At 41.0% G+C, this 52126-nt stretch overlaps 1 protein-coding gene and 1 non-coding gene across 2 annotated transcripts; both read left to right on the top strand.

The window, feature by feature from the left end:
• Window positions 1-12802: 12802 nt before the first annotated feature.
• Window positions 12803-33939, top strand: BNIP3L (BCL2 interacting protein 3 like). The gene is made up of 6 exons (XM_032471119.1): window positions 12803-13002; window positions 19708-19891; window positions 23817-23889; window positions 28748-28851; window positions 28969-29118; window positions 31179-33939. The coding sequence occupies exons 1-6, from the start codon at window positions 12900-12902 to the stop codon at window positions 31225-31227; spliced, it is 663 nt and encodes a 220-aa protein (XP_032327010.1). The 5' UTR covers window positions 12803-12899; the 3' UTR covers window positions 31228-33939.
• On the top strand, window positions 22350-22456 carry LOC116660831. The gene has a single exon (XR_004316484.1). It is a non-coding gene; the product is annotated as a U6 spliceosomal RNA (small nuclear RNA).
• Window positions 33940-52126: the final 18187 nt, after the last annotated feature.

Here is a 52126-nt window from a genome sequence, read left to right as displayed (position 1 = left end):
TGGACTCCAACAGCTGCCTCAAAAAAAAAAAAAAACAACTGAGTAATATGTATATGACTACATTTTCCCTAAGTGGTGATACCTTAATCCAAAGATGAAGAGTACCCCTATTTTTAATAGGTAGAATGAATCTTTATGTCAGTCTTGCATAAGCTTTAATGGAGAAAAAACGGACTATTTTTAAAAGATAAATTGAGTAGGCGTTTATATTACTAGAGAATGGGAGTATGTTTTGGTTGAGCAGTAATATACAACGTTGAATTTTAGAGGACTCTGAGTATTTCTTGTTTGTCCACTATCTTATTGTTCTATTCTCATCAATGACAAATTATTAACCAATTCCACAGTAATTTCCTCTACACTTATTCAAATATTATATCTTGTAAGTTAACATTTTTACCACATAGGAGAAATTTCATGTAATAAAATTCCTGTATCTTTTGGACAGATTTGAATTTGTACTTAAACACATCGATTATATGTCTGATAATTCTTAAAATAATGGCACGTTTACTGATTTATTTGAGGATCTTGGGTGCAGTCATAATTTGTGTTACTTATTCTTCGCGCTTGACTTGGAAGCGGGCTGTTCCCCAGCCGCAGGAAGACACTGATGCTGTGTCTGATCAGGTGTTTTCCAGATCTTTTTGAGAGATTGTTTCCCTGAAGTTTGGGTGTAGGTCTTGAGATAACGCCATCTAACAGCTCTTGGTATTTTTTCATTTAGCAGTAGCTATGATGATTCTTATCCATGACACTAAGGGTTAAATTAGTTTTTATAACTTTAAGAGAAATATTGCTTAAATTAAAATGCCTCTATAAAGGAATGCTATTATAAATTATTGTAACTATTCTCAAGTATCAATTTTTAATTTCTTTTGTGTAGCAAACTATAAGCCCAGCCACTCACATGGTCATGCTTAATCTTTTTATTAATAAAATTTATACTTAGAATTAACTTAGCCTTGTCAACTTGCTTGTATTCTATTCTCTTGACACTTATAAACATACACATAATCGATCCTGTCTTTCATAACCTTTTTTAAAAAATTATGGTAGGAAAAAGAACTTTCATTCTGTTAATCTCTTTTGATCTTTATTTAGTGGCTGGGCAATAGTTATATAAATCTCTATGTTTATAAACTAATGGATATTAGGCTCTCTTCTGTGAAGCCCGTAGACTTTTGGAATAAAAAAGTCCACACATTTTTTTATCCTTTCAAATTAGGTGAGGATTTTTTTTTAACCTTAAATGTAAGAAGTATCTGGTGATAGAATGCTCCTAAAGAAAACAAGGAATATGAAAGCTGAGATTCTTTTAATTTTAATATTCATACACATATTTATTCTTAGAAAGTTATTTGTGAAGGCTAAACAGTTGATAAAAGTATTTTTAATGAAATTTAAACCATTACGTTGTTGGGGAACATTGCTTCAGCATCTGTTCTCCACCATATAAAAATTTAATTGGAGACATAATGTGTGCTTCAGGTAAAGCCAACCCAAGCCCCAACCCCCAACCTCCAACCCCCCAAAAAGAAAAAGTTTAGGTATATGCTAGGTGATCAAGAATCAATTTACTTCAGTGTCTAAAAGCACTACTATTTTTTTATGTTTTTTTAATTGAAGTACCACCAGTAACTGTGTCAATTTCTGGTTTACAGCAGTGTCCCAGTCATGCATATACATACATATATTCATTTTCATTAAAGGTTATTACAAGATACTGAATACAGTTCCCTGTGCTATACAGAAGAAATTTTTAAATCTATTTTTATATATAGTGGCTAACATTTGCAAATCTCAAACTCCCACACCCCTTTCCCCCAGTATCCGTAAGATTATTTACTATCTGCAAGTCTCTTTTGAGAGCACTACTATTTTCGATACTTACCTGTTCAGATGGTTGATAAACGGAAGCTGTGTGTGTTACCATGGTTACAAAGTTGTTTTTTTGTTTGTTTGTTTTTAAACACACCCCTCCTCTCCAAAAAGCTTTGGAAACTGACCCTGCTTCCTCTTGTAATCATGCATGTGAGGTCAGAATATTGTAACTTACTCTTTAGTATTAGTCAAAAGCTTAGAAAATTTACAAAGTTTTAGGGTGTTTTCAAATGCTGAAGATACTTTAAGCGTAATGATAAATAGTCTTGTCGCCTTGACATTTAATTGTGTAATGGTCGTGACCTATTTATTATCTTTGTGTAAGAATTAAACACCCACCTTACAGGCTTAAAAGTTAATAATACATATGAAAAGTCCCACCTTAGCACAGTACCTATGAAAAAGGGCACTACAAAATTTAGTTTCCTCCAAAAGGAGGGATTTAGCAAACAAACGCAGAAAGGGGGAAAGCTGAAGTTGCCTTTTTAAATGTTCTGTGCTTACGTGAACAGCAACCAGTTGTTGAAGGACTTCCCCACTAGGGGGCACCAGTTAAGTCTTGACCGGCATTTAGGAGGTATTTTTGAGAGTGCCTAACAGGATTCTGTTTCTGTACTGTAGGAGTTTCATTATTAAAAACCAAACGGGGGGTGATGCAGGGTATAGCTCAGTGGTAAAAGCATGCTTAGCATGCATGAGGTCCTGGGTTCAATACCCAGTACCTCCATTAAAAAAATAAAAACAAAACTGGGGACCAAATAAAGGGAACGTCCAAGTGTATACCCAAATAAAACTGCTATTCAACATGACCCTGGGCTGAGTGATGGAGAGGGAGCCCAAATACCAACTATGCTGTCTCTCATGGTCATACCATACTGGAGAAGCAGCAAAAATGAAGTTGGGAGAGTTTCCTTCAGTTATAGGTTACCCAGTCCGCCCCCTTCCCCTTGCAGAATCAGATCCATGAGGGTCATGTTGGCTTCCTCCTTTACAAGGAAACCAGGAATTTCGTGCTGCACGTTTATGCTGATTTAACTCTGGAATGTATAAATTCCTTTAAAAAAGTAACTTCTGTGTTCTCAACACATGTTCTCCAGAAAGAGCAACAAAAATACCCCACCAGTAAAGCAGAGAAAACTCATTTTCACATTTTTATGTATTTCTTTTATTCTCTTGTGGGAGTAAATTTTTTTTGATAGAAAATGAAATCATGTAGTTTAGTGTCCTATTTATCCATTTAACATGTCTTGCTTGGGAAGTTACCAATATCAAATATTCTCTTTAAGTCAGATTTCGCCTCTGCATAGCCTCAAATTTGTGGCTGATTCATTATTTATTTAACTAGTCGCTGTTGCCAAGATTGATTTTATTTTCATTTTTGCAAGTGGAAGCATTGGAATGGTGAACCTGCAAACCAGTCTTGGTGTGTAAGATTTTTAGGATACGTTCCTAGAAATATAATTATTGTAGTTGACACATATTGTCAAATTTCTGTTCCCCAAATGGAAGCTCCATCACAAGTGTACCCCTATCTTGTCACAGTCTCACTATTGGACAGAAATCCCATGATCTATCTTTGTCGATTAGAAAAAGTCAAAGATGGTAACCCAATTTGTGTTTATATATTTCCAGTCAAGTATTTTCTCTAATGTGGGTACAAGACCTTTATCATATATGTGCTTTATAAATACCTTCTCCCAATACGACGTTTATCTTGTCTTTTAACAGAGCTTTCTGAAAAGCAGTAAGTTCTTAATTTTTACGAAGTCCACTTTATCAACTTTTTCTTTGATGGATTATGCTTTTGGTGTCATAGCCAAGAAATCTGCCTAAACTTAAGGTGATGAAAATTTATAATATTTTTAGAAGTTTAGTAGTTCTTAGTTTTTACGTTTAGGTCTGTGACCCCGTTGAACTAGTTTCTATGTATGTTATATCTAAGAAGCATATGGGTAGCATGTATAGATCAAAGTTCATTTTTCTTTGCACCTTTTTTGAAAATCAGTTTATACTAACAGTATGGATCTATTTCTGAACTATTCCATTAGTTTATATGTCTGAGCTTTCAGCCTACTACATTGCCTGATTACTGTAGCTTTACATAAATAATGCAACTGTGTTCTTTTTGAAAATTATTTTGCTATTTTAGTTCCTTTGCCTTGCCATATACATTTTAGAACCAGCCTATTGACAAGTACAAAAACACCTGCTTGGATTCTGATGACTGCAGTGAATCCATAGACTGGTGCAGGGAGAGTGGACGTCTTCATTAGTATTTGTCCTCCAATCCATGACCGAAGCATACTGCTCTATTGACATAGGTCTCTGAATTCTTTTATCAGTGTTTTTAGTTTTTAGCATACAGATCTTGCACATATACTGTTACGGGTTTTTGTGTGTGTGCTTTTGTAAATGGTACTTAAAATTTTTTCAATTTCCAAAATGTTCGTTGCTGATATCTAGAAATACAGCTGACTTTTGTATACTGACCTTGTATCTTGACACCTTGCCAAATTCACTTATGTAGATTTTTTAAAGTTTTCTACATAGTCATGTCTGCAGATTTGTAATAAATGTTTTATTTTTTTCCCCAGTCTTTCCAGTTTTCCTTTCCAATGCCTTTTATTTCTTTTTCTTATCCTGCTGCACTGGTTAGACCTTCCAGTATGATGCTGAAAGGATACCAGATACATCCTTGCCTTGTCACCAACATTAGGGAGCAAGCAGTCTTTTGAGATTAAGTATGTTATAATTGTAGGTTTTTGTAGATGGTTTTTACTAGGCTGAGGAAGTTTATTCCTAGTGTTCTGAGGGTTCTTAATCATGAACGGATGTTGGATTTTATCAGATGTTTTTTCTGCATCTCTTAAAATGACCATACAGTCTTTCTTCTTAATGTTGATATGATGAATTACACTGATTTTCACTTGTGGGACCAGCCTCACATTCCCAGAGCATCGCTGGACTCTGTTGCTAGTATTGTCTTGAGTATTTTCGCTTCATTGTTCACAAGGGATGTTGATCTGTAGTTGCCTTACCTTTTAATGTCATTGTCTGATCAGTGTAAAATCGATCTTATAAAATCTCATTTTCCCTCCTCGCTTATATTATCAAAAATGTTGGGTAGAATTTACCAGTGATGCCAGTTGAGCCTCTTTGTTGGAAGGTTTTTATCTGAATTCAAATTTTTTTAAGACATAAAATTACACAAATTATCTATTACTTCTTAAATGAGTTTTGGTAGTTTGCCCTTCAAGGACATTGAACATTTCATCTGAGTTGTCAGATTTATGTGCACAGTTACTCATAACATTCTTTTATCTTTTGTCTTAGTTTGCTCAGAATACTTTCACAAAATGCCATAGATTGGGTTCTCATTTTTTTATTTTATAGCCAAACCAAAGAGTTATTTCATTTATGGTTAGAAAGTCCTTCTCCAACCTAAAGTGAGAAGAGGTTATTTCACGTTCACTTTTTATGTTTAATGCTTTTATTACAAATCATTTTATTTCTTCACTGCATTTTCATTTCTATTAATGATGACAGATGAGAGCTATTAATTTAACTATATTTTAAATTTACCCATTACATTAAATTTACCCATTAAATTAAATTTAGTAATTCTGTAGTTAATTTAGTTAGCATGTCAGCTGATTTTTTTGGTGTTTTGTATAATATATTGTCTCCAAATAATTTCATTTTTTCCCAATATCATATCTCTTATTTAACTTTCCTGCTTTATTTGCAGAAACTTCCAAAATATTGCTAAATCAAAGGCAGAAACAAAGTATGTTTGTTTTATTCATGACTTCCTAGGAATACCTTTGGTATTTTACATTAAGTATAATGTGGGATCTTGGTTTAAGACACTCTTTATCGTGTTAAGAAAAAAATCTCCCTGGTCCTATTTTTTACTGTTTTGTTTTTTTTCTTTTCTTTAAAATCAAATGTAATGGTATTATGTGCTAAGGCTGCCTTACCTACCAAGTATTTTTTTTACCCCCTTTGAACTACCAAAGTGATGAATAATATTTTTGGAACTTTACTTCTATATACCAAATGAGATGAATCTTTAGTTTTTTTGTGTAGCTGTTTCTGTCAAGATTTGGCCAGATTCATAAAACTAAATGAGACGGTTGCACATCACTCGATACTTCAGCAGAGTCTTGCTTCTCACCCAAATCTGCTGTCGGTCATTCCAGGGGACCTGGGGGGTGGGGTGGCAAGAGGTGAAGTGATAATTGTCTGGTGGTCATTATCTTTTCTAAAAGTCCTTGTTCTAATTCTGAACTCCATCAAGGTTATAAGAGGTGAATTACTATAAGTAAAGTATTCACTTCAAAATACCAAAGACCGATACATCAGTAAAGAATTACTTAATTGCTTAAAGGGACCTCAAACCTCATTAAACCAAACTCCTCATTTGAAAGATGACAAAATATAAAGTTGTACTGTTGAGTCACTCTACAGAGAGAACTGTAATATACATTCCCTTTTGAAAATTGAAATTTATTATTTTATTCTTTTCGAATCAGAGTGAAGCACCATAATTTGACGTTTTCCAAGTGACATTTTGCTCCCTCACATCTTTGAAAATGTTAATTTATTAGCCCAAGTCTAGATCAAACTCTTTACTTAGTAAAGCCTGAAAGGGTCCACTGGTCAGGCTGTGCGCTTGTTACCTAAAGCAGCAAAGAACAGGTGGTTAGGATGTGGTGGAATCCACACTAGGAATCCTGCCAGCCTAAGAGTGAAGAGAGAAAAACAGTGTCCTTTTCTGTACCTCTTGCTTTCTCTTCACTCTCAACTGGCCGGCAAGTGCTGACCTGTCTTGCAGGGAAGTTTATTCGGTCACCGGATGAGAATGCCTCCCGGTAGCTCGCTCGACAGTTTATTCTACCACTTTTACTTACTTCCCTTTCCTTCTGAAACCATTGAGTTTGCCCCTCTTGCTTTAGGGCCAAAGCAAGGCAAAATTACTTGTAATTGAGTATGACAGGGAGCCAACACTCAATTAACAATAATGAGACATTTTGCAGAGTACATCATGGTTTCTGTAGCATTCTCACATAAAACATCTCATTTGATCTCTGTCCCTGAGATGGTGAGAAAGGATTACTTTCCCCATTTGACCCCTGATCAGGCTCAGAGAGGACGTCACTTGCCCAAGATCTCACCACAGGCAAGCCTGGACTCGGACCCAGTTTTTCTTGATGTGTTTTGTGCTGTATGACACATAATGCCTCTTTGAGATTAAAGATGTTTGTATTTTTACTTAATTTCCATTTTATAATGGTGATGACAGTTGCACTGTACCAAGGATTTTACATAATTTAATTTTCTCAGAGTAACTTGCCGAGAGCCACACAACTAGTCAGTGGTAAAGCCAGCAACCCAGGTGGGTCGTCTCCAGAGCCCGCTGTCTTAACCGCTGCTTCAGCCTGCCAGGGAAGGAAGCTCATCCACAATTCTACCTCTCAGAGATCGTTTGTTTTGCTCTCACATATACAAAAACTGGACGCTATTCATACTGTTTTGTAAACTATTTTTACGTTATGGCCCACGTTTTCCCATCACTGATGAACATTTTCCTTATTAATGACTGCATTACAAGGCTATGCCATTGTGTATTTAAGCTGACTTCCTGTTAGCCACATCTAAATGTTTTTTAAAGTTTTTTGTTTGCTACAATGACTATGTATGTACAGACTTTATTTTGCGAGACCAACTTCCTGAAAGTGAAAGTTCTAGATCAACAGACTGCATTTAAAACGAGATACACAGTGTCCACCAGAATGGATGTAGACAGAGCTTTGTCAGACAGTGAAAACAAGCTTAAGGTCCTAGTTTAGATAGCAGGCGCCAAAACAGTTCCCCACATTTTGGATCAAAATGTCCATTTCCTGACTAATTTATATTATGTTTGGTCCTTATTTTTCCAAAAGCAGTGCCACCATAGAGTTAAAGAACTTGATGAAACTTCAGAGATCAAGGTAAAACATTTTCTGCATGATATAATCATGGCTCTTAGATTTCTCTTGGCAGGAAAGTAAAACTATAATTTGAGAGAAATCATTCCCAGGATTAACCCACAGGCAGCCAGCATTTTTTTTTTTTTTTTTGAGCATTTGAAAGGAAACAAATCCTTTCCTACAAGTCAAATGCTAAATAATTACACCTCATAGAATGAACTTTGCATAAGCCCATAATTTAAAAGTAGGAGCCCTGTGATTAGTAAAAAGTTCCAAAGGGTGTCCGGCCATGCAGCTGGTGTCAGATAACTCAACATGTGCCCAGGTGGCATCTCTGTATGTCCGGGTGAAGAAGAATCTGGCCCAACTGGAGCCATTTTTCAAGACAGTGCCTCGGAGGCCAAGAAACTAGACTACAGTCAGAATACACTGGCCACTCCATTCTCATGTGTGAGAAAATGAAAAGGGACCACAGTAGCTGTGAGTCTGTACTTTGCAGACAAATGGTTCTGGATCCAAGTCCCAGCCCTACCACTGTCATCCTGTGGATGGTACTTTGCAAGTGTCTCCGTTTCTTATCTGTAAAATAGTCACACCTAACTCACAAAATTGTTGAGAGAATTAAATAGGAAAACTACATAAACTACATGAAGTACTTCTAAAGCCTCGTACTTTTTTTTTTATTACTGAAGTGCAGCCGCTTACAGTTTGTCAGTTTCTGGTGTACAGCACAATTCTTCAGTCATATGTGAACATACATATATTCATTTTCATATTCTTTTTCACCATGTTACAAGATATTGAATATAGTTCCCTGTGCTATATAGTATAAACTTGTTGTTTATCTATTTTATATATATATGAGTTAGTATCTGCAAATCTCAAACTCCCAAATTATCCCTTCTGACCTCCTTCCCCTACCGGTAACCGTAAGTTTGTTTTCTATGTCTGTGAGTCTGTTTCTGTTCTGTAAATAAGTTTGTTTGGGTTTTTGTTTTTGTTTTTGTTTTTTTAGATTCCACATTAAGCGATATCATATGGTATTTTTCTTTCTCTTTCTGGCTTACTTCACTTAGAATGACAATCTCCAGGGCCATCCATGTCGCTGCAAATGGCATTATTTTATTATTTTTATGGCTAAGTAGTATTCCATTGTATAAATATACCACATCTTCTTTATCCAGTCATCTGTTGATGGACATTTAGGTTGTTTCCATGTCTTGGGCATTGTAAATAGTGCTGCTATGGACACTGGGGTGCCTGTATGTTTTTGAATTAAGGTTCCCTCTGGATATATGCCCAGGAGTGGGATTGCTGGATCATATGATAATTCTATTTTTAGTTTTTTGAGGGATCTCCATACTGTTTTCCACAGTGGCTGCACCAAACTACATTCCCACCAGCAGTGTAGGAGGGTTCCCTTTTCTCCACAGCCTCTCCAGCATTTGTTGTTTGTGGACTTTGGAATGATGGCCATTCTGACTGGTGTGAGGTGATACTTCATTTTAGCTTTGTTCTTCATTTCTCTGATCATTAGAGATACTGAGCATTTTTTCATAGGCCTATTGGCCATTTGTAATGTCTTCACCCAACTTTCACTTCTGATTTTAGCTATTTGCTTCTTTTTCTCTCAGTCAGTCTAGCTAAAGTTTGGTCAATCTGTTGATTTTTTCCAAAGAACCTACTTTTGGTTTTGTTGATTCTCTCTGTTGTTTTGCTACTTGTCTGTTGTGTTTATCTCTGCTTTAATCTTTATTATTCACCTCCTCCTGCTAGCCTTTGGTTTAGTTTGGCCTTTTTCCACTTCCTTAAGTCATAAAATTAGGTTATGGGCTTTTAGGTAAATATTAAGAGAGAACATGATCTACTGAAAAATGGGCAGCAGAGGGAAAGGAGGAAGAAGAGGAGTGATACCAATTTCAGTATTGTTCCTTTCTGAGCATTAAAAGAAGCCATCTAAAGAAATGGAGGAATTGTATAAGTATATACTTATAAAGGGAACTAACTGAATAAAAATAAAAATTTCTAGGTTACAAGATGAAATATATTAAGAAACAAACAGGCCCACAGTGAAAGCTATTTTAAGATATTAATTGGAAAGCATGATATAAACTAACAATATTAAATCCAAATACAGCTAAACTGTATTTGTTTATGATAAATATAAATGTATTAAACTATTCTTAAATTAAGAGAAAAAGAAATTCTGATTAGATCCTAAAGCAAAGACTATTTTCTGCAGTTATGAAGTGATACGCCTAGCAGAAAGTGTTTCAGAAAGGTAGAAAATTTCAAAAATGGGTATAAGTACATCAAAATGTTACAATTGAACAAAACCAACAATAATAACAATAATAAAAACCGGCATCACGATTTTAATACCAGACAAGTTTTAACTGAGGACAAAATGACCAATTCATAATGATAAAGCAACAGCTATGAATATCTACGCATCAAATAATGAAGCAATAACTGCCCCAAAAGAGACAGAAGAAACAGAAACATTAGGAGTGGGAAATCTTAACTGACCCTTGAAATCCATGACACAAAGAGGTGAAAAATATACAAAAATTTACCTAGAGATTATTATACTTAGCGAAGTAAATCAGAGACAAATATCATATGATATCACTTATATGTGGAATCTGAAAAAAATGATATACATGCACTTATTTACAAAACAGAAACAGACTCACAGACAAAGGAAGCAAACTTGTGGTTACCAAAGGGGAAAGGTGGGGGAAGAATAAATCGGGAGTTTGGGATTAGCAGATATAAACATACTATACATAAAATAGATAAACAACAAGGACCTACTGTATAGCACAGAGAACTATATTCAATATCTTGTAATAACCTATAATGAAAAAGAATATATATTTATAACTGAACCACTATGCTGTATACCAGAAACTAACATAACATTGTAAATCACCTATACTTCAATTAAAAAAACATAAAACTTAAATGACATTATTATTGATGTAGTTTCAATAGATACATCAAACCTGCTGCCCTGAATGTAGAAACTATACCTTCTTTTCAAATATTCATGGAACAGTCCCCAAAAGGAACCATATATTAGGCTTCAAAGAAAACCTAAGAGAAATCTCCAAACGAGAAACAGCACAAAACAGACTTATGACCAGGGAAAAATTCTTAAATACCCAAATAAAGAAAGGATGAATGAAATAAACATCAAGTGTAAGAAGATTGGAAAAGATGAGACATAACTAATGAGCACAGGGCTGCTCTCTGGGGTGACTAAAGTCCAAAATTAGGTGGTGGTGATAGTTGGACAACTCTGCATATAACAGAAACACTGAATTGTGAAGTTTAAGTGGATTAACCATAAAGTATGTGAATGACATCTCATTTAAGCTGATAAAAAGGATTTAAGAATAATACAGTTAGGAAGAAGGAATTAATTTCAAAGTCAATAAAATTGATAAACTATTAGGTAATATTAAGAGAAAACAGAGGACAAATAACACAAAAGAAAAAAGTAAAGGCAACATCCCACAGAAACAGAGGTGAGCCCTCCTAAAAACACTAGGTCTGGATGTTTCCTTACGGGAAACAGAAAAGCATCTTCAATTTTATCTATTTAAGACCATAGAAAAGGAAACTTTCTAAGGTCTAACTTTTTCAGGCAATGAGCATAAGATTACACCAAAACTCAAAAAAGATTAAGAAATGTTAAAGACCTTCTTAAAGAACACCTCTTAAAAAAATTTAATGAAAATAGAATAAGGAGAGATACCAGTTTGAATGGAAGATAATTTTGTAAATACATCAATTATCCTCCAAAATTCATCTGAAGAGTAATTAGTTATGAAAATTTTTTAAATGACAGATGAAGAGAAACTTTCTCTAACAGTTATCTAATAGAGTTATTGTAGAGAAACTTGAAATGGACTCACGTTTTATTGGGAATTTAGAATGTGATAAAGATGCAATTTCAGCGTGGAAAGGATGACTCAAAAATTAATAAATATTGTTGGGTCATTTGGGGAGAATTTAAACAACTTATATAAAAATAAATTTCAGATGGAACAAGGGTATAAATGCAAAAATTTAACCTATAAGAAAATTAGAAAAAAATGTGTAAGGAATAGATTCAAAATCTTGATGTGAGGGTATTCCCAAGCCATATACAAATAATAGATCTGACTGCCTGAACATTTTAACTTCTGTAGAGTAAAACAAGGTTAAAAGACAAGTGAAGGACAGAGAAACAAATGCCACACATCAATGAGACCAAGAAAAAGACAAAGACATGGAGATACGAAGTAGGTGGACTGTTGAGGGACATCATACTTTGCTGTCACCCACGTATAGGGAAGATGGCTTCCCATGTCCTGTCCCAGAAATAGGTTAAGTGATGGGATTTGGGTAATTATTTTCTTCTCTATGTTTTCCTGAAATTTTCCCATTTTTTTTTAACAATGACTGCATTTTACGTTTATAATTAATTTTTTTGTTTAAAAGCCTGGCCTGTTTGGAGTGCCACTGTTCCACCAGCTTTATTCTAGGTTTGAGACGGGGAGGCACCGGGGCTTTTGCTTCCTTAGTGTCAGTCCCCATGACACCTCCTACAGAAGGTGTCCTCACAGATACTAAAATAGAAATGCTCACGGGTTGGACAGAACAACGTCGATCCCGTGGGTGTGGGAGAGCCGGGTGCCAGCACCCGGGCGCCTTCCACTTCCTCGTCACACACTTCTCCGCATCCTCTTCCCCAGTTCCAGCCGCATAACTCACTCCACCCGGCCATTGCAAATAACACGCAAGGATTCATTCCCGGCACGCGCGTCAGCCTGACTCCCGCGTCTCCACGTCTCCATCTCGCCTGGCCACGCCCCCGCCCCGCCCCGCCGCTTGTTGTGTTGTCATCACGTGGCCGGGGCGGGCCCTGACGTCAGGACCAGGGGAGGGACTGCGCAGGCGCAGAAAAGGGGGCGGGGGACTCGGCTTGTTGTGTTGCTGCCCGAGGACCGGAGACAGTCCTGCTCCGGCCGCAGCTCTTCCAGCCGCCCGACAATGTCGTCCCATTTAGTAGAGCAGCCGCCGCCCCCGCACAACAACAACAACAACAACTGCGAAGAAGGGGAACAGCCTCTGCCCCCGCCAGCCGGCCTCAACAGTGAGTGCTGGGCCGGCGGGCTCGGTGAAGGGGATGGGGGGAGGAGGAGCTGCTCTGGCCGCCGCCGCCAGCTCCGCGCGGGGGGCGGGAGGAGAAGGCAGCCCATTGGTCGAGGCCGAGGATGTGCGGGTGACTGACAGCTCCCGTCACCTGTCAGGAGGAGTTGCTCCTGTCTTCCTCCTGACCTGTCTCGGCTCCCTCCTGGGGTCTCGGGTTGGGGGCTGCTTTTGTTCGCCGTTGAGGAGGGGAGGTGGGTGGGATGACGAGGGAGCCCAGCCTATCCCACCTGTGGTGGGCCGCGGAGTGGAGCCAGTCAGGGCGTGGAGAGGCGGGCCTTGGGGCGCGGGGAGAGAGGGTGGGCGGAGCGGGCCGCCGGGGGGACGTGGGCAGGGATGGGGACGTGCGGCGGGGACGCCTGGGGATGGACGCGGGCGGCTGGCTGAGGGGAGGGGGCGTCAGAGGGACGGGCGGGCGGTCAAGTGTGCGGCGGGGTTTGGGCCAGACCCGGCTGACCCCACCTCACTGGGTCTGCCTTCCCCTCACTGGGTCTGAATGTGAGCCCTCTTGTTGCGTTCCTTTGTTACCACAGGCTGGTCAGGAAAATTATTTGGTAATTTAGTGGTTACTTGTATCACGTGGGGCGGGGGGGGGTGAGGAGGCTCTATGCTACTTTTTTTTTTCTTTTTGAGATGTTTTCTGAGTTGCTCAAGTGATTTTTTTTTTTTTTAAACGGTGTGTTCTGCAAACCTGATTATGAACTGCCTCATGAACCATTCAAGATTGCACAAATCGCGGCGTCTGGGGCAATGAATTTTCAGAAACGGGATTACACTGGGGCGGTTGAAAGTTAATGGCAATATCCAATTACGACCAACTGCAGTTGCTTTTCGTAACATTCTGGTGCTTAGACATCTTGTCGTCAGGTTATTCCCACATGTCTTTAAAGCTCGCTTGAAGTCTTGGGAAGGTTCTTGCCTAACCTTCCTGTAATTTATCTCCTGAAAGAGGTGGTTGGAACAGTTAGCATATGGCCAGATGAAGTCGTTTAAAAATCATTTGGTTGCTTAAATGACATTTAAAGGCATTTGCAGTATCTCATAAGAGGGAGGTGTTCCGACATGGCCTAAAAATTATTTAGGGGAAGAGAGTTCCTGCTCTCACAAGATGAGGGTAGAATGTGGGTATTTTTAAGATGTTTTCGTTGCTTACTGCTGCTGTGCCATCTTTTGATGGCTAATTCCTTAAATGTTGACGTTTAAAACCCTTTTAAGCGTTTTATGTTCTAGAATGTAAGATTTATATATTATTTCCCACAGTAAATTAGGATTAATTTCTGTGTCTTTAAATGTTACTTGCTTCATATATTAATATGCGTTTTTAATTGTTGGACTTGTTTTTAGCATACTCTTTTAGAAGCATGTGGTTTTAGAATGGAAAGAAACTTTAGAGAGAACTGTCCACTGTTAACTACCAGTAAAGAAACAGGTCTAGAGTAAAGTGTGTTGTCCAGGTTCACGGCAGGCTAGGTCCTAATGCTGAGGTTTTACTTTCACCTGATCTAGTGTTCCTTACAGGACACTTCTTTTCAGTGGCCCACAGTCCCCTGATTTTGTGTGTTTCTTAATCTCTCATGGTTATCCCCCCCAATGGATAGAGGTAGCCTGCCTATCTCTTTTTAGTATACTGTTTCTTAATTGTAGTCCAGTTTTCCTATGATACTTACAGGGTAGCAAATCGGTTAGTATGTGTACGTGATTTCACAGAAAGCAAAGGAATTTTTATTGTCCTTTGACCATATAACCAAAAAAAAGAAGAAAAAAACTGGGATTGAACTATATGTGATGGTTTTTCTCCCTGTCTTGACAGACCTATGAGATATTTAATGTCCTTGGCCAATCAGTTGCTGCTACGTTTTGTATTAGCTCTTACAGAATTAGAGGAACACTCAGCCTGTATGTGATATCAGAATGTTGCTTTGGGAAATCTACTGAATAGAAAGTATTTTATTGGAGCCAGCTTGAGCTTTTAAATGTTACTGAAAAGCTTTTAGATAGTGCCATATTTCATTACTCTCCTCTTGCCTTTTACTCTGTTTTTTTAGCTCATTATACGACACTGGACTGAACAAAACAAGAAGCCTTATTGATTCCTTCAAGTGATTTTTGGGCACTGAGCAAAACAACTTATTCAGGCATCTAATACTGTCCAAATTGCTGATAAGTTGAAGTTCTTTGTTGGGTAAAGTTGCACAACTCTGAAAAACAGGAGATGAACTCATTGTACAGATTATCTCTGGCTTGGGATTTTATCTTTAGTTCAGGGGTCAACGCAGAGTTATGATAACAAATAATTGACATATTTGGAATAATGAAACCTGCCTCTGATTTTTTTTTTTAAGCTTATCCTTGTAGGGGGACTGTTCACTTTCATTACAAATTAGTGGACAAGTATCTGAACTACTTCTAAAGTTAAAAGGCTGTTTTCCAGTTGATAGTTTTAGAAGAAGCTCAGTGACTGTTCTCTGTCCAGATTCCAGCATCAGGTACTTAAAGGTTTTGAGGAAAGAAGATAAGCCATAATGAAATGTGTCACCTCTAGTTAGGATGTGTTTCTTGTGGGACCTTGAAAAGTTAGGGAAAGAATGAGAAATACTCTTTTTCCTTCTCTTCTTGCAAGATGATTGAACTGGTGATTATAAACTGTAAAGAGTAAATACAGCTGTCATGAATGTAATGACAATTGCAGGACCAGCCGTCACTATGAACTACATTAGAGACAGTAGAAGCAGACATCTCTGAATCCTCTTAGCAATTCTCACACTTAAAACTAGAAAGTATCTCATAAATCGTGTATATGTACAACTAGGGGTAAGAGAACAGTTTTTAGTTTGTAAGTAGTATTTTACTGCAAGAGAGAGAACCTCCAGTTTTTCATTTTAAAGCTTCATTATTAGGAAGAGAATTCACTCTGAAATTTTTTTCTACTTTGTATTGCTCCGACAGCACAATCTTCCTATCTTGCCTTGTTTCCTTTCCAAATAAAAAGGGACTTGGTGAGGATTGGTGGAGTTAGAACATTGAGAAATTCTGAGGCTGTAAATCAGGAATGAGCTAGGTGTTGAGAAAAAGGTGTGTGTAGTTTATTGAGAAAGGCGAGTTTGCTTTTTTTTCCATTTTACTTAGAAGATAAAACTAGTATCGTGAACTCTTAACGGACATCTGTGTCCTCACTTTCTCTGCAGCACTGTTTATTTCCATAGATAGTATTTCTGGAAGACAATTACGAGTTAAAGGAGATCTACCTTTGTAAGGCCTTTAATGGATATTGCCAGATTACCCTCTACAATGTTCTCCAGTCCTGGTTGTTACAACAAAATATTAGAAACAATCATTTGGGTAATGATTAACCATTGCCATTTGGATAATGGTTAATGTATGGTATATCTTTATGATGGGATGCAGTGTGATTCCAAAGACTGAAGTAAAGCAATATAGATTGACTTGAAAGACATCAACAAGTTGCTAGGTAACAAACACTTTTTACAGAAAAATATGTGCAGTTTAATTCCTTTTTTTTTTTTTTTTTTTTTTGTAAAAACAAAAACAAAACACAGAATTATATTTCACTGAAAAAACCCTGGGGGGAGGTGAGGAGGGGGAAAAAAACAAGAGAGAAAAAACCCTGGAAGGCTACATATGAAGCTATTAAAAGTAGTTTCCTTTAGGAGTAGGAATGGGAGGTTAGGAGGAGTTGGTATTCACTTTTGCTTTACTGGATTTACAGTTTCAAGAAACATGGTTAAGTTTTTAGTAAGAAATGTTTCTTTTTTTTTTTTTTTTAAAGATACGGAGTATAATTATAATAGTAACTAACACACAGCACTTGTACTAGGGAATCTTTTGTGGTTTATTATAGTCACCCTCCCAATAATCCTATGAGGTAGATACTTTTTTTTTTTTTTTTTTTTAGCATGTGCAGGCAACCATTTTTTTTTTAAATTGACATGTAATTGACATATAGCATTAGATTAGTACAAGATAACGATTCGAGAAATGATTGAAAACGATCACTACAGTAAGTGTAGTTAACGTGCGTCACCACACAGTTACAAAAGGATTTTTTTTCTTATGATGAGAACGTTTAAGACCTACTCTCTTTTGTTTCAAATATACAATAGGGTTTATAAGCTGTAGTCACCATGCTGTACGTTACATCCCCAGGACTTAATTTCTCTCCTGCCTGGACCTTGCACCTTTTGATGACATTCAGGTAGATACAATTACTATCCCTATTTTACAGATGAGGAAACTGAGACACAGAGACGTTCAGTGACCTGTCTGGGCTGTGACAGTTGGACGTGGTAGCAGGGGAGTCTGGCTTCAGTCTGCTGTTTAACAGCACTGCACTAACACATGCCCGATAGACAGCATCTGCCTTGAGGAGAGAGGCTTTCAGTTACTCTGCAGGGCATTGAGGCAGTTACAGGGGTCACTTTTACCAAGCTTTTCTAGGTGTGACTCCTCAAGATCCTACCTTATGATTGCTTACAGATTTTTAATGCAGAAAGTAGAATTTAGATAAGGGTTTGGAAGTCCTTCAAAAAAAACCAAGGTCTTGGAAACCTGGTATTATTGTTAGAGCCTTTTTTCTCTTTGATCAGCTGCTTCAAGTGAACATCAGTTGTACTTCGGGGAAGACTGGCTTCCACGGATCCCCAGTCTAGAACTCCTGGTCCTTTGTTCTGCTTCTGCCAGAGCAGCTCTGGCCTTTTGTTTGGTTTTGTTTATTTTTCACATTGGTCTTCTGTCCACAAGAAGAGCTGGTCCCAATGGTTTAAAATAAGTTTGATAGTCCTAGAAAAAGTGGAAGGAAAAACCAATTTGTTTATCGCGTACCTCTCTCCCTGTCACTCTTTTTAGTGAAATATTTGCAGAGCTCTAAATTTAGGGATGCTTTTGGTATATTTCTTCTACACTCCAGAGGCACTCCAAGTATTTGTTTAGTTCAGTGACCTTTAGTGTCAGATCTGTCTTAGCTTTGCTAGCTGAATTTGCTCATCCATTTTGAATTCTGTCTAGCCTGTGTCCGTTTGTGTGTGTGGACAGAACGAGACCAGGGAGCTGTCATGCAGTTGTGTTTGTTGTCCAGCAGTACAGTCCCAAAGGACTGTCATCCGTGCTGATGGTGGGGCTGTGACAGCCACTGGTACCACCTTAGAGGGAATGGAAGGAAGGGGTGACTTGATTTTTATCGAGCAAACACTGTTCTGTGTGCATCATAAATGTCAACTCTTCGAACTAGTTTATCACCGAGCACCTCCTGTTTACCAGGCACTTTACCTGTGTTCCTCTGTGTAATCCACCTTGGCAGGATGGTACTGTGTTGCCATCTCTGTTTTACAAGTGAGGAAACTGAAGCTCAGAAAGTCAGACAGATGGTAAGTGGGATAGTCAGATTTCCAGCCAGGTCTACCTTCGAGCTTTTCCTTCATAGAAGGGTAATGCTGAGTTCACTTCTGGATCTGCGTTAGTCATCACCTCATGCAGGGTGCATTTTAGGGTTTGAGCCTGTGCTGGCGATTGTTCTCATTTACTGATGAAGACTGTTCAGTCACAGAACTCTCTCCAACACTTCTGTGGGGAGTTCAGAGGAATGGCTCCACCAACTTGCTGGGTTATATTTTCTAAAACAAAATTTGTTACAAGGAATGGAAAGTATGAAAAAAATATGCCACCATCTCTTCTTGCTGTGAAGTTGGTATATTGGCTACTGTTATCAATTCTTGTTAAAATTAAGGTACCTTCATGTATTCAGCAAACTCACCGAGCCACATCCCTGTTCCTATGGCTCCACCCCCCTCCAGCTGATCCCCAGAGAAAACGTCAGTGTTGCCCATAGCAGATGCAGTTTTCTCCCCCAAACCAACAAAGGCTTAATGAAAACCCTAGAAAGTGGGAACCTGTGGGAGAGAAGAGAGAAAAGACAAGTTTACAAGGTACGTTTAGTGCATAGAGAAAGGAGAAAGAGTCGAAGAGCGAGGTATAAAGGAGGGAAGAGACTAGTTTGTGGGATAGGGATGAAGCTGTTTTTCAGAACGTTTAGTGTTCTCACCCGATCGCATTATGAGCCAGCTGCACGACTTTCATGCTCCAGACTTGCACACACACCGAAATGTTTGTGATGGGATTTAAGTTCCCTCTCTCGGAGCTTCTCAGTGGTTTGGGGTAATTAGGGTTCATGTGTTAACATACCTCTAAGCCAGATGGAGAGGTATGTTACAGCTGAATGGCTAAGGTAGACGATAGGGAAAAATAAGTAAAATATTAAAGGGTAACTAAGTAGCCTGTCTGATAATAAAGTGGCCATTTATTTTTTGAAAAGCAACCTAAAAGTTTTCAGTACAGTGTTTATTGTGTATCAGCTGAGTTTTAACCAGAGAGAAAAATTGGCCGAAAGACACTAAGATACTCGTTTTAGAGTTCTAGCTTCTTCTAAGTTGGTTGATGGCATGAGCTCCTTCAGGGGCAGAACTATGTAGATTTTCAGACGGTTACTGCTCCTTGTTTATCTTCTTCAGAATACGCGTGCATTTGCTTTGAGGCGAGTCAGAATCGTTATCTGAACTCACCATGTTCACATCTTATGTGCACATGAGAGAGCTCAGTTCTGCTGTGGTTAACTGCAGTTATCTGACTTGTCCAACAGGTTCCTGGGTGGAGCTCCCCATGAACAGCAGCAATGGCAATGATAATGGCAATGGGAAAAACGGGGGGCTAGAACACGTGCCCTCCTCGTCCTCTATCCACAATGGAGACATGGAGAAGATCCTCTTGGATGCACAACATGAATCTGGACAGAGTAGCTCAAGAGGCAGTTCTCACTGTGACAGGTAAGTGAGATCCTTGTTTTGGTAGATTTCAGGAAATAGGTGAGTTACAAGGTTCATTCCCATTAGAAAAAAAAATCAGTTGTTTCCATCTTAATTTGACAAAATATAACTCCTGATTTCCTGCAGCATGTATGTAAATCAGACAGCTAATTGACAAGGACAGGAGGGCCCACTTTTCCCTTAGATTAAATCAGTTTCCTCATTCAGAATGTATCATTTTTCGATGTGGACCAGTGTAAAAGTCAGTGGCGTGAATGTTTACTAACAGAATTCATCTTTCTCCCATTTTCCTTTGTCCTTTCACAGATCTCTTTCTGCCTTGAATACAGTTATCTCTGTATATATCTGTCCTCCCTTCTAGATTGTGAGGCTTTAAAAGGCACGCAGGGGTCATGTTTTGTCTCCTTTGCACCCTTGACAGTGATGGTGCTGGCGTGGAGTAGACGCTCCGTGAATGTCAGAATCGTAGGAACAGCGGGTTGACCCAAGTTACAGCAGTGTTTGCACAGGGGAAGCACTAGCCCAGGGTGTCAGGAGAGTTCATTTTGAGACCATCGTGTTTCCTTAGAGCTCAGAGGAAGTTTTGTATCAGGTCTCATTTGTCTGTGTTTGGCTTGAGAAATCTAATTCTTCCAATTTAAAAACTGCTTATAGCGAAAGAGTAAGAATACAGAGAGATGCATGAGCAGAATGAAACTGAGCTGTTAGTGTATTTTTCATTATAAGTCTCTTTTTTTCCCCAAGGACTAGGTAGTAAATGACACTGTGGTGGATTGAACGAGTCTTAGACCAGTGGCAGCCATAGCAGTAGCATTATGGGATACCTGGTGATCTGCTGGTTACGTAAGAGTTAACTGATGCTAGCCACGTAGAAAATGCAGAGGCACAGGAAATAGATTAAGGAAACACTGAAAAATGTAAACAGCGATGATCTCTGGGGGATGATATTTTTATCCTTTGTACAAATTCTGTAGATAGCACATAATATTACTTACTTAACAGGAAAAGTGTAAAAGGAGAAACAAGAGTTAAATCCTGTTCCAGGTTCCTGCGTGACTTCTGACCCACTGGTGTTACAAAAGCAGCAGAGGACTGGTTTGCCGGCTCTGTGGCACCCTGCACCCCTGCCACCCTGTCTCATCTCTCACTTGTCCCTGTGCTTCTGAAGATCCAGGGACGGCTCTTGTCATGAGCAGAAGCAGAGCAGATGGCTCTCCTCTGAGCGGCTGGCCGCTGATGCCGGTAGCCGCAGCATCGAGCTGTGTTTAAGACTTCAGTTGATATTTTATTACATTTATATCATGGGACTCGCTGATGGGTTTCTGAAGTTTTCTACTTGTAATGGGCCTGTTGATAAGGCTTTTCCTGTATGTTCAAGTACACAACCCTTGATCACTGGGACTAGCGTGTCCTTAACCTGCTGTTGGGGTGGAGCAGAGGAAAGCTCCCGTTTGCCTCTTCCTCTCTCACTTGTGGTCGCAGTTACATTGGTGACTGAATGTGAACTCACCTCCCCGTGAGAATGTTTCAGTCGGGATTCTAAACATGTGACTCGAGGTGGGCGGGTGCCTTTGGACACTCTCCTGCTCTCTGCTTGTGCATCTTCAGGCTCTGGGTCACTGGTCACCTCTCCCAGGAGGCCCAGGGCTCCAGCTCAGCAGTCCTCTCCTGGGATATCTGACTGATGCTTCAGCATTTTGAAAATGCCTTCAAAATGCACGTCATTTGAATTGCCGGCGTCTCTCTATTTGAAGTTAAAAGTGTTTCACGTAGGCAGAAGTGTTTTAGGGCTGTTAGATATTAGTCCCAAACCTAATTTATGTTTTCAACTTAAACATTCTCCCATAGGTGGATCTTTGTCCCTGTGGTGACTGTTAGCAGGTAACCCCTCTGTGTTTTGCTTTGTGCTCCAGCCTGTTCTAGGAGTCTCCAGCCTACACACTAGATTCAGCCAGGGAGCTTTTAAATGTATCAGTGCACAGACTCCATCCCTAGAGAGTCTCGTTCTGTTGTTGAGGGTAGGGTACAGGACATGAGAATATTTAAAAAACTCCGCAGCTGATCCTGCCATGAGCCAGGGCTATAGCTCTAATGCAGTCACATTGCTAGGAACAGGCTGCCAGAGAAACATTGAGTATTTTTCTAAGTGAGATCGATGCCAACAGTAAGAAGAGTGTTGACGTAGAGCCAAGCTTCTCTCGGTTCTTGACTTGGTCATTGTACTGCCTTGACCTGGTCGTGGCCGTGGGGCTGGGCCTTGACTGGATCTCTGGCTGTGAACCCAACAGTGTCATGAGCGTAATGACAGTAAACTGAGGACTGGATTCTACTTGGTTCTTGTGCTATAGCCTGAAATCTCTAGTTCAAGACAAAATTTTCTTAATATATTAATATGGTGGTGTGATACAGAACCAGCTTTTCACTTTTCTTATCCCCATTTAAGAATCTCCTGTGTCAGGTGCTCGCTTCAGCAGCACATATGCTAAAATTGGAACGAGACAGAGAAAATTAACATGGCCCCTGCGCAAGGATGACACGCAAATTCGTGAAGCGTTCCATATTCAACAACAACAACAACTCCTATGGCGGTTATAATAGCTGAAGATCCCTAGGCCTGATCCAGCCTGAAACGTGTGGTGTTCTCACTTACTTTCCAGTCACTCTACCAGCATCTCTAAATATTAACGTTGTGCACGTGCTCTTGGTAACTTTGATAACTAGTATCTATTCCTTTGAGCAAGTTAAGCCTGGAGCATTCTCCATGCCCACTCGAGTTTCTGTTTGCAGGGAGTGGGGTGTGTAGTGAAAGATCTAGTGACTTGCTGTGGTTACACAAGGAATTGTTGCTAAAGCTCAGAACAGAACTTAGCACATCGTATTCATCTATTGTATCAAGTACAGTTCGTAATCATTTATTTTTGTCTAAAAATTTGTATATTTTTGTAATTCTGGGAATGTATCTTGCACTTTTCATTAAAGGTTATATATTCGTATGTAAGCTTATATACTCTGAAGTATCTCACAGTAAACATTTCTGAAATAAGTAAAATATCAGTTCTTAAACTTCTTGGCCTCAGTACTCCTTTACAATCTTAAAAACTATTAGGGACCCCAAAGATCTTCTATTTATGTGGGTTATATATTTTGACATTTACTATATTAGAAATTAAAACTGGAAACATTCAAAAATATGTATTCATTCATTCAACAATACTAAACCTATTACATTTTAATGTAAGTTAACTTTGTTAAACAAAAAGTAACTTTTCCATAACCAAAAATTTATTAAGAATAGTGGCATTGTTTAAATTTATGAAGATCTCTTTAATATCTGGTTTAGTAGAAAGCAGCTGGGTTCTCGTCTCATCTGCATTGCCTGTTGTGATATTACACATTATGTAAGCCTTTGGAAAATTCCAGTACACACATCAGAAAATGAGAATGAAGAAAGCAAATAAAGCCTAATAGTATTATGAAAACAATATTAACCTCAAAGACTTTTTGAAAGAATCTTTAAGAGCTGCTTTCTCACTATGAGAACTGCTGGGGGCGAGTTATGAATGATGAAAGATCTTTGAGAAAAAGGAACTCCAAACTAGAGTTTCTGAACTTGAAGATCATTTTACCTTTATTGGAAAAGGAGTAAAAATAAGAAAATGTGACAGTCTTGTGCCTTTAGGTAGTATTTCCTTTGCAAATTTATCATTACAAAGGAATTTATCACCACTGAAAAATTCGGGAATGTTTGGGGAGTAAGCGTAATCAGTTTCATTTTTTCTTACATGGCGTTATGGTATATTTTCTGATCTGATGCTTTTTTAAAGCCATACTACTGTAACTTTTAATTTTCTAATTTCCAATGGAGGCTCATTTCTTTGACAAAATGAGAATTAAAACTAATGGCTGAATGTCCTTCTCTTCCCAGCCCTTCCCCACAGGAAGACGGGCAGATCATGTTTGACGTGGAGATGCGCACCAGCAGGGACCACAGCTCTCAGGTGTGTGTGTGTGTTAATTTACTTTTCTGATTTACCATAGATAATTAGGAAAATGCAAATCTTTAATTCTGTTTTGCTAAAATACAGGAAAGAATATGAAGGGTTTAAAAAATAGTTTGAAACTGTTTAAAGTTACTCAGTTTCTGATGTTGGAACTTACTTATGATGGTAGAGTCATCATTGTACTCCTTTACAACTAAGAATTTTGGGTCCTGTGGCCCTAAAAGAATTGGAAAATTCTTGTCTGTAATATGTCATTCCAATGTTCTAAGCTAGTTTCTTGAGTTTATAAACAGAAAACTGAGACAGATGTCTTATTTAAAGTACAGAATAAATGAAAAGGGAGGTTGTCATAGAACCAGGTGTGAAAACTTTTTTGTGTCTGAAATCAGAGCGCAGTGACTTTTGAGAAGACTTTCAACAGCTAGAGAAAGATTCATCTAAATTATGGGCAGTTCCTGAAGGTAAAGAAGCTGTAGTTCACTAGGAGTCGACATTGTTAGAAATATAGATGCATGTGGTAGGGAAAGCTTACAAAGGTCTTCAGTATAAAACTTACGGTAAATAATCGTTGTCAACAATTTAGAATGTTCATAGCCAACCCTTGACTTTATCAGTGTGTCAGATCACCTACAAGTGTCAGAGACCAAATTCTTGAGGACAGGAACCACTGTCCTTTTCTCCTGTGTTAAGGTACTTGAAGAATATACGTATTTGAATGTTTCAACAAATTCTAACAAAAACTTTGCTTTGCGGGGCTCTCACCATGCAGTGTCCTCAGTCCCTTTGCACTGGAAATATTTTGCATGTTATCTTGGATTCACCTGTGTTCTTTCTGTTCCGAGGCTGCACACTTTCTCCCTACTTTGTGCTTTACTTGTGCTGTTTTCTGAAATCTAGAAAATTTATGGGCCTGAATACTCATTTATTGTCTAATGAGCTGGATACGTAGAGAAGCTTGCAAGGCTCCCGTGTGGGAAGTCGTCTGACTGGAGTTGTGGAATTGCTCGCTTACGTGTGTCAGTTTTGCTGTGTGCAGTCAGCTGTCGCTCATAAAGAGGAACGTGTATAAAGTTTCCGTGGGGAAAAGTACGCTCAGGAGTCCCAGGGTAGAGGAGTGAAATGAATTCTTTGCTGTAGGCTTTTCCTCAGGAAGATGTCTCCATCCATGTGGCCTTTTGTACAGATGAGTTGAAAATCTAGAGTAGCGCTTTCCAAAATACGGTTTGAGGACACTCATTCAAAGGGAAGCCCCGTGAGATAGTTCCGAAGTCAGATAAGCGGGAAATAATGCAGCCCCAGGCTCCCTCGCCCTCCTACTCCAGTGGTCACGGTGCACAGTGGCACACTAAAGGCTCTGACAGCTTGCGCAGTAAAGAAATTTGCTTACTTAAACCAAGTACAGTCGTTCCTCGTTATCCTCAGCGCACTGGTTCCAGCTCCCCCTACCCCCACAACAGTACCACAGTCCACAGATGCTCAAGTCCCTCATCTAAAGTGGTGAGGTACCGTCAGCCTTCCTTACTCACGGATGTGCACCCCACGGGTACTGAGGGCCGACTGTGGTTCCCAGACTTATTGACCTTAGACCTCCCTCCCTCTCCACACATACTTTCCCCCCTAATAATCTACCTGGTAACTACCGATAAGAGCTGTCCTGGCTCATGGGGTGGCAGGTGCACACTTAGGCTCACCTGAGAATTGAATATTAAGTGGAATTCTAGAGCTGACTGCATCCGTCCTAGAATTCCAAAGGAATTGATGAAATTCAGGCGAGAAAATGGAAGCGTCTGGCCTCTGTGTCAGATTGTGGTCGGATTGCTAGTGTGATCCTTACTCAGAAGCAGGTGCTTAGAGGAGCACTGGGCATCACCAAGCATTGGGTAAACGATACTAACAGTCACATCAGTCCCTTTAAACCAGGTTCTGGTTTTGGAAAAGCAGTTTAACACCTAAAAGAAAAACATTTTGTCTTTTAGAGTTAAACTTTTAATAAGGGCGAAGTCAATCAGTATCATTACTTAAACTTTCAAAAAGCCTTTTTTACGTTGCTTGTTTTTAATTGAAGAAATGATAGTTTAAAATTAATTAGAGTTTGGGGGGATGGATTTTTTTTCCTCATAAATGAAAAGCAAGCTTAGGGTTAGGAAACAGTTAAAAACAGTTGACCACTATGGTATTTGCTCTTATTGAATATTTTTATATATATCTACATGAGGAATATATGACATTTTTACCCTTTTCCAGGAGGAGGAAGGAAAGGCACTAATACCTATATTCTAGGTGCTAAATTTATTTTTTAAAAATGTTTCCCACTTTAGTATGCTTTCAGTCCAGTGAGAGAGGGAATATTATCCCCATGAGCAAATGGGAAAAGTGAAGCTTTATCTTAATTAAGTCACTTATCTAAGATCACAAAGCAAATTAGTGATAGACCAGGATTGAAACCAGAGCTGTCCGAGCCTGTGGCCCCCGTTCCTTCTACTTAAATAAGTCAGTGAATGGGATTGACTTCAGGAGCGCTCACAGGCTCGAGAGAGTGAACTGAAGCATGTCTGGTGAGTCGTGGTATGAGGAAGCCTAGGATGTAATACATTTAGGAAAAGATTGTTAAAACCATACTTTGGGGATGATAGTCCTTAAGAGTCTCAGTTCGGTGGCAGAAAATAGACTGGAGATTGTCTCTCAGAGGCATCTTTGCAGTGTGTTTCTGGGACCAAAGAGGCCAGCACAGGACTGGGTATCAATTGAAAGATGAAACAAATTGAAAATATCTTCCTTTTCCCTCTTGTAAAACTGCGGTTTATCTGTACCACAGTATATCATTTAATACCCACATTTAGAGGCCTTAAGAGCTTGAGGTGGGCCAGAGAAGGAAAACGTGATTAGAAGGTAAAGGACTTCCTTGCAAGAACAGGCTAAAATGATCAGAATAGACATAGGTGTGGCAAGAGGGTTGTTGATCTGGTTAAAGGCATGAATATTACTTAATTCGATTAACTGCATTTTTTACTGTATTCTGGAATTCCAAGAATCAGAGGGCAGTTTAAAACCTAAAACTGGCAAATTTAAGATTAATAAAAGGAGAAGACAGGGCAGTAGTGAATGAGGAGAGCTTACAATCCTTATTCTTAAGGTAAGGATTCTAAACTGATCTGGGAATTTTTTTTTTTTTAATAATAGTCCAAATATCATAATCTTTAAAAAATTAGCATAAAATCTTATATTTTCCTTCTCTTGGAAAATATGAAGTATTACCTTGTTCACAAATTTAAGCCTAAATCTTTGAGCAGTTTTAGAGAGAGACATTTGAGACCAAAGTTGGAAATGAAACAGAAGTGGCCTACAGTGTGTTGATTGTCGTGAGCTATTGTGTGACACCTCCTGATCTATAAGTAAATTGTAACAGTTTACTGTTTTTGATTTAGGATGTTTTCAGATTTACCCCAGAGAGCCAGGTCAGGATTTTGAGTAATCTCAAATCTCAAACAAGTGGAACAGACTTAATCCTAAAGGCTACATTGTGTCATTCAGTGGAATTTGGCAAGTCCAGCAGAACTAAATGAGAATGATGGTACCAGAGTTGCAAAAATCCACGGGGATTTTACTTTCGATTTGATAGCATAGGGACTGTCTGTGTCTAGAGACTCTCTGAGGCTACCTTCCTGTTGGGGGGGGCTCTCATAGAGAACTAGACTTGGCAGAGAGGGATCACGTGGCTGTGTCCCGCTCCGAATTTCACAACTATCTGCCGAGAATAATGAAAGTGTGGGTCCAAGAGTGAATTCTATTCAAACAAAATAAAAAATCGGAATAATTTGTAGCTTTGAGACCCTCTGGTTTGGGGTCATAGCATCGTATTCCTTAAAACTGAGTAAGTAATACTGTGTTATATTCAGGAATGTCTCATTCCTGTGGGTTCTATTGAAAGAGAAGCCATTGGAAATTTTGTTTGTTCTTACCCTGAAACTTGAGGTTATCATTAGCAAGAAAAAGGATTTCTTCTTCATTTATTTAGAATGAAAGATGTTAGATTCTTACTCAATTTTAAATAAATTACTCTTTAAAAACTTTTGGCTTCAGTAGTTTTGAATAAGCCTTGGAAAATGTTTGGATATAGCAGTTTGTCTAAAAAATATAATCTCCTTCCAGGGAGTAAAACCTCATGCTTAGCAGGAGCTCTGGAGACAGTTTGCCTGGGTTTTAAATACTTGCTCTGCTACTCACTTCATATGTAACGTGCAGTAGTAATGGTTCCTGTTTCTGTAGGGTTGTTGTAAGGTTAAGGTTAATGCATGTCAAGTGCTTGGACTGTTGCTTGTCCCTCGATAAATGCTTAATAAATATTGTCATTATTTATTTCCTCATCAGATCTCCCAGTTGTTTATTTTCTCATCACTATGTATTTATTAGCATATACTTTTTGATGTTTCCTTTTACTTTTAATTATGAAAAATTTTGAATACTTAACAGAAGTAAAGAGAATATTACAACGGAACTCCATATAAGCATCGCCCAGGTTCAACAGCTGTCAGTGTTTTAACACACTTTAATTAACATTATATCCCAGAATACACTTTCTTCATATTCATATTCTTCAGTTGAGGTATAATTCAAGTTTCAGGCTCATATTCTGTGTTTAGATACAACAGCCATGAAACTCAGGGTTATTTCCCCAGATATCAAATACTCTGATCTTAGATCATTTGGTCGGCCTTTCTAGAAAAGCAGCATGTTTCGTACTTAACAATTATTACGCACAAGCTTATGACTTCTGTGTAGTTTGTCTAGACTTGGCTTCTGTGGTAGAAAGAATCGGTCTTTTTTCCTTTTTTAAAGTGTGAATTCTTCTTTACAGTCAGAAGAAGAAGTTGCAGAAGGAGAGAAAGAGGTAGATGCTTTGAAGAAAAGTGTAGACTGGGTGTCTGACTGGTCCAGTAGACCTGAAAACATCCCACCCAAGTAAGTTGGCACAGGTTTCTTCCCAGTGGACCCAGTGGGTGTATGTGGACCTGCTCATTCCTGAGATGCTTTCAGCAAGTGCGTTTCTGACACCTGCCTCTGAATTTCTTTCCCCAGGGAGTTCCACTTCAGGCACCCGAAACGTTCTGTGTCTTTAAGCATGAGGAAGAGCGGAGCCATGAAGAAAGGGGGTATTTTCTCTGCAGAGTTTCTTAAGGTGTTCATTCCATCCCTCTTCCTCTCTCACGTTTTGGCTTTGGGGCTGGGGTAAGTACTGGTCAGCTCACCCTGGAGTGTCTTCCATTTATTTTATTCACATATTTTATTTCCAGATGTAAGAAATGTATGTGATAGCAGTTTGTATCATTTTTCTTTTAATGTTTTAGTGCAAATGAGGTGAACTTAAAAGAATTACTAAAGTTGGTAGCTATTGGTATACATGTTCCCCCGCTATCTGAAAATAGAGCATCTCTATTAAACCTTCCGTAAGCTGAGATGATGTAAAGGGAAGAAGCAGTCACCTTAGGACACGTGTTGCTGAGGGAGGCGCAGGACCCCCGGAGAGAAAGCGCAGGTGCTCACAGGCAGGGCTCAGAGCCGTGGCAGCCGGCAGCCGGGCGCCGAGGAGCTGCGCGCGCTTCCCGAGAAGGCGCTCGGCGGGGCCGGCTCCGGAGCAGCTCGCTGCAGAGCCAGCGCTGAACGCTGCTTTCGCTTTTCGCCTTTTTTCACAAAAGTGAAAGTCCTCTTCGAATGTCTTTCAGTTAGCGAAAACAGATGTGAATGTAGGTCTGACCCGTAGAGTGAAGTGACATAAAGTGAACTTTTGAAAAGCGGGGGCTACCTGTCTGAATAAGCAGTTTTAAATAGTAGATTTTTTTTTCTTATTTGGAAAGAAGTTCATGTTAATGCCCTAAATGATCATTTTTTAGGTGGACTCTTTCTTCTAAATTTGATTTTTCTTTTCAGGTTTTGTTGTTGTTTATGAATTGCTCGATTAGCTAAATTGTAAAGTAAACTAACCTTTATTGTGTAACTTGAGGTTGATGTGAACATTTCTTTTTCCCAAATGAGAAGGTACACCATTGTATTGAATAGCCCTTGAGTGAAACTGGAAAGTTGGTTGAGGGTACTGTTTTTTTTTTTCTCTTGGTAGCATTTTTTAAAAAATTCTTTTAAAATTGAACCCACATTTACCTGTAATTCATTTTTTCAGGCATGTCCTTTAAATTCTTTTTTTTCCCCTTGATTTGAATAGTTGAGAAAATAGTTTTGAAATATTTTAGGAGTTAAACATTTGCTGTTCATTTTTTTCAAGACGTACCTACTGTCCTCTTTAGGCGTGCCCAGTGGGTCGTTTTCTATATATAATAGGCAAAAGGTACACACCTTCCCTTATCTTCCTTTGAAGGAGCTCAGCATATGGGAGAGATGTTCACAGTCATGAACTTGGAAGTTCCCATATGTGACTTGTCCACACACCCCTTTTGTCCCTGTGGGTGCTTGATCCGCTTTTGTGACGGTGAGCGCAGCAGTGGCCCCCAGCAGAACGGAAGGCGGTGGTGGAGGAAGGGAGTGTGTGGGGGGGGTCGTGTGGGGCTGGTGTGGAGGCCGGGCTCGGCTCCCAGATTCCCCTCCATCCTGACTGCACAGCAGTCCATTCGCCCTCAGGACGGCAGCAGTCGGCTTTTGTACCCTGGGGTATCTCTTCCTGTGCTACATCTTTGGACTGTTTCTCTTGCTGGTGTAAGTGTAACTGTTGCTGCAGATGAACGTAAAAAAGTACCGTTGGTTTTATTACCCTGGGGCTTGGGGCTGATTCCGGATCTTCCCTAAATTCCCTCTGCTTGCGATATTTAAGGGGAGAACACTTGCTTGGCATGGAGAAGTAATGCTAGGCCCTTCATCCTTCAGAGTAGGAAGAGCCCTTTAGAGCACTTTACAGTTGGGTTGTGTTACTGTATTTTGTGCCTGAAATACCAGTAGAAGTTTTTGTGCATCACAACGGAACATCTCAGAGGATGCCGGCTCCGCTTTACTCTTTGGAGGGATCTGGTCTCTCTGGCTTCGCTTTGTCTGATCACTGCCCCTGTGCTGTCCAGTCCTGCCCAATGAGTAAACAAAATCACATAAAACCAGTTTAGCTGGCTGATGACTAGTTTTAAGAAAGTCAGTGATGATTTCAGGGTGCCAGGGAACTGTGCACATAGACCATTTGAGCCTTTTACAAGGGCTGAAAATTTTGGTTCTTAAGTACAGTTCAGCCAGTGGATGAGCTAGGGTGGAGTTGTTGAGACAGATGACACATGGTACACTCTGTTTCCTTTCAGCATCTACATTGGAAAACGACTGAGCACACCTTCTGCCAGCACCTACTGAGGGAGAGAAGAGCCCTGGGAAGGCGTGTGACTCGTAAAGTGGTGTATTGTCACAGTAGTTTATTTGAACTTGAGACCATTGTAAGCATGAATCAACCTGCCGCCCTATTTTTACATATCCAAGTTCCAGTAACTCTCAAATCCAGTATTCAAACTCTTTTGAGGCATTTTACTAACCTCATTCCCTTTTTGGCCTGTAAAACACTTTAGAATTTCCTAACAGAGTTTACTGTTGTTTAGAAATTGCAAGGGCTTCTTTTCCGCAAATGCCACCAGCAGATTATAATTTTGTCAACAAAGCTGTTATCTTCTTTTAGTACCTACAGACCACAGACCTATACCTGCATCATTCATGGGATAAATTTAACACTTGCAGGATACCTCCCGTCTCTCTCTCAAAACCAAGATCAGGTTAGCAAATGATATAAAAGCTGTGTTGTTTTGTTTCTCAAGACAAAGGCAGGCTTCCCTAAGCTTGAATTTATAGTTAATTCAAAACAAAAGGAAACAAAAACAAATGGAAAAAAACAAGACGCAAGAAAAAAAGTATCCTGGGCAATAAAAAATTATTTTAAACCAGTTTTGGAACCACTTTTTGTGTAAGCCTCTTAATGGCGCCTTTTAATTCGTAGGAGGCAGGCTGTTTAAATGATAGGGAGGAAATGGAAGGGCTAAGACGCGCCAGCAGACGTTAATACCAGTGTGTTAACAGCACGCTCTTCTGTGGTGTAGAATCTCTCTCTGGTAGGGAACGTCTCAGGCCCAGAAATCTATGAAATCGCTTTTGGGGATTTTTGTGTGTTTGGTATTTTTTATGTTTATTAGCTGCACGTGAATTTGTCATGACTTTCTTTAAATTTTTTCTTTCCTTTTTTAAATTTTTTTCCTAAGAGGCTCTGGAATGAGTTCCAATTTGTGGTGTAAATACAGGCTTCTTGTTTTAGGAAGCATCACTTATACTCTGAAGCCTTTCAACTCTGAAGATGACTGTTTCAGAGTTATTCCAAGCCTTGGGCGACTTTGCAAAGCAGACTTGGGTTGTGGGAACAGCTGACAGAGTTCTGAAGAGATGCCATGTGTCTCCTTCCGCACCCTCCCTTTCTGGTGTTCACTGTGCCACCTCCCCAAGGGGCTCCTGTGATTCTGCGGGCGCTGGCCGTTTCCTCCTGTAGCCTTCTTTTCAGTTACATGAAACTCCTACTAAAGTTCCAGAACACTCAGCAATTTCCTCTACTGATACACTTTCTTTGTTCGTTTCTAAAATGTGAAGCTTTAGGACCAAATTGTTAGAAAGCGTCAGGACTACCGATTATTTCAAGTAGGTTTACTGGATTTCAGAACCCCCAGCATGACTCTGACGGATACTGTGGTATGTTTTATACATAAATAATTACTATTGAATATTTAGAGAACCACCAGGAATTTTAAAACTAGCAATCTATTCAGTAAATGAAGTGCACCAGGTTGACGTAGATGCACTATGACAACCAGGTTTGCCAGGCTGCCGCGACTCTCCTCTCTCTCACATCAAGTTTTGTAAAAATTGATGTGCTATAGAGGGAAATAACATGCAGATTAAACAAAAAAACTAAGTTCTGAGTACCTTTATTCAAGAATATAGCTGGCTGTCTTTAAGAAGGATGATATATCCAGGTAGTTTTCTGAATTATTTTGCTTTGTTTTTCTTTCTAGGTTTTGATGTCTAAATAATTTTGGACATCTTTTTATTCTACCTTGTTTCTGTCTTACTCACAAGCCTGGTAACACTTGATTTGCCTTCCATGACCTGTTTATTTCAAGGCTTCATATTTGAACTTCTTAGAGAAGAAAGCAAATCTGATGGCCCACTGATTTTGAAAAAGCCTGAATAAAATTGGAAAGGCCGGTAAAGAGACCTAAATAGCTGAACTGTTAAAATGTATAGTTTGTGTTACAGTTGGTACCTTGGGAGAGAAAAGTAAAATTATACTTAAAGACAAGGCAACTTTTTATAGGCAACCCATTGCTCTCTTTTGAAACTCAGTAGTAATCCTGTCAGGAGTGTGATTTGAATTTAGGTATATTTACAATTTTTTTCAACATTGAAAATAAATGTAGCTCTGCCCCTTTTAATAGCTGTGAAATTTTGAACTATTACTTAAAACATGAATACATGATCACAGTAGAACTGAATCATATTAAGATGAAATCGTGCAGTATTTATTGATGACCCTAACATGCGGGATGAATGTTTATGCTCCCACCCAGATTGGTGTTGAGTGGAAACAGACTGTGGGATGGGAAAGGAGACTTTGACAATTAACAGTTGACAGTTTTAAGATTAATGTTGAAAAAGCTTTACACCTGTTTACAATTTGGGGACGAAAAGGCAGGCTTCATTTTTCTTATGTTTGATGAAAACTGGCTTAAAATATTTGTAAATATAATCAAGAGCAAAACTGTGCAAACTTGCACATTGAGAAGTGCAGCGAGTTACTTTGATTGCAGTAAAAATATTTACTATTCTCAAGAATGAAAATTGAAGACTTAGCCAGTCAGATGAATTTTTAAATGAACCAGTTGTTGAAACGATCGGAATTAACTGAGCCAAAGTGATTACGCGTCTCATTCTTCATCTGTTTAGTTAGCACTTTGTATCACTGTATACAGTTTACAACACATGTATAACTTGTAGCTACAAACATTTTGTGCCATTAAAGCTCTCACAAAACTCCTTCTGTCAGTATATGATTTCTTTGTCCCTTGGGCTGCCTGGGAGTTTAGAGGACTTGCCAGGGTACCAAGTGTATGGGAGCGAATGGTGTTCCTGCCCTCCCGGGTCTCGGGGAGACAGCCACGACACGGTGTCATCTGTCGGAGAAGTGTGCGAGCAGTCCGACGGGGCTGTGACGTTCAGAGCCTTTGTGCTGCCAGAGAGCGTCAGGAGGAGGGGATCTGCTGAAAGTTGAGTCAGTGTTCAGCAGTTGCAGAAGGGAATTAAGAGCCTGCCCTGTAACGGGAATGGCAGGAACCGACACGTGAAAATACATTCCAGAAACAACGTGAAGTTCAGTGTGGCTGGGAAACATGGTGGGTGGAGAAAGGACTGGAATGTCGGTCAGTGCTGAATCAAACTGAAATGTCTATGCCCTTTGGTGGGTGTTGAACTTACCTGTATAGTCAGTGAGCTACCTTTGTGGACTTTATTTAAAGCAGGGAAATGATTGAAGAACTAAGTTTTAGATGGATATGAAAGGGTGAAGAAAAGAGGACCGGAGACCAAATATCAGTAAGTTCTCGAAGGAATAAGGGCCCTGCCGGGGTGGATTTGGGAGATTGGAGCTCAGTCAACGGGCCAAGGTGGATTGAGTGAGGAAGAAGGCAGGCGGGATCTCTCTGGGGTTTTTTTTGTTTTGTTTTTTGGCCTGAGTGTTTATTGACGCCTGAGAAAGTGAAGAGCGGAGGAGGAATGAAGAGGTAGGGGAGAGAAAGGTGATTGCAGATTTGAATACATTTGACCTGGTTTGGATGTAACTGGTAGACAAAGAGCTCAAACTAAGGAGAAAGGTCCGGAGTGGAAATGAAACACGCACACGCATGTATATTCTGTCACATTTGAAGACTGCACCATGGGGACAGATGAGAGGGGTCAGCCAAATGAGCAGGGAAGTCCAGCATATGAAGACCAGGCAGAAGAGCAGCTCAAAAAGGTGAGTGATGTAAGTAGTGTGGTAGGAGGCCCTCCCCCCAGAGAGGAGGTGGTGACCTACATCCTGTCCGATGTGGTGGTCAAAGAGCGTGAACTGAAGAGAAGCTTTTGCCTTGGCATTTGAATCACTGCTGATCTTTGCAAGACCATTTTCTCTTGGGGTCCGAGGTCAGATTGTATTGGGTCAGTGAATGAATAGCAATGAAGAAAGTGTTGGCTTTTCTCAGTAAACTTGGAGATGAACAAAACAAGAGGGAATGTTTCCAAGAGGAGACGGGGGCGGTAGGGTTGTTTGCTTAGGGTTGGGATATAGAGACCAGAGGAGTGAATTTGCTGGCTAAGGGGAAGGCACAAAGGGAAGGCGCAAGGGAGCAGATAAATAATGGAATAAGGCCCTGGAGGGAGCAGGGGGGATATATTAAGGACTCAGAGGGGAGGTGAACCTTGGAAAGGGGAAGAGGCACTGTTGGAACCATTCAGAATTCACAAAGCCCAAACATTTGTGATAGGAAAAAGGAGGTGAGAGAGGTGAAGAGAGATCTAGGGGGAGCGAAGGGGCAGTAGATTGAGGAAATCCACAGGTGATGGGCTGTTTTCTCCATGAAGACCAGGTCTTTGAAGAGGAAGACGGTGGTAGATGCTAAAGGAAGATGAAACTGTTTTCCATCAACATCTGATCTGAAAGGAGACGGGAACTAAAGCTGAGATTTCTTGGAGCCTTTCCATTGCTCCTGGAGTTCCTCCCTAGTTGAGCTTGATGTTAACCAGGCTGAAACCCCAACCAGGCTCTGCCACCTTTCAGCCTAGGCCATGCTTTCGAGCTGTTAGCTGTGTCGGATTGGACTGAATGATCTCTTGGGACCTTTTAATTCCATAATTGCTGTCAATAAATTCCAGTTCAGTCTAAAAATCAGGATTGAGAATGGCTGAATTAGGTATTATGAACATCTTGTACATATTACTTTATATTTGGTAGGAAAACAAGTATGTGTGTTTTTCTGAGTGTCCTCTTTATGTCTCTTGGTAAATGGACAAGATAACAAATCAGAATGCAGGGGAAAAGCTATAAATTCTGGGTGTAGATGAGCTAGGGTTCCAGATCACAAATGATTAATCAGTTAGCAAGTTCCATTTCTGACGTTTCAACGGGCGCGTGTTTTAGCCCTGGGACGATTTATTGCGCCTCAGCTCCGTGAGGGGTAGGGAGTTCGAAGTCTTAACCACTTTTCTAGGTAAATTATAAAATTTAGTGAAATCTTTGGAGTGGGGAGGACAATTTAAAGACAACCATGTCCTCTAATTCATGTATTGTTATTTCTTTCTTAGAAGGGTAGAAACACAAACATAAAGACCGTGAAATCAGCCAGTTTATACGTTCAAATCAAGGGGAAAACAGTTTTGCCAAAGGCCTCATTTCTCCAGCTGAAAAGGCAGAAAGGGCTTGATCAGAAGTGAGTGGACAATGGCAAGTCCTAGAAAATAACTTATAAAGAGCATTTGAGCTGTTTCCAAGGGTTCTGAGTAAGTGCTAATGGCTCGTGAAGCCGCTGATCAATTCTTAAAGACAAACGCAAATTTGAAGTTGGCTTAAGTGAACTGAGGTTGGAAACTTGGGAAGAGGGAAGAAGGGCTACCAATCACATCAGAAATAATTTGGTTCCCACTTTGCGAAAGATACACCTTTTCTGCAGTCTGCATCATTTTTTTGTAAATGCTCTGCAAACCAAAATGTCTTTACTTCCTCCACCTCAGTGCATTTTCCCTCCACTCCACTTCGTGGGCTGTCCTCAACTCCCACTCCTAGCGTGAGTATGGAAAACCTGTGGGTAGATTTAGTAAGGAAACAAACGACAGTTTTTTAAGCAGATTCCAAAGGAGATTGTGCCGCACAGCCAAGATTTTGAATCGCTGACTCACAGGAAGATGCCCACCGCTGTAATCAAGGTAGATCTCCTCTGGACCCCAGACCCGTATTACCAGCGACCATGGGCGTCTTAAATTTATGTCCTGACTTCATCTTCTACACCTCTCCCGCTCCCCCTTTCCTTCTGTGTACCCATCTTCTTACGTGGTCTGTGAGCTACGCAAGGTGTCCCTTCAGTTGCATAAACCAAATTGGGAAACTTGCCAATTACTTTCCTTTTCCACCCGTACATCCATCAGTCACCATGGCCTCTTAATTCCACCTTCAAAATAGCTCCGCCTGTTTCTCCCCACCGTCCTCTACCTTAATCCAGGCCCCTCCAACCCCCCACCTTTCTTGGACTACAGCGAGAGCCTCCTGACCTATCTCCAGGGCTCTGTGGAAGCAGCCAGAGGAGTTGTTCTGAAATACTAATCTGATTCTATCACTGTGTCATCCTTACATGGTTCGCCACTGTCTGGAGGGCAAAGTTCAAGTTCCCCAGGGTTGCTGCCAGGCCCAGCCTCAGCCTCACATCTCAGGTGGCTGTCCCCCACCTCCTCCCCCATAGAGCTCAGCCCCAGCAGACCTTCTTCCTGCCCTTCTAAATCTTGGCTTTTGTAGGCACTGTTTCCTCTGCCAGGAGAGCCCTTCCCCCATGCCTTGCTCCTCCCTCTTCATCTTTCAGGGCTCAGCTCAGAGTTCACTTCCTCTGAGAAACCTTCCTTGACATCCATCCCCCGACACACTCCACACCCGAGTGGACTGAGTGCCTCGCCTCGAATCTGCGGGAGCATCTGGCATCTGCTCCCACTGGGGCACAGTTCACCCTGAAATTGGATGGCCTCCTTCCGTGTCCGCCTCCCTCGCAGACAGCGAGGCCCTCTAGGCAAGTGCTGTCTCTGCTTGGTCTTCACCCCGGGTCCCAGAATGACACGGCGCTTGTCACCGCAGGCCTGCCAGAAGTAGTGAAAATTCCCAAATCTCACTTTCAACACACAGCTGGTTTCAGCCTAGTTTTATTGAACTTACCTGAAGTGGCATAGCAAGAGAGAGTATTTTGAGATGACTTAGGAGTCAGGAAGGATGGATCTCTAAGGAAGCTGCATAGAATGGCAGCAGATTTTTGAAAATTTCATTTCAGAGAGAGAAGAGGAAAACGTCTAAGAAACACTTCAAGAAAAAAACAAATCTCATGGAAACCTGAAATCTCTTGAAGCAACATGGGTCAAACTGATGATTTAAACTTCTGGTTAAACCCAGAAGCTTCTCTTGGTAGCCCAGCTAGGTGCCTTGTGAGTTTCGTATTAGAATTGTCACATGTCACAAAAGTGGCTCTGTGTGGTCACTGGCTTTAAGAATGGGATTAGAGGTACTGCGAGGTTGGCTTGCATAACATTAAACATGGGACTCATTAATTTCCGCCATGTAACATTGCTAGTGGGTGGGGACTGCATCAGCGACTCGGAATGAGATGGCTGGCCATTGGAGGTGTTTGGCTTAAAATTCAGCCTACAGAGAAAGGTGTGGCAAGTCTGAGACTTTGTGTGTGTGAGTGACTATCTGATACTTTATCCACTGTGTGTTGAGAAAAACTGCATCTGTTGAGGATTTTTTTTTTTTTTAAGCCAAGCAGTGTGGTTGCTGTTGGTAGGAGTCCTATCGTAGGTAATTTTATAGATGAAGGAACCAGGGCTCAGAGATCTTAAATAATTTGCCCATATCACACACATAAGAAATTACAGAGTTTGGATGCCAGTTCAAAGCTCAATCACTTTCCAGGGCTCTTTTTCAATCAAGCATCTGAGGTGTCTTAGTTTTTCTGAAATAATTCTGAAGTGTCTATTTATATCCTGAAAATCACAGCTTCTAACCGAAACATTAGACTTCTGTAATAATTAATTTTCTTGAAAACACTTGTCGACTGTTCTAATGGTAGATGGGAAATAACCGAATCGGATCAAATGCTGGGTGGTACTGTCAGAGTGAACGGCATATTTTGTTATATTTGGCAACACTAGCAATCCTTGGGTAAAGATAGAATTTCAGCTCCGAGCCATCCGTTTGGGCATCACTAAGTTCAGCATCATGAATAAATCTGAAAAAGAAAATCCATACACATTTCAACCATTTCTGAAAGTTAGTTTTCATATCATCTGTGCCTTTCTGCATGTGATAATGTTCCTGCCAAAGAATCCGTATTTTGGGTGGGGTGTAAATTCAGGGCGAGAAGAGCGTGAAGAAACTGACAGCATCACTGGCTCCTGAAACATTGCCATGTTAGCCGTGCGATTTAATAAACAAATCACTGTTTTGGGTGAGGAGTGAGGAGCAAGGGAAGGAAGGCAGGAGGGAGGAAGCAAATATGAAAGTGTTGGGGGAGCACTTCGCGTGGACCAGAGATTGAATCCTGAGCGCTTCACAGTCTTTTTTTTTTTTTAAATTGAAGTGTAGTTTACAATTTTGTCTGTTTCTGGTGTACAGCATAATTCTTTAATTGAATCCTCACGACAGCCTCTGTGAGGTAGCTGCTCTTCCGGTTTGACAGAAGAGAAAATCTGGGTTCAATGAATGACCCAGATCTTTCCCACGTTTTGGCTCATAGAACAGCTTCTGGATGCTTTGGGGTTTCGTCTGTAGTCAGGTGACCCGTATCTCCAGGTGAGCTGTCCTGCCCGCAATGCACACTCCCTGGTCGCTGTGTCAATATTTTGTTCTTTGATGGATGTGGTTTTTTATCCAGTGGGAAAAGAAATTACGTATTAAGCAGTGAGCGCAGTCTTAAAGGAATTTCCAGCATCAACAAATGCAGTGTTTTCCAAACGTTGGTTTTACTTTGGTGATTTTTGCCATTTAAACGTAAGGTGGACTTGAATGTTTTAAGTTTATTTTGGGGGAGGGGGTAATTAGTTTGTTTATTTATTTGTTTGAATGGAGGTACTGGGGATTGAACCCAAGACCTTATGCATGCTAAACATGCACTCTACCATTGAGCTATACCCTCCCCGTGAATTTTTAAAATTGTTCTGTGTCAAAATAAGGGCTCTTCAGTCCACAAAGGCACCTATGACCCTTTTGTTTCAGCCATTCTTCTAACCAGTGAATATTCATTGTGTACGTGCTGCACACCAGGGACACCTCTGGGACACAAGATTTATAGCTGTTGCATTAGTCAGCTCTGACTAGTGTGGGTTTCCGGTATAGTCTAATGCACATTAGGTCTATTAAAAAGTTCCCTACAAGTGACAGAATCACTGAGAGGGCTGGAGAGCCATTCCACTGAACTAATGGGAACTGCTGAACACCAGGGACTCCATTTTTCAATCCTACCCCCAGGACCTCACTCAGCAGCTCCTGCCAAAGCTGTTTCTGTCCTAGGAACTTGCCCTTGGAGCCACCGCTACCACCACTTCCACCTGAAGGAGAGAAGTGACTTTCCCAACCCTTCCTTCCTGTGTCATCAGTTCTTGACCCCAGATCCTCTGTCGAAGTGCCTGATGGCGGGTTGCTCCTGTCCTCCGTGCAGGAGAGGCTGGGAAACTGAGTGGAGTTGGGGATGGCCTTTCACTTTCCTGTCCCCTTCTACCAGGATTCACTACGTGGTTGATTCTGCTAGCATGGGAAACTCAGGTGCCGGGGGGCTAACAGGAAAGACAGATGTCATCTATGATGGGGCAAAACAGACGTGGAGCTTCCCGTCTAGCAGGGAAATGAATAAATGTTCACACAAATTATTGCAGTTAAGTGTTAAGAAGAAGAAACGGAAATTTTGAGAGCTTATCACATGAGGATTTCAACAAATGTGAGGGAGCAGAGAAAGTGGCCTTAAATCAAGTCCTGAAGGCTGAGAAGCGAGAAAAGAATGGTGGAGAAGAACATTCTAGACATAGGGAGCAGCTCCTGCTCTTAAGGTAAAAGAAAATAACATGTGTGAATAACTGAAAGAAGGTTGGCGTGATGTGATTCCGAGCCTTGGGGTGATATTGGAGAGGCAGGCAACAGGCAGATTAGGCAGGGTCCAGGAGGCTCGGCAAATGATTGTGGACTTCATTTCAAGAGTTCTGGGAAGTCACTGAAGAATTTTAAATTTTTAAACTTAGGGAATGAACTTGAGAAGGACAAGAATGGATGTGGGATGACGGGTTAGGAGGAGGAGATGATAATGGCTTAAAACTAAATTTGTGGTTGTGAAGATTGGGGGTGGGGGATGGATGTGAGCAATATTCAGGAAGTAAAATCAGTAGGAGGGAGTGAATGCTGAGCTATGTCCCCCAAAGATGAAAAGGGTTACTCTGAGTTTGCCACTGGAGGATGGTTCCACTTCCCGAGGGACCGCCAGTCTAGTGGTCCAGAATGAGGGTGAGGGCTTGTCAGATAACGAAACAGACATGTGGACCAGGTCACTGGATAGATGAGTCTGGAACTCAGAAGAATGCTGGGCTGCAGACACAGAGTTTGGTCTTAAGCACCAAAAGGATGGCAGATGAAGCCGTGGAGTGGATGCCATGGTCTAGAAGGAGAGAGTGGAAGAGAAGAGGGAAGGTTTGGAAAGAGCCCCAGGAAATAGCAACACTGAAAGATCTGGACAAAGGAGAAGCCAAAAGGAGGCTGAAAAGGAAGATCAGGGAAGAAGGGGAAAGCCAGGCATGGGAACTGAGAGAAGATGGTTTTTACAGAGCCGCGCTGCCAAGTGTTATTTCAAGATCAAGTTGCATGAGGGACTGCAGAACATTTGCTGGTTTCATCAAATTGGAAACATTGATCAGGACCACAGCCCAGTTGGAAGATGGCTGGGGTTGGGAACTGACTGGAGAGCTTTGTGGAGGGAGCGGGAGGAGGAGGCAGAATGGGGACAACCCTTTCTGGGAAATGTGGCCCCAAGGGAGAAAAAGAGATAAGATGATAACTGGGGGATAGGGACCTGAGAGGGAATTTTTAATAAGATGAACAGATTTGAGCATATTTAAATACTTAAGAGAAGGCTCTAGTAGAAAGAGACGATTAGATAAAGGAGGGACATAGTGGGCGGGGTTTTGCTCTAGTCTCTTTTTGCCACGTTAAGTTCAAGGGCACTGAGAAGGACGAAGCTGCCTTTCAAGATTTCTCACCAGGACCCTCTCCTCCAAGTCCCATATTGCGCCATAAAGTCAATGAATAGCGCCCCCCAGGGGTGGGCAGTTTCTCTGAGCACAGGAATGCGCTTAACTTTCAACACCATTAAACAAGTAAATATTACTTGTAAAGTGATTTTTACAGGCAAAGTATCAACTACACCCAACATTGCAGTCACACTTGGTATGTAAGCTGGTGAGCACAAGGCTACACGGTTCTTCAGGATCCAGGGAAGAGAAATTTGGGGTGAGTGTAGGGCCCTACGGGACAGAGAAGGAGCCCAGAAGAGGAAAGAGACCACATATATTCTCGAGCTGAGGACGACTTGAGAATGTAAATCTTTTCTTTTCCCCAAACAAAATCTCCAGTGGAGTCTCCCCTACTTGTCCCAGAGGTTGAGTGGATTATTCTGGAGGCACTCAAGGAGATGTTGTATTTCACAACTGGGTCAAAACTGTGATTCAGGAAAAGCTGTACTTACTGGATAACTTGTTTTTCTTCATTAAAAAAAAAAAAAGTTAGGCTTAGTTTACATAAAGTAAAACTTTTCTTTGCAGTATACAGTTCTTTGAGTTTGGACAAATGCATACACATATAATGACCATCACAATCAAGACACAGAACTGTTCCGTCTCCCACCTCCCAGATTCTCACATCCTCTTGTTCTTCTAATTATCTTCATATTAAGAACAGAATCCCAGGCTGGGGAGGGTATAGCTCAGTGGTAGAGCACATGCTTAGCATGCACAAGGTCCTGGTTCAATCCCCAGTACTTCCATTTTAAGTAAATAAATAAATAAACCTAATTACCTATCCCCGCCCCCCCCCCAAAAGGAAAATATTTAGAAACCTAAAAAGAACTTTTAAAAAGTTAAAAAAAAAAAAAAAGAAAAGAAAATCCTGATTGGAAAACTGGAAAATAATCTCAGTCAATGGTAATTTTTTGAATGCTTATAGCAGTCACCTAAAAAATTGTTTTTAAAAAAATGCTGGGAGTGGGCAAAGAAACTTAACATAGATTTAATAATCATACCAGAGTTGTGGCATCATAATTGCAAGCGTTGGTTGGAGGTGCAGACATGCCTTTAAAAATCAGTTTACAGGCAATATTTATCAGCTTAAATGGTGCTGTAAGAAACTCTCCCCAAGCTTTCTAAGCAAATCAAATAGATAAATATTTTTTTAAGAAGGGAGAGCCATATCCACACTCCAAACAGGATAACCATCTCCATATGGAGGCCTGTGAGCAGAGGCGGAAACTGCAGGCCTTCTGGGATGTGGCTCAAAAGCAGGCGGCGGCGCTGGAGATCCGGAGGAGCAGCGCTCCACGCGGGGTGCAGGTGCGGGCAGGGTCAAGGTCAGCGGACTCCGGAAGGCTGGCGTCCGCGGGGCCCCTGCGGACGCTGCATCGGCCCCGGCTGGTGGGGACGCTGAGGCTGGGGGAGGCCAGGGCCAGCCTCAGCCCAGCCGGCACCGCCACAGTCATACGGGCAGAGACTCCACGCAAAGACCTCCGGCTTCGCAGGAGCCTGCCGACCATCGCAAAACAGGAAGATACCGAACGCTAAAATAAAGCCACGATGCAAGCAGCCATCAGATAATGGGTCCAGATGAAATGAAAATGAAAAGACGGCTTAAAAAATTGTGGTTAAATATACATAATATAAATTTTACTGTCTTAACCATTTGTAAGTGTGTAGTTCAGTGGCATTAAATACAATTCACTTTGTTGTGCAACCATCACCACCATCCATCTCTAGAACTTTCCAACTTCCCAAACTGAAACTGTGTACCCCTTAAACACTAACTTCCCATTCTCACCTCCCTCCCCTTCCCCCTAGCAATAATTAGTCTACTTTCTGTCTCTATGAATTTGACAATATTTATCTTATTTCACTTAGTGTAATGTCTTCTAGGTTTATCCACGGTGTAGCATGTGTCAGAATTTCTTTCCTTTTCAAGGGTGAATAATATGCCATTGTCTATTGATGGCCACTTGGATTGCTTCCACCTTTTGGCCCTTGGATAATGATGCTATGAACATGAATGTAAAAATATCCATAAATAGCAGGTTTTTTTTTTTTTAAGAGGCAGCATAGCCTAATGATTAAAAGCCAGGCTAGAGCCAGATAGCTTGGGTTTGATACGTGTTAGTTGTGAGACTTCAGTCAATTTACTTAACTATTCTTGTACCTGAGTTCCTACACCTGTAAAATGGGATGATAACAGTACTTTCCTTAGAGAGTTGTTGTAATTAGATGAGATTCTATATATACATAAAGTGCTTAGAACAATGCCTGGCGCACAAAGGCCAAGTAAGTAATTAATTATTTTATCCGGAATTACGTATGTTTAGGATCCCAAGGAGATAAATGAAGGAATAACACCCATTAAAAATTATAAAACAAAAGCTGTAGAAATGAAACAAAATCAAATGGATTTTAGAAAGAACATCTTGAGAATGAATTATACAGTCATTGAAAAAAGACACAGGGTGAATGATAAACTAGAATGAAAGAATTACTAAGTTAGAAGATAACTGCTATACTGCTCACCACAATGCATCACTCAGCATCACACAGCTTTCTTTGCGATGCTCAAATTTCCCTTATTTAAAGGCGGGAGGATGTCAGGTCTCCTCTCAGCTCCTCTTTTCAGCACACATCCTTGGAAAAGTGGAACAGTTTTCTACTTCCTCTCTTGTGCTCTTAAACTCACTCAATCAGGCTTCTGTGTTAGCCCAGCACAACTTCCTTTGTTCAAGGTCACCTATGACCTCCGTGGTGCCAAATCCAATAGTTCCTGCACAGTCCTGGTCATCTGTAACCTCCAATCAGCTCTCGGCACGGTAGATCACACTGTCCATGAAAACCCTTCTTCCCCTGGCTTCCGGAATCCTGCCCTCTTATGTTTCTCCCTCCTGTCTCACTGGGGCAGCTCCTCAGGCTTCTTTGCTGGACCCACTCCTCTCTCGTCTCCTAATACCAGTGCGCCCCCAGAGCGCTCCCTGGATGTGAGCAGCCAGCATCTCATGGCTTCTGGTCACTGAAGACTCCCAAATTACGTCTGTGGCTGAGATCTGGCCCCTTGCCAACCACCAATCTGTGCTCTATTTAGCTATTCTGGACATTTCATATAAATAGAATTATATAATATATGGCCTTTTGGTTTTGGCTTCTTTTATTTAGCACAACTTTTTGAAGTTTATCTACAGTGTCACATGTATCAGGACTTCACTCCTTTTCATGACTGAATAATGTTCCATTTTTTGATATATACTCCCCAGACTTTTTTAAATGCAGTATATTTTTATGTATAAAAAGATATACAGAATAATAGAACAAATACCACCAGGTAACTTAAAAAGTCAAACACGATTTGGGAATTACTTTATGCCTTTAAGAAACACAACTTTACTGCCATTGTAATAGGATTTCAGGAGGCAACAGAAATAGATGAATGTATTTTATCTGCTGTCTTCACTTAGAGGTCCCTGTTTGGCTTTGTTGAACTATTTAGATGTAGAAATTTAATAAAAAGAGAGCTAAATAAAAATAAAAGAAACTCAAATTTATAAACAATCAGGAAAACTGCAGTGGAAGTGGAACACAAGTTACTGCTTTATATCCACCAGCCTGGCAAAAATTTAAAAGAGCTTTCTCGTTACAGGAGGGGAGGAGAGGAAATGTGGATTGGTGGGGCCTTTGGGAGAAATCTGGCAACATTTATTCACATTTGACATACATCTAGTTTCAGTTTTGGAATCTGACTCTTGAGAATCTGTCCCACGGAAAAAAAAGTTCCAAGTCTGTAATGCCATGAGCACAAGATGTTTGTCAGAGTTGTTTGTTGTGGCTCAAACTGAAAACATGTGGAGGCTTATATGTAAGAATGACTGAACGCTGGTTCACCGTCATTGTGGAACGTTAAACAGCCACTAACTAGAAATCAACTACAAGAAAAAAAATGGCAAAAAACTTGAACAGGTGGAATCTCAACAGTATGCTACTCAACAACCAATAGATCATTGAAGCAATCGAAGAAGAAATTTTAAAAATATCCAGAGACATGAAAACACAACGATCCAAGGAATCTACAGGATGCAGCAGAAGCCATCCTAAGAGGGAAGTTTATACTGATACAGGACTGCCCCAGGAAACAAGAAAAATCTCAAACAACCTAACCTTGCATTTAAAGGAACTACAGGAAAAAAAAAAAGGACAAACAAAACCCAAAGTTAGCAAAGGAAAGAAATCATAAAGATCACAGCACAGAGACTAAAAAAAAAAAAAAAAAGAAAAAAGATCAGTGAAACTAAGAGTTGGTTCTTTGAAAAGATAAACAAAATTGGTAAACATTTAGCAAGACTCATCAGGAAAAACAGAAGGGCCAAATAAAATCAGAAATGAAAAAGAAGTTCCAACCAACACCACAGAAATGCAAAGGATCGTAAGAGATTACCACAAATAATTATATGCCAATAAAATGGACAACCTAGAAGAAATGGGCAAACTGCTAGAAATCTCCCAAGACTGAACCAAGAAGAAATAGAAAATCTGAACAGACTAATTACCAGTAATGAAACTGAATCAGCAGTTTAAAAAAACACCAGCAATCAAAGTTCAGGACCAGCTAGCTTTCCAGGTGAATTCTATCAAACAATTCAGTTCTTCTGGGTATGTCCCCAGAAGTGGGATTGCTGGATCATATGTTAAATCTATTTTTAATTTTTTTGAGGAACCTCCATACAATTTTCCGTGGCAGCTGCACCCGCTTACAGTCCCACCATCAGTGTGCAAGGCTTCCAGTTTCTCCACATCCTCCCAAACGTGTTATTTTCTCTGTGTGTGTGTGTGTGTGTTTACCGTAGCCATCCTAAATTGGTGTGAGGTGGTCAGGATTTAAATTCCAGTGTTTTACTTGGAAATGATTTACATTAAGTAAGATACAAATCATAGTTAGAAGTTACTTATATGTGTGTGTGTGAGAGAGAGAGAAGTACACAGGTACAAACTGCCTATTTTTGCTAATTAGCACTGAGAATATAATTGGAATTATTTGAGAACAACGGCATCTATGTGATGTGGTAACAAAAGCCCAGGCAGTGTAGACAGAAATTCTTGTCTTTTTGCAGTTGACTTGGGTTGTGAGTGATCATATTAATTCTCTGGTCTGAGTCCCTTCACTGTGAAGATTAAAGGGAATGTACGCCTAACACAACAGGTGCAGACATGTACTAAACACTTAATAACAAGGCGAGCAAGGCTAAATAAAGGGGAAAAAAACTAAAGGAGGCGGGCTGGGTGAGATAATGGCCAAGTTCAACACGTAGCCACGTTCTTCATGTTACACACGTTGCTCTACCTGGATGGTTTTCTCTATTTTGAAATACAGATTAAAATCCGCTTTACACAGCAGATGTGCAGAAGAGGTACTGTGCCTCTGGGGAGCTGTGTTTTTAATAAAGCAAATGGAAATGGAAATGTTTTCAGAGAACTGCATGAAGGAATCCCATGGTGAAGTTAAAAGTAATTTGGTAACATAAATAACTAATGCGATTGCTAAGTACATGTTTTGGGAGAGTTGTCACCTTTTCTCTCTCTCTCTCTCTGTGTTTGTCTTCCACTCTCCCTCATTCTTTTCTCTCCCTTCCCTTTTCAAAAAGGACTTGATATACCACATCAAAGATGATTATAAATTCAAAGATAAATTGGAAGGAAGGGCAAGAAAAGATAGGGGGAAAAATTTAAAGTCAGAGCAAATATTAATTCCCCAAACACATGCTTTGTGAAGATATACTTTTTGTTAAAGGAAGTGTGAAAAAAATTGGATCTGAGCAAAGGGGGAAACATAACCCAGTACATCATTCACACAGTCTGAAAAATTAAAACAAAGTGGTTGTGTAGTTCTGATTAGTGATGCCTGAAAGATTTTCTCCCCCTGAGAAGGATTAAAAAAGGACACAGTTTTCCTATAAATACCTGCATACTCAACAGTTATCTCCAGAATAAATACAATACTGAGTTTAAAAAAAAAAATCAGTGGAGCAGCAAACCATAGCCTGGCGTGTGTGGAAGAGCCCTTTGGCTATTTTGCTGATTCTATTTAGTTTTTATGAGTTCTTAGTTTTTTAAATAATCTTCAGAGTAGACTCACAAAAAAAAATAAAGAAATAAGGGCTGGGTAGAACATTTGGAGCCCCAGACTTAACCTCAAAACTCCTAAGGAAAACATTTGACAACTTAAATTTGATTATTGAAAAAAATGTAAACTTGTGTATGAAAAATACCATAAACAAAGTCAAAAGATAAATGATACACCAGGAAAACTTTACAACAAATATGACAAAGAGAAAAATTGCCTTTTCTAAGGCCCCTAGTCTGGTTCCCATGTACATGTAAGTGGTTACAGTGCCAAGAAAGGAGAGGCCAGGATTCTGGAGGGGTCTTTACAGAAGACGCTGAATGATAACTTTTGGAGCTCGTAAGATCTTTGTGAAACTTTTCTCTCAGAATCAGCCTTATGTGGGGACAGCCCCCATCTCCCATGATGTTTCTACATCACGTCACCTGTAACCTTCCCCATGTTCTGGCAGCCACCTGACTCAGCCTGTATTTCTCGCTCGAGGACCCTAGAGGTGGGGGCTGGGTGGACGGGTCCTGGGTAGCCTCAGCGCCCTACCTGGGCGATCTCATCCCGACTATAGTTTTTGGCTTCCAGTTTGACTTTATGTAGATAATATCGTTATGTATTTATTGCCTCCTGGGACTTCTCCGTGAGATCTCATAGTATGTCAAAGCCAACACATGGAAGATACAATGTTACCCTTCCCCTCAAACTCCTCCTCCTGTTCCTCGTCTCCCCCTGGGAAGTGTTGCGCCACTCAAGCCAAACCCTGTATGGTGCCCGTACTCCCTTCTCTGCCCTCCTCCCCTGGTGGAATGTATCTGGCTTGAGCCAGACAGCACGGTGGTGCCATTTCCTGAGGGAGGAAGGCTGGGCAGAGAGATGAAGGGGCTGTGGGAACAGACTATTTGGACTATTTGGACTTGGAAATGCCTGTGTGGCATCCAGTGGAGAAGTCAACAGGCGGCTGGAAACACAAGTCTGAAGCTCAGAGGAGGAGTCCGGGCTGGGATGTTAATTCGGGAGTCCTCTGTAGTAGATGGTCTATGTGGCCGGGAGGCTGAACGAGGTCTCCCGCCTAGAGAATGTGGATGAAGAAGGGATGAGGGCATGGGGCTGGGGTCTCAGATGTTCCAAAACTTAGCCGACGGCCAAGGAGATGGGCCACAGTCATCAACACACACCTACCCTGTTGGAGGGACTACCCCGTAAACTGTCACAATCACACAAGAACCAATCAGGGCAAATGGTTTAACTTACCCTCAGACACGGGTAGAGAAGGAACTGGACTATGGAGGACCCTGTGTCATCAGTCTGCGGTTCTGGAAGCCTGGGGGTGGGGCCATGGGAGGCCCCAGAGATCCCTCCTCTGGTCAGGAAGGCCACGCTTTGTAACCTTCTAGGGGTGTTGTATCCGGATGTTGGAGTCGTGGGTGAGAGGCAGTGTGATGTGGTGGTCAAGAGCTGGGAGACCCGAGCCGGGCTGCCCGGGGACAATCCCTGCTCAGACACCTCGGTGCCTGGACTCAGGCAAGACAAACAATCTTTCTGCACCTGATTCATTCTTCTTTAAAAGGGAATAATATCAGGCAATTCCACTTTTGGTTACGCATCCAAAAGAATCGAAAGAAACAACTCAAAGAGATAATTTGTACACACACATGCATAGAAGCATTATTCCCCATAACCAAAAATCAGAAGCAACCCAAGTGTCCATCGAAGGATGAATGGATTAAAAAAAAAGTGGTGTATACACGTAACAAAATATCATTCAGCCTTAAAAAGGAAAGAAATTCTGATGCCTGCCGTGACACGGATGAACCTTGTAGACGTTATGTGAGGTGAAATGAACCAGTCACAAAGGACAAATACTGTATGATTCCACTGAGGTGAATGTCCCTAGAATAGTCCAACTCATAAAGACGGAAAGTAGGATGGTGGTTTCCAGGGGCTGCGGGGAGGAGGAATGGGAATTTGTCAGTTAGCGGGAACAGAATGTATGCACACTGTGTGCTTAATGCCACATATGTACCCTTAAAAATGGTTCCATGTACACATTAAAATGTACATTTGAAAATGGTTAAAATGGTAACATTTATTCTGTTTTTCTAGAATGGAAAACAAAGGAAGGGGGATAATGATAGTATCTGTCTGGTAAGTTCCTGGGAGGACGAGCTGAGCTAAGGCACATGAAGAGCGCGGAGGGGCACGTGGCCTTGGGAGGGCGGAGCCTGGGACCTGGAACCTGGGACCCGGGACCGGTGCTGAAGCCGCAGCGTGGGTACCAGCAGCGAGGCGGGCTGGGTCCGTGTAGTCCCCTCTTCCTGGCTCTCAGATCCTCCTGTAAGGATGCCAGTAGTATGGTCTGTCATCTCCTCATAGGCACACCCAGAGTCACGTTTCACCACGTATCTGGGCACCCTGTGGCCCGGCCAAGTTGACACACAAAATTACTCGTCACAAGTCTCCTATGGGTACGTGAGGAAAATGTCCTGGTTACAGTGACAGCGCAAGACCTGGAACTGGAACCATGCTGAACTCAAAGTCCGCGTTCCGTCTGGAAAGGACTTCAGAGGGCACCCTAGGGTTTAAGAGCTTGAAGTGCTTAAGTGTTTTGCTGAGATACATACAGCTCAGTGCTGGGGACCCAAGTGCCCTCAAATGAATGAGGATTACTTATCAGGATAATAGCAAGTTGACACTCAGCGAACCTCGCGGCTTTCTGCTTACTCCCTGCGTGAATGCATTTAACACGTGAACCTCTAATCTGACCAATGAGGGTGCTGGGGCGGGGCCACCCAGCCACCAAGGGGCGGAGCCAGGGGTCAGGCACGCGCCTGCTGGTTCCAGAGCTGTGCCCTTAACCACCGTGAGAGCAGCGCTTGGGCCCAGGAGAATTTTTGCTGAGGCAGGAACTTCTCAGTTGGAACCTGAGTGGCCATTGTGGCCGAGTGTCGCTAGTTTTGGCCTCTGTGTCCTTTTTGAACTGGACTCCACGGATCAGTCTCTAAAAGTAAAAGGACCGCATTCACTATTGGGGTTTCATTAAAAGGGGTGTCTGGCCCCTTTCCTGTAGCTTTTAAGGGAGCTTCATTCAAAAGATGATATACTTTCACGTGTGAGTCAACACTGCTGCTTTTCAAGAACATGGGGCTGATTCTTACTTTGGAAGCTGTCAGCTGTCCCAAGATGTGTAGGAAATGAATCAGGCAAAATGGGAATTCCATACCAGGGGACTACTCAGCTTACTGCCCTCCAGGGACACACAGGAAGCTGGTCTGTCTCTGCTTCCTTCCCCCACAAATAAACTCACACGGCCGTTTCTTCTTAAAAAACTAGTGTGGGAGTTTACTTCCCATACTCCCACGTGTGTTTTGCCCCCATTCGTATTTTGCCCATCAATGGCATTTTACTTTTATTTATTAAAAGCACGCTGTTTTAAATCAAGTCCTTAGACGCAGGAACTGGGACAGCTGTTACTGTGAAAGTGAGCTATTGAAGAATGCTCTCCAAAAAAAAAAAAAAAACAAACCTGTAACGGAGAGAGGAAAGCAGATTCTAGAGGGGGAGGGGCTGGGACCTGGCAAGGATGTCATCTCAAGTCAAGTTTAGGTTTGGTTTAATCTACAGGAAGGTTCTGGAACATAAGCTGCACTGCAGAGCTGACCCACCTTGAGGCAAGGGGTCAAATTTATATACTCCACCAATCAGTTCGTGGCCATGGGGGGCTCCTATCTGGGTCAGCGAAGGGGTAGTGCCAGCAGTGGTTGGGGCATCAGAGCTTCCACTCCACACATGCGGCTGGATCACCCAGTGTCGGCACCATTGCCTCATAACCTCCCCACTCTTCCTCCCCCTGTGCATGACACAGCACAGTTACCAAATCAGCAGGGGCAGAAGCAGCCACGTGGAGGGGCTGGCAGGACAGGTGACTGTTTGCTCCCAGCACCCTGATGTGAAAAATCAGAGTGGGGCAAGCAGGAAGGGAACTTGGGAAACATTTGGTATGCCTGTGGGCAAAATGGTAGACGTTGTGGGTGCCATGCCGGTGAGTAGGCATTGGATTAGTGA

The sequence above is a fragment of the Camelus ferus genome, chromosome 31, assembly GCF_009834535.1.
Source record: "Camelus ferus isolate YT-003-E chromosome 31, BCGSAC_Cfer_1.0, whole genome shotgun sequence".
NCBI classification, from domain to species: domain Eukaryota; kingdom Metazoa; phylum Chordata; class Mammalia; order Artiodactyla; family Camelidae; genus Camelus; species Camelus ferus.
Note: the sequence above shows the minus strand (reverse complement) of the source record. Positions and strands in the feature narration are given on the sequence as shown.

What these genes read in the sequence shown, in the direction of transcription:
- BNIP3L (XM_032471119.1), top strand. Translation starts at nt 12,900, where the DNA reads ATGTCGTCCCATTTAGTAGAGCAGCCGCCGCCCCCGCACAACAACAAC. An exon ending in GGCAGTTCTCACTGTGACAG is followed by an intron (nt 19,892 to 23,816) that starts GTAAGTGAGATC and finishes TTCTCTTCCCAG; the next exon opens with CCCTTCCCCACAGGAAGACG. An exon ending in GTTTTGGCTTTGGGGCTGGG is followed by an intron (nt 29,119 to 31,178) that starts GTAAGTACTGGT and finishes GTTTCCTTTCAG; the next exon opens with CATCTACATTGGAAAACGAC.